This window comes from Monodelphis domestica, chromosome 5 (assembly GCF_027887165.1).
Source record: "Monodelphis domestica isolate mMonDom1 chromosome 5, mMonDom1.pri, whole genome shotgun sequence".
NCBI classification, from domain to species: domain Eukaryota; kingdom Metazoa; phylum Chordata; class Mammalia; order Didelphimorphia; family Didelphidae; genus Monodelphis; species Monodelphis domestica.
In genome coordinates this window covers 118604712-118676800 of record NC_077231.1, presented here as the reverse complement: position 1 = coordinate 118676800, position 72089 = coordinate 118604712, and the positions used below count along the sequence as shown (strand labels likewise).

The following is a 72089-nucleotide window of genomic DNA, read 5'->3' as shown; positions in this document are numbered from 1 at the left end:
CTAACATTTATACAAAAAATTCTCTAAAATATTTAGAACAATTTAGCAAAAAGGTTATATTCCATGACCATATTGTATTTATACTAATAATATAGAATTATTTCAATATTAAGAAAATAAAGATAATGAACAAAATTTATAGCAAGAACAATAAAAGCATATGCTTACATCAAGAGATGGAGAGAGGACTTCCAGGTCAAGATGGCTCCAGAGAAGAAGCAGTGCTCTTCTTCTTCTCTCTACCAATCAAGGCAGAGTGCCTCAAAACGACAAAACCAAAGTCAAATGAGCAAAGGAGTTCCACAGTAGGGCACAGTACAGAAGGTAAGCAAAGTTAGGGAATTTCCATGCTAAAAGGGGACAAAATTTCCCCCACCAAGGGGTGAGCTCATCACCCCTCCCCCACTTTACCTAACTTTCCAGAGTCCAAGCAAGCACAGGGCAAATTCTAAGTTCTAGAGGGAGGCTAGCTGAGGTCAACACAAACTTACCCCTAAGAGAAATTAGACTTGGAACACTGGAAGGCTGAGGAAACATTAAGATAAGGCATGGAGTTTGGGCAGAGAGAAGTGGCTCACAGCAAAACTCCACAGAGACTGGAAAAATAGCTTCTGGGTAAAAACCTCTCCAGTGCTCAATACAGAGATTTCCCTACACTCCAAACCCAGACCTCTTCCCATGCAATCTTTGAGTTCCTGGGGACTGGACCTGCCACTAAGAGCAGCTGGACAATGCTAAGGACTGGGAAAAATATTCTCAAGGTAAAAACTCCTCCATAGCCCAATACAGAGATCACTCACATTCTTCACTTAGACTAACTGGGAAGGAACAAGGCAATGGACACCAACTCCCAGGAACTAACAAACACACGTGCACACACACAAAAAAAGAAGAAGAAGAAGGAGAAGGAGAAGAAGAAGAAGAAGAAGAAGAAGAAGAAGAAGAAGAAGAAGAAGAAGAAGAAGAAGAAGAAGAAGAAGAAGAAGAAGAAGAAGAAGAAGAAGAAGAAGAAGAAGAAGAAGAAGAAGAAGAAGAAGAAGAAGAAGAAAAGAAGAAGAAGAAGAAAAGAAGAAGAAGAAGAAGAAGAAGAAGAAGAAAAGAAGAAGAAGAAGAAGAAGAACAGAAGAAGAAGAAGAAGAAGAGAAGAAGAAGAAGAAGAAGAAGAAGAAGAAGAAGAAGAAGAAGAAGAAGAAGAAGAAGAAGAAGAAGAAGAAGAAGAAGAAGAAGAAGAAGAAGAAGAAGAAGAAGAAGAAGAAGAAGAAGAAGAAGAAGAAGAAGAGAAGAAGAAGAAGAAGAAGAAGAAGAAGAAGAAGAAGAAGAAGAAGAAGAAGAAGAAGAAGAAGAAGAAAACTTGGACCCCTGATAATTTTTATGCAGAAAAAAATCCAGACTCAGACTAAAGAAGAGATAACAGAAGATGACAAACAATTAAACACACCCAAACCTTAAAAAAAATGGAAATTGGTCACAAGTTCTTGAAGACTTTAAGTCCGAGATTATGAGAAGAAAGGGAGATGTGGCAAGAAAAGTGGGAAATAGTTCAAAAAGAAAATATCATCTTAAAAAATAGGATATCCTGCTTGGAAATTGAAGTCCAGAAATCAAATGAAATAATAAGCAAATTGAAGACCAGAAATGACCTGCTGGAAGCCATGAAAAGCAGGATAGATCAAACCAAAAAGGAAAATCAAAAGATCTTAGCAGAAAACCAGTCATTAAAAACTAGAATTAGACAAATAGAAGCCAATGATCAAACCAAAAAATAAATAAGAAAGAGGTAAGAGAAGTGAATGAAATCTTGGAAAAATTAGAGTTAGTAGATATATGGACAAAAATAAATAGGAACAAAAGTAATACACCTTCTTTTCAGCAGCACATGGTACATTCACAAAGTTTGACCAGGTACTAGGGCATAAAAATATTGAAAACAAGTGCAAAAGAGCAGAAATAATAAATGCAACCTTTTCAGATCACAATGCAATAAAAATAATAATTAGTAAGGGTACATGGAGAGGCAAGTCAAAAATTACTTGGAAAATGAATATGACTCTCCAAAATCTGTTAAAGAACAAATCATAGAAACAATTAATAATTTCATTGAAGAAAATGACAATGATGAAATATCCTTTCAAAATCTACGGGATGTAGGCAAAACAGTATTAAAGGGGAAATTCATTCCTTGACTTTATATATTAAAAAATTAGGGAGGGCAGAAGTCAAAGAATTGGACATGCAAATTAAAAAACTAGAAAGTGAAGAAATTAAAAATCCCCAGATGAAAACCAAACTAGGGATCCTAAAAATTAATGGAGAAATTAATGAAATCAAAAGTGACAGAACTATTGAGCTAATAAACAAGACTAGAAGCTGGTACTTTGAAAAAACAGACAAAATAGACAAAGTACTGGTCAATCAAATTAAATAAAAGGAAAGAAGAAAGGCAAATTAACAGCATCAAGCATGAAAAGGGGGACCTCACCTCCAATGAAGAGGATATTAAGGCAATCATTAAAAATTACTTTGCCCAACTATAGGGCAATAAATATACCAACCTAGGTAATATGGATGAATATTTATAAAAATATAAATTGCCTAGACTAACAGAAGAAGAAATAGATTTCTTAAATAATCCCATATCAGAAAATGAAATCCAACAGGCCATTAAAGAACTTCCTAAGAAAAAATCCCCAGGGCCTGATGGATTCACCAGTGAATTCTATCAAACATTGAAAGAACAACTAATCCCAATATTATACAAAATATTTGACAAAATAAGCAAAGAAGGAGCTCTACCAAATTCCATTTGTGACATAAATATGGTACTGATTCCAAAGCCAGGTAGATCAAAAACAGAGAAAGAAAATTATAGACCAATCTCCTTAATGATCATAGATGCAAAAAATCTTAAATAGGATACTAGCAAAAAGACTTCAACAAGTGATCACAAGGGTAATTCATTATTATCAGTTAGGATTTATACCAGAAATGCAAGGATGGTTCAATATTAGGAAAACCATTCAAATAATTGACCATATCAACAAGCAAACCAACAAAAATTACATGATTATCTCAATAGATGCAAAGAGAGCCTTTGACAAAACACAACACTCATTCCTATTGAAAACACTAGAAAGTATAAGAATAGATGGGTCTTTTCTAAAAATAATAAATAGTATATATCTAAAACCATCAGCAAACATCATCTGTAATAGGGATAAATTAGAAACATTCTCAATAAGATCAGGAGTGTAACAAGGATGCTCATTATCACCTGAATTGTTTAACACTGTACTAGAAACATTAGCAGTAACAATTAGAGAAGAAAAAGAAATTGAAGGTATTAAAATAGGTAATGAGGAGACCAAGCTATCACTCTTTGCAGATGATATGCTGTTCTACTTATATACCATATGTTTTGATGACCACTGCTTTATAGTACAGTTTAAGATCTGGTACTGCTAGACCAACTTCCTTTGCATTTTTTCATGATTTCTCTGGATATCCTTGATCTTTTGTTATTCCAAATGAACTTACTGGTTTTTTTTTTCCTAATTCAGTAAAAAAGTTTCTTGATAATTCAATGGGTATGCCACTAAATAAGTGAATAAGATATGATATATTTATGCAAATCAAAACAACTCTGAGGTATCATCTCACATCTAACAGATTGGCCAACATGACACCAAAGGAAAGTCATAAATGTTGGAGGGAATGTGGCAAAATTGGGACATTAATGCATTCCTGGTGGAGTTGTGAATTGATCCAACCATTCTGGAAAACAATTTGGAACTATGCCCAAAGGGTTCTAAAAGACTGCCCTTTGATCCAGCCATAGCACTGCTGGGTTTGTACCTCAAAGAGATAATAAAGAAAGAGACTTGTGCAAGAATATTCATAGCTGCACTGTTTGTGGTGGCAAAAAAAATTGGAAAATTAGGGGTTTCCCTTCAATCAGGGAATGGCTAAACAAATTGTAGTATATACTGGTGATGGAATACTATTGTGCTCAAAAGGATAATAAACTGGAAGAATCCCCTGTGTAAATCTTGAAATTTCTTAGACTTGTGAATGTTAAAAATTTCCACATTGAGGAATCCTCCATTGGAACAAATTCCCTACTGGAAACATTCCCCATTTTGATGTGAGAACTCGCCAGTATCAGAAATGGGAGGACTTCTACTCCACCCATACTTAAGACTGCTTTAGGGGAGAAAACTCCTTGCTAAACAATGAAAGTACTTGGCCCCATGCTTATAATAAGGCAAGGAGTTCTTTGAGCCAGGCCTGTTTTTTTAGAATTGATACAATGGGATGCTAGGTACCTAAAAGGGTCAGGCAAGTTTTCTCTTAAAGAGATTAGTCAACTCAGCTGTGTTTTCTCTGGTTCAGACTTAATGAGGAGGTTAGTCGACTTAGCAGAAATTCAGATGGGCTGTTTTTTAGAAAACAACTACGGTGATTGGTAGAAGGAAGAACTTAGGGGAGGTGACATAGGAAAAAACCTCCTATATAAGAAAAGGAATCTCTTGAGCAAGGGATCCTTGGAGGCTTGGAGAGGCTTGGAGATCCTTGGATCCTTGGAGATAGATCCTTAGATCCTTGATTCTTTGGAGATAGATTCTTTTGGAGGAGGCCCTTTGAAGATCTCTTGAGAAGAAGTCCCTTGGGAGGCTGACTCTGACTGGAACTCTGTTCCCCAGACATCCTTACTTAAGACAAATCTTGTGGTGAGTGATAAAAAAACTGACTGATTCTCTCTCCCTTAAGACTCAGGTCTAGGTCATGTTGGCTTAAGGCCCTTCATACATATACCTTTTCTCTCTCTCTCTCTTTCTTTGATTACTCATTGTATTGTTAATTAAAATCTCTATAAAACCCAATTGACTTGGGTATATTCATAATTGGGAATATATTCCCTGGCGACCACCTTATATTTGATTTAAAAACCAAGACACTGTAGTGAAACATATTTCAGCAGTCAAATTTACTCACTCTCTCTTATATCTATCACAATTTATATCTTCCACCATTTTAACTCACTACAGTTTACGACATCAACCATTTTTAATTATAACAGTTTATGGCATCCACTCTTTTAACTGCCACAGTTTATGGCAGACAACTATTTTAAATATAACACCTGTGAAATGGAATGATCTCCAAGAATTTATGCAGAGTGAAAGGAGCAGAACCAAGAGAACAATGTACACAGAGACTTATTAACTGTGGTAAAATCAAATGTAATGAACTTCTCTACTAGTAGCAATGCTATGATCCAGAACTATTCAGGGGGATATATGAGAAAGAATGCTATCAACATCCAGAGGAAGAACTGTGGGAAAAGAAACACAGAAGAAAAACAACTGCTTCATCAAATGGGTCAATGGGGATATAATTGGGGGAGTAGATTCTAAAAAAATCACCCTAGTGCAAGTATTAATAATATGGACATGGATCTTGATCAATGACACGTGTTAAACCCAGTGGAATTGTGCATCAGATAAGGGAAGGGTTTTGGGGGGGTGGGATGTTGTAACCATGGGAAAATATTCTAAATCATCTAATTAAATACATTTTTTTAAAAAAGAGATGGAGAAAAAAATTAAGACAACACCACATATATATATATACAACATATATAAATAAATTCTATTAAGAACACTAGGAAAAACATAGCAATAAATTGGCCTTCCCTTTTATGATAAGTGATAGCTATTTAAAACCAAGAGCCAGAATTATGTGTAATGGGAATAAACTAAAGATCTTTTCCAGGATATCAAGGCAAAAAGAAACCATCCATTATCACTCCTATTAATGGTTATAGTGTTAGAAATCTTAGACATAGTTATGAGATAAGAAAAATAAATTGAGAAGAAACAAGAATAAGCTAAGAAGAAACAAATTAAGTTATCACTTTTTGCTGATGACAGAAGGGTTTTCTTTAAGAACTCTAGAAAAGACAAAACAAGTAATTACTGATTACCTGAGTAATTAATGATTACCTGTGAGAAAAAAATAGCAATATAATTCCCCTGGTGAAACAAAGGATCAAGAATCCCAAGGAAAATATAATGTGCTTTTTTTTGAGTCGTAAGGAAGATGATCTAGTAGCACTATAGTGGTTCCCAACCATACAACAAAACAGTAATCATCAAAGGAATTTGGTTCTAGATGATAAATGAAGATATTGACTAGTGAATAACCAGATGGTATACAACATATATAAATAAATGAATTTAGCAGAGTAGTGTTTAATAATCTCCAGGTGACTAGTTACAAAAACCTGCTGGAAAGATAAAAAAAATCTGGAAATCAGTCAGGCAGAAATTAGTTGTAGATCAACATTTCATACTATATACCATGATAAACTCCAAATGGACAAATTATTTAGGCATAAAGGGTGGCATCATTAAAAAATATAGAGGAGTAATCAATAAAGTACCTTTTAGAATTGTGAATAGAGAAGAATATATGAACAAATATGGAATTAAGAGTTTCATAGAAGATAAAATGGACAGTTCTTATATAAAATTTAAAAGGTTCTACACAAACAAAATCAATGCATATAAGATTATAAGGGAACAAGTAACTTTGTAGCAAGTTTCAGTGAGAAAGGTCTCATTCCTATGATATTTAAAAAGGAATGACTCAAAAGTATATAAATAAGAATCATTCCCCAACAGATAAATGGTCAAAAGATTTGAAGAGGTAGTTATGAATGCTAGAAATTCAAGCTATCAATATCCATGTTTAAAAAAACACTCCATAACACCATTAAAGAAATAGTTATTAAAATAACTTTGGATTTTCACCTCTCACTCTTATAATTAATGTAATTCTCAAAAAAAAGAGAAATATTGGAGAAGTAAAGAAAAACCGTGCACCATTGACATTGAATCATTTTGAAAAGCAAATGGGAAGTATGCCTCCAAAATCATTAATCTATGTGTATTATTTGTAATTTCAGTATTAGATCTATACCTCAAAGAGATCAAAGAAAGAGGAAAAAAACACATATTTAAAAAATATTCATAACAGTTTTGGCTGATAGTAAAGAATTAGAAACTAATAAGTGAATATCAAGTGGAGAATAGCCAAATAAATTATAGTATATGACTCTAATAGAATACAATTGTGCAACAAGAAATTATGAAAAGGATATTTCAGAAAAACCTGCAAAAACATCTGTGAAGTGACACAGAGTATATAGAAGCAGAACAATTTCTACAATAACATCATTAAAATGCATAATTTTGCAAGATTTGATGAACTCTCCAGTGTTTCACCAACCATGATTTCTGAGCACCAATGATGAAGCACATTCTTCATCACCTTACAGAAAAATTAAGATCTGACTCTGCAGGCTTATATATTGGGACTTGACCAATGTGAGGATTTACTTTGCTTGAGTATACAAATTTACTCTTCATATATTCACCACTGGGGGTTCACCTAATATAATGGGAACCTTCTTCAGTTTCTCTTGAAGTAATGGGGAAACCAGTGGGCTGTCTACTGACATTCCTCACCCTTATAGCTCATGTTCAGCTCATATTTTCCTGATGATATTTTGACTGTTGTTGTTGTTCATAGGTCCCTATTTGATATATGTTTCAGCTTGGATTCAAATCTGGCCTTGGACACTTTCTAATTGTGTGGCCCTGGGCAAGTCATTTAGCCCCAAATGCCTAGCCCTTACTTCTCTTCTTTCTTAGAACTGATACTATAGGAGAAAGTAAGGATTTTTAAAAATGAATACTAGACAACTAGTTGAAGGAACCTAGTATTATTACAAGGAAGTTAGGAAACCAAAATGAAGTACATTATTTAAAATCAAATATAAAAACTTTTCATGTCTTCCTTCATTATTTTTGTATTGTTTGAAATAGTGTCAAGAATCTATTTCTAGGCAACGGAATGAAATATTTATACTAAAAATAGTAATTATATAAAAATTATTAGTAATAATATGTATATTGTAATATAAGAAATATCTAGCTTTTATTAGGAAGCTACACAGCTACCATAATGATAAAATATGCACATAAGAGTTAGTACAATTTGTTTTGTATTTAAGTAATTGATACATCTATTTCTAGCACAAATAGTAAATTATTATTACTAGGAAAAAAGATAGTTGAATAAGATATTTCTATATTATCCTCCAATTTCTACTTAAGAATTCCTTTTGATGTTGGATTGATATAAATAACTATAATATTTTAAAACAGCAGAAATAACCCAATAATACCATTAGGAAGTTAGAGAGTTCACTGGAAATAGTTTACATTACTCAAGTAGAACAAAACTGTCAAAACTCCAAATAGTCTGCTCTACTTTGATCAGACTGCTCTAAATAGTAAAAAAGAATCTATTTCTAGGTAGTAAGGTGGAATATTTTTTACTAGGAGAGTAACCCAACATCATTACATCAATCAACAAGTGCAGCCCAAATGTCACCAAAGGCACCCTGAGGGAGAAGAAACATGCCAGGCAGATCAAATCATTGCCACCATCTCAATCACCACCTCCCTACCCCATTTCTAGTAGGAACATCTCAAGAACCTGATCCCAAGAGCTCTGGTTATAGCAGCAACAAAAAGGCCACCTCTCCCTCCATGGACCCCATTGCCATAATTGTGGGGAATAGCCCTTGTGTAAAAGGAGCCTACCATCACCACCGAAATCAACACCATTTGCTTAAAAATTGCCATCAATGGACAAGCCCAACGACCTTGGGAACATTAGGTTCTTGTAACCTGTCAGACCTTCTCCTAGCCTGGTCCCCACAAGTATCATTAAGAAGAGTAATTTTTATGGAAAACAGGTCCAACATCCCCATACAAAGGAGTTTCCTAAAAACTCACACTGAAGGGACATGTAAACCAGTCTCCTTGAAATGACATCCCTAAAGGAGATATAGGGGGCACCTTTAGACTGGCTGAACTACTACCAAAACCTCCCTTCAGATGTTTGTGGAGCCAGCCTAGGACTGTGCACAAGAGCTCCAAAATAGCAACACCCCTTTAGTACACCAAATTTGCTTCCAAACTTCCCACCCACCCACTCCTAGCCATACACTAGGAAAGCAAGGCTTCTAGTGGAACAACCTGAAAACTTGTTCCCTCTCCTACTTCTTGAGCAGTCATTACTGATAAAAGGTCCAAAAAAGAAAATTCTTGCCTCAAAAATCCTTTGCACTGTCCAATGCTTCAGCATGTTAAGTAATTGTTATCATTGGAAATGATAAATGACTAGAAAACCTGGCTAGAAAAATAGTTTACTATTATGAATAGATATCAAACTTGAAATCATGTGTGTAATTTACATAGATTATATTTTCAAAACACTAACTAGATTACTCTAATCTTCTCTATGTTGCTTTAATGGGTCAGAATCACCTATTTCTAGATAATGAAGTAAACTTACAATATCATCAAATATGGTACTTAAGAATATACCATTAGGGCTATTCAGTAGACAGAGACAGACCTAGAGACAGGAGGTTCTGAGTTCAAATTTGGCCTTATACACTTCATAGCTGAGCGACACTGGGTAAATCACTTAATCCAACTTCCCTAGCCTTTACAACTCTTCTGCGTTGGAAATGATACTTAATATCAATTCCAAGATAGAAGGTAAGGGATAAAAAATATGCATATCTTTTCCTTTTCCTCTGATATCCTTGGGAAACAGACCTAATAGTGGTATTGCTGGGTCAAAGGGCATACACAGTTTTATAACTCTGGTCATAATTCCAAATTGATCTCCATAGTGATTGGATCAAAACTCCAACTAGCTGGCTCCAATTTCTTCTTTGTTACTTTTATGGTGGCATGAATACCAATCCATTTAATTACAATTTAGGAGGCGAGTTGAATAATTAACAGAACTCTCTTTCCCAGCTTCTCATATTCCTTCTCATGTTACATACTAACATAGGAAAGATATAAGTTTTGTGTAGCTCCTCTCTCTCTCTCTTTTTCCCAGAATGTGCCTATGGAGGTTGGGTGAGAGTCAGGCAGGAGAATTTTACCCACATGTTCTTTACTTAAACTTTCTAATTTGGTTTCTTTTATTTCTTCTATTTCAAGTGATTATTAATAAATCTTACAAAATATTACACTTGGAGTTATTTAATATTTTTACATTGTCAATAAAAAGATGTATTTCCCTAGGCAGGGAAAAGCATAATATATATATATATATATATATATATATATATATAAGTATGTCTCTATGGGACTAATGGATTTCTGAATATGAGCCATTCTCTACAATTTATAATATAAAGAATATGTATAATATAATATAAAGAAAATATATAATCTAGTAGATTCCCAATCCTTCAGTGTCTCTATAGGGTGAGTTTATGTCTGGAGAGGGAAAGAATGATTTTTATCATATGCTTGTCTATTATTGACCTTATGAATACAAGATAATGTAGATTCTGTCTTTCTGGAGACCATACACAAGAATTCAGGTAAAGGAAAATAAAACATAGGGTTATATATGGCTGCCCATTATTAAATTTAAATGGAGTCATTCAAAAATTCTAAAACTAATGTTATGAGAAGAAAACACAATAGCTGTGTCTGCAACTTCATCTTAAATAGCTAAAATGATTCAATTTTAGCTAAAGAAATTCAATATCATTACTAAGAATCAAATGGTGAAATAGAACCCTGACATTAATCCCCTGCTATGTCCTAGGCACTGTGCTAAGTGAAAAAAGATAATGAAAGGGTCAACATTCCCTGCCCTCAAAAAACTCACAATTTTGTAGAAATCCAAGTAGTATCTTCCTAATGATGTTTCTTTGATGTGCAAAGCTAAAACAGTAGAAACCCACTTTTAGTAATTTGAAGTTGAATGACAAAGTAGAAAATATGATCACAACTTCAAATATATTTTTATTCATCTTGTTTTTAATAATATTTTATTTTTCCCCAATTATAGAGGTCACCTTACTTTAATTACTAACCCTTGATTTATCCCAAGCAAACTCTCACTCCTCTCTACCCTCCTATGTTTTAATGTAGTTCTATTTTTTTTAATTGATTTATCTTTAGGCAGAATTACACTAGGTTCTGCACATAGTGCCTCCTGTCCACCTCTTTACTGTTGTAGGATTTAAATTAATATCCAACACTCCAAGAATTATATTTTATGGGGTTTATTAATAATCACTTGAAGTAGAAGGAATAAAAAAGGAAATAGAATTAAAAAACTTAATTATCTAACAAAATTAAGACCACATGAGCAATAATCTCCTGGCTCTCACCTCATGCCACCTCCACCAAACTGATCAGATCAAGAAAGCAAGAGGTGCAGCTACACAAAATTTATAACCTTCCTATGTCAGCATGTAACTTGAGAAAGAGAGTGGGTACTGGGAATCATAGTTTTTAAAGTAACAGCTTCTAATTATACACTGTTACCCCCAGCAGAATTCCACCTTCACCCTTGTCTGCAATTGCATGTTTAGAAAGAAGTCTCTTACTTCTCTTTCTGCTATCACTGTTACTTTTTGTACTTTTGTACAAATAATCTTTCTCTATTCTGGTTTTTTTTTCTTCCGAAAATGTTTCAAACTCTACTTTATTGCTGAATATCCATCTTTTTCATGCACAGTTGTGTTCAAATTTGAAGGGTAGGTCACCCTGGGCTGCTTCCTAAAATCCATTGCTCTTTGGAACATATTATTCATTTACCTGATAGATTCTCTAGTGGGTGCAAAGTAGTCTTGCATCAGTTGACTGTCCTTTCCTTTCTATTTTGGGGTCTTTTTCCTGATGTTTTTCAGAACTTGTTTCTGAATTAAATTATTAAATTTAACCACTAAGTGTCTTGAGTTTTGCAGCTTTTTCCCCCCAGAGGAAATCCATGAACTCCTTCTATTGGAATTTCATGATTTTTTTCTTTTTAAAATTTTCAACAATTTTTTTTGAATATAATATTTATTAGGAAAAAAATCATATAACATAGCTTTTTGAATGTGTTGTACTTTCAAATAAACATATAATGTGATTCTATATCCTTTGTCAAGAGAAAAGGTAAAAGAAAGAATTCTTTTGCAAAAGACAACTCACTCTAGAAACTTTTTTCTATTATTCTAGTAATATATTCCTTAGGAAAACAGAATTAATTTTTATAAATATGTAATAAACTGTAATAAGAATGCTGATCCAAGAGAAACCTTTTCTCACACTAGCTTTTTCCAAAGATCTGTCTCCTTTTTTATCCCATTCCTCCATTCCTCCCTCCTCCCCAATAAGACAGGTAATATTATATAGGCTGTACATATATTATGATACATACTTCCCTATTTATCATGTTGTAAAATAAGAGACATATTACTTACACCAGAGAAAAATTCATGTAGGATATAAAGTGAAGAATGGTATGTTTTAATCAAATTCAGACTCCATCTGTTACTTCTCTGGTAGTGGATATCCCTTTTTGTGATGAGTCCCTTACAGTTGTCCTGAATCCTTGCCTTGCTGAAATTAATTAAGTCATTCCCGGTTTGTCAAAATACTTTATTGTTTTTATTGTGGACAACATTCTTCTGGTTCTGCTCCCTTCACTTTGCATCTCTTCGTATAAGTCTTCCCAGGATTTTTGTGATCATCTTGTTTGCCATTTCTTATGGCACAATAGCACTCATATACTTATGGCACTCATACTCTCATATACCACAACTTGTTTGACCATCTTCTATATTCAGAAGTTCTGGATAATTTCTCTACTATGATATCTTTCATTATAACATTAAGGTTTGTTGCTGTTGTTGAGTCATGTTTTCAGCAGTGGCAAACTACTCCAGTATCTTTGCCAAGAAAACCCCATTAGGATCAGGAAGAATGTTTTCTTCTTCCTGAAATCTTTGGTCATTTCAGTCTTCTTAGTAAAACACAACTGTGGGAGAAAGCTTATAAACAGTTTCTAAGGTTTTTCCATTTTGCTCAAAGTCGTTATTCTACAATGATTTTTTTTAATAAATTAGTTTTAAAGAGGGTCATTATTTACCCCAAACATTTAGTAAGAATAAAAATTGTAGCACTTGAAAGTACCTTTGAGAAATTGTTTCCCACCAATGACTGCTAGCAGATGATTGTTGAAACTATCCAAGACGTTATCTCCACCTGAAAATATCCAGAGACTATACAATAGCTTTCCATTTCTTAATTCAATGTTTTATTGCTTTTTTCAGTCAAATTTTTATATGTAATTAAAAAATCTTATGTAATAATGTATTCCCCAGTTGCTGGGGATATGCCTAGAAGAAGTTTAAGAAATATTCATTGAGAGGTAGCTCAGACTACCTCTCAGACACTTCTTAGTTATGTGACCCTGGACAAGTCACTTAACCCCAATTGTCTAGCCCTTACCACCTTTCTGCCTTGGAACCAATACATGATATTGATTTTAAGATGGAAGGTAAAGATTTTTTTAAAAAATTAATTAAAGTTTAAAGTGTTCTGAATTCTTTGGTTTTATTTGTATGTAGTTTATAAGTTTCAAACAAGCAGGGAAGACATTTATTTCATTCATTCTCTTTAGTAGCATGACCAATGTTTCCTGCAGAGTGAGCCTTTAGTACTTTTTTCTGATTCTGATATTCATTCTCATAATGAAATGTCAGTAGAGCTATCTTCTATTATTTATATGTGTTTTAGTAGAATTAACTGTTAAATGAGTCATCATATTTCCTTATTGCCTTTCTTTATAAAATTAAAGATACTTCTTAGTGAAAAATATTTTTGGTTCCAGGGTATAATGAAATATACTTAAGAATTTAGCAAACTTTTAAAGAATATAAGATGTACAAAAAGTCCTAGAACAGCTTTAGGCTCTTAAAGCTATATACTAAAATATTAATACAATACATCAGTACTTCAAAGAATTTATGATCCTTTTCATGCAGGTATAACTACTTTTGCAAACCTACTCCCTCATTCTCGAACATTCCCATAATATTCATTCCTTTGTTGCAAAAGTTGCATCATAAGCTATCTAAGCATTATCATCTCTAATCATTCTTGTGCATATTCTGCTGAAGATTATTCTTCCATAGATCTTTTAAGATCTATTCCTGATGAAGCCATTGAATTTGCCATTCACGAGGTCTTTTTATGTAATTCCCAATTTCTTGAGATCTTTTTACGTTCTTAAGTGCCAATGAGGCACTTAGGTGATATGCCTGTTACCACACCACTCTCACCATAAGAATGACATGCCTCTTTTTTTCCCTTCATGTTATCTCATATCACTTCTTGAGTCTCGGCCATCCATTGGTCACCTCACTTCAAATCTCTACCCTTTTCAATATATTTTATGTACAATTGCCAAAATGTTTTTCCTGAAGCACATGATTGACCATGTCACTCTCGTACTCAGTTTTTTAAAAAGCAAAACTTCAGATGACTTCCTATTGTCTCTAGTATCAACTGCTCTGACATTTAAAGCTCTTTAGAACCCATTTCTATCCTACCTTTCCAGATACATATTACTTTCCTCATGACCTTAGTAGTTCATCCAGACTGGCCCTCTCACTATACCTTATAGATAACATTCCATTTTTCATCTCTTTGCCTTTGAATTTATTGTACTCAATTTCTAGAATTGGTCTCTCCTTACTTATGCATTTTAGAATTCTTAGTTTTATAACAGCTAAAAAATTAAGGGAGACTGAGGCACACTACCAAGCATGATTAACTTATTAATAAAGCATGAATTTACCACTAAATAAGATCAGCTAAAACTCTGAGGTGGGGAATGGCTACCCTTTTTATGCTTTTTAGGGAAATGTAAAACAAAGAACAGGACTTCATAGGTGAGGATATATTATGATTGGTTATAAATTGGAAATGAGGGGCTAGCAATAACCACCTTCTTACCTCCAGTGATTAAGAAATGTTTGTTGCTTGAATGCACCTGCTAGTTTAGAGATAGTGGACCAGACTTCTTTGGATAATAAACTGGATATCCTTCATGGGTGGTAGATTTCCTTGACACAAGACTACAACAGTGATTAATAGGAGAACTGGATTTCTGAATTTAACTCATCAGAGATAGCTGAATTAGCTGAATTTCAGAATTACGTTCAGAGACAACATAAAGAGGATCAATTGAAAAAGACAGAAGCAATCTGATTATTTCAGTGTCCTTCAAAATTCAGCTCAAATATTATATTTTATATGAAGCTTCTAAAACTCTCAGCAATTAATTTCCTTTGCCCCCAAATTGCCCAGTATTTGTTTTGTATATATTATGTGTAATTATAATTGCTATAATTTATATAGTGCTTTAAAAGACAGAATTTGAACTCAAATCCAACATTTTATCTACACTATTGCTTGCCTTCTCAGTTGATAGGGGACAATGTGTGTGTGTGTGTGGGGGGGAATTTGGAACTCAAATTTTAAAAAGAAAAGAATGTTTTAAAAAAGAATAATAACTTGTTTTTAAAATGATTAAATAATATTTGTAAAGTACATTGCAAACATTGTTATATTTAAATGTTGACTATCATTATCATTATTATTGTTATAATATAGATATTTCAGTGGGTGAATTTATTTAAGAACATTATATGATCTTAATGTTCAGCTATTTCAGTTGTGTCCAATTCTTCTTGACCCCATTTGGGATTTTTCTCAGCAAAGATACTCAAGTGGTTTGCCATTTCATCCTCCAGTTCATTTTACAAATGAGGAAACTGAGGCAAACAGGCTTAAGTGACTGACCAAAGATCATACCTCTAATAACTGTCCAAGATCAGATTTTAAAACAGGTCTCCCTCTGTGCTCTATCCATTGCATCACCTAGCTGTTCCATATTATCTTTATATATTCAAAAAGAATTCTTATTGGAGCAGATATAGAAGACTGCATTCTATTTAATCCAAAATTTTTTCTAAGCAAAAGGCAAAAAGAATCACAAGATCTTTCTGTCTATATATCTTTCGGTCAATCCTGTGACTCTAAATCACATTATGTATATTTTTCAAGGATACATTCAATGGATACATAAATCATACTTATAAAGAATTTATAAAAATGAAACAATAGGAAAACAAGTCAGTATTTATTGATAGTCCTTTAATAGCCTTTTTTAGTATGAAGATTGTGATTTTTTCCCCTTTCTTTTGATATCTTCCCTTCCCTCTGATTCTTAGTAAAATGACTCCACAATGACTATTTTGGTATTTGAGGTTTTTATTCAATGTTATTTTATTTTGAGTTTCAGATTCCCTCCCTCCCTCCACTGCTTCCCCTGTCCAATGAGAAGGCAGTAAATACAATATTCATTTTACATATGAAGTCATGAAAAATGTATTTCTATATTAGCTAATGTTCTAAAAAGGAGAGAGAGAAAATATGCTTCAGTTTGTGCTCAGAGTTCATCAGTTTTCTGACTGGAAGTGGATAGTATTTTCATCAGGAGTCCTTTGCTCTGTTTTGTGTGATAATACATGTATAAACTATGTATAATAACATGTATAACATGAATTGCTTGTCAGCTCTTGGAGGGGGAGGGAATAAAGAAGGGATACAATCTGGATCATGCAAGTTTGGAAAACAGGTGGAAATTTGTAATTAAAATAATCAAATGAGTCCTTTGGAACTGTGGTGGGTCATTGTGTTTATTAGTTACTAAATCTTTTATAAATAATTATTACATTGGATTTATTTTGTACATTGTTCTCGTGGGTCTGCTCATTTTACTTTCATAAAGTCTTCCCAGATTTTTCTGAAATCAACTCCTTCCTCATTTCTTATAGTACTATAATATTCCATCACATTAATAAATTCTAATTTATTCAGCATTCCTCTATTGATGGGCATTCCCTCAGTTTCCAATTCTTAGCTACCATAAATATTCTTAAACAGATAGATCCTTTTGGCTTTTCTTTTATTTCTTGAAGGTATAGACCTAGTAATGGCATTACTGGATCAAAATAGCTTTGGGGGCATAATTTACAATTGTTTTGCAGAACTGTTGTACTAGTTTACAGCTCCACCAACAGTGCATTAATGTGTCTCTTTCCCTACTTTCACTATAAAATTTGTAATTTTTTTTGTGTCATCTTAGCCAATTTGATAGGCTTGAGATGGTATTTAAGAGTTATTTTAATTCGCCTATCTCTATAACTGATTTAGAACACTTTTCAAATGATTTCATAGTTTTTATTTATTCCTCTAACTACTGGATAATCATATCCTTTGTCCATTTATTAACAAGTAATGGTTCTTATTATATATTTTTCTCAGTAACCCATATATTTGAGAAAGTAAATCTTTATCATGGAAATTTGCTGCAAGGATTTTTTCCCTAGCTTCCTGATTTTCTTCTAATTTTAACCACACTGGTTTTGTTTGAGAAAAAAGCATTCTTAATTTTATGAAATCAGAATTATTCATTCCACATCATATTTATCTAATCATATTTGATCATGATCTCTAATCATCAATTTAAAAAGTATTTCTTCCACAATCCACTAATTAAAATGCTTATATCATCCTTTTGAGGTATATATCATTTAGGGCTTATTTTGGTATAATATGTGAGACAGGTCTATGACCAGTTTCTATCACACTCACTTCTAGTATTTCTAGCAATTTTTATTAATAGGTGTACCCCATTATCTCAGAACTTTGAGTATATCAAATCCTAAATTATCTAGCATACTCATATGCTTCCATATATTGTATACCTAAACTCTTCCACTCAATTTCTTATCTAGTAACAAATTGATCTGGAAATATCAGATCCCCTTCATTCCCATTTTTCATTAATACCCTGGATATTCTTAATATTTTCTTCTTCAAGATGAATTTGATTATTTTTTCTTGCTCTATCATAATTCTTTGGTAGTCTTATTGGTATGACACTGATTAAGTAATTTAATTTAAGTAGTATTGTTTATATTGACTTGGCCTACCCATGAGCACATAAAATTTTCCAGTGTTGTAGTGCTCTTTTTATTTGTATAAAGTATGGTTTGCAATTGTGTTCATATGAATTCTCTGTCTTGGGAGGTAGATTCTCATAAATATAATACTATTTTCAGTTATTTTAAATGGAATTTCTCTTTCTAGCTCTTCCTTCTGGATTTTTAGGCAATTATAGAAATGCTAGTAATTGTGCGGGTTTATTTTATATCTTGCAAATTTTCTCAAGTTCTTATTTGTTTGGATTAGTTTTTAATTTGATTCCCTAGGGTTCTCCATATAAACTATCTTACCACCTGCAAAAGTAATCATTTGAATCCTTGTTCTAATGCTTATTCCTGTGATATTTTTGTCTTGTTTCATTGCTACAGTTGTATTTCTAGTAAAGTTTTGAGTAATAATGATAATGATGGACATTTTTCATTTCAAGAAAAGCTCAGTTCCTAGACTATATAATATTTTAAAACAGTAGTATTGTAGTTTGTCAAAAGATTTTCAATGTCTCTTAAAATAATCATGTGATTTCTGTTGGTTTTGTTATTGAAATGGTCAAGTAAGGTTTTGATTTTCCTAATCCTCAACCAGTTCTACATTCCAGGTATAAATATAGCTTGGTCATAGTTTGTGATATTTTGTTATAATCTCATTGCTAATATTTTATTTAAAATTAGAGAAATTGGCCTATAATTTGCTTGCTCTGATTTGGATCTCCCTGGTTAAATATTAAAATCATATTTTGTATCATAGGAGAAATCTGGTGAGTTTCCTTCTTTACCTATTTTTTCAAAAACTTTATATAGTATTGGAATTAATTATTCCTTAAATGTTTCATAAAATATGTTTGAAAATAGATCTGGTCCCAAAGTTTTTGTTTGTTTGTTTGTTTGTTTGTTTGTTTTACCTTAGGGAGCTTAGCCATGGCTTATTCATTTTCTTTTTCTCAAAGATAAAGTTTTTAAGTATTGTATTTCATCTTTTGTCAATCTAAGCAATATATATTTTTGCAAATATTCATCCATTTCATTAAGACTGTCAGTTTTATTGGCCTATAGTTGAGCAAAATAGTTTCTAATAATTGCTTTTATTTCATCTTCACTGGTTGTAAATTTACTTTTTTATTTTAAAAACTATTACTTTTTTACTTTTTTTATAAAAATCAAAATTTCCAATTTTTATTGTTTTTTTCTTTTAAAAATACCTCCTAATTTTATTTATTATATCAATGACTTTAAAATTTTTTAATTTTATTAATCTCTCCTTTGATTTTCTACTTTGTAGTTAAATTATTGGATTTTCAGAATTCCTTGTTTTTCTGTTTTTTAGTTGCTGGTACATTTTGTTTATCGGTTTTTATTCTTTTTTACTAAGGTGTTTATAAACTATCCCCTTAATGCTGCTTTTACTATATTCCCCAAAAATCTGGTGTGTTGTCTCATTATTGTTATTATCTTTAATAAAATTGTTGATTATTTCTATGTTTATTCTTTGACTTATTCTCTTTTTAGGATTGGATTATTTAGCTTCTAATTAATTTTAGTCTAAGCTTCAAAAGTTGCTTATTGAATATAACATTTATTGCATCATAGTCAGAAAAGATATATTTATGCAAATCAAAACAACTCTGAGGTATCACCTCACACCTAGCAGATTGGCTAACATGACAGCTATGGAAAGTAATGAATGCTGGAGGGGATGTGGCAAAGTTGGGACATTAATGTATTGCTGGTGGAGTTGTGAATTGATCCAGCCATTCTGGAGGGCAATTTGGAACTATGCCTAAAGGGCGCTAAAAGACTGCCTGCCCTTTGACCCAGCCATAGCCCTGCTGGGTTTGTACCCCAAAGAGATAATAAGGAAAAAGACATGTACAAGAATATTCATAGCTGTGCTCTTTGCATCTTAAGTTTCTCATTTCCTATGTTTTTTAGTCACCATAAACTCTATTAAAATCATGGGTACAAAGTGTAGTATTTTAGTGGTTTGGAAAGCACTCCCAAGAAACAGAGGAAAGTGATGAACTTGAAAGAAAAATAGAATTGTTAAATATGCTTCATTCAGGCAAAACAGCTTCTGAAGTTGTCCACCATTATGGTGAGGCAACTGTCAAGTATATCAAGAAAAAAGAGAAGAAAATGCATGAACCTATTGCTGCAGCTACACCAACAACTGCAAAGTATTTGTAAAAACTATGAGATCTACATCTCATATAGAAAATGCAACATTCTTTGGAGTTAATCTTCTAAAAGTTCTGTAGGTGTAAAGCAACTAAATTGCTGGCTCTCCCTTGGTTTTGATCTCCTGCCTTGGTTTATATCACTACAGACTTAATGTGTAGGATTAAAAATGAAAAAGAACCAAGCCTTTCATCTGTTCTTGGACTGGATCCACACACCTAGGTTTCTGGAACTTATTCCTTGCTCTTTACACAAGTAGGTCCCTGTTGCTTCACAACCATGTCTACTCTTCTCTGTTTTAGAACTGAGACCAAGAATTGACTCATGAGTGACAGTGTTGCCAGATAACACCCATTCCTGCTCAGTGCTAGTCTCTGTGTATTCAGTCCCCTTACCATCCTTGCACACTGAGCTTCTCCAGGGAGAAGCTATTGCTTCTTCCTGCTGCTCCTCTGCTGTTACTGCTATGCTGTTTTGACCAGACTCCACTCTAGTGTCTGTTGACCTCTCTGTTTATTTTCTTTGGTTGTCCTGGGCCAGAAAAATGACTCACTTTGACTGTTTCTTGCTTTTGTCTATCAGAATTCAATTTGACACATATTTTTTAGGTCATTGTAGAGGAGGTTATAAAGAAGCTAAACAAAATTGCTACCTTTCACTCTGCCATTTTGACTTGACCTCTTTCCAAAATACTTTCGAGATTTTACTGCCTTCAGCATGGATTTCTTGCATGTGTATGTGGTTTCATCCAGATGCTCTTCACAGCTTTGCCTTTTATGAATGCTATTTCTATTTCATATGTAGCACATAAGGGAATAAGATGTTATTCTATGAATGTAGTGATTCCCTTATCATTGACAGTTTAAAAAGAGATCAATAATTTTGTTCCATTTTATAACATTTTTTATCTTTCTGCCAATTTGAGATCTTGAGATGCTAGTTAAGCAGAATCTCACACTAAACTTTCTGTAGATTTGTTTATTTCTCTATTCCTTGTTGTTTTTTGAAATTTGTAATCTACTATCCCACTCTGCAGGGGAATTCATATTCCTTGGATTCTAAACCAGTGTTGCCCTTTGCTGCTATTTCCTCACTTGGTAAGGAGATCAAGTATTTTGGGGATAAGATAGGTGTTGAGCTTTTTTGTTAGAGACTTAAATAGAGACTTAAAACATAAGGAGAAAATGGTAATGAACAAGGCATCTTTATTTTTTTCTCTTTTCCTTTTTTTTTTAGCAATGACAGCTCATTTGAATAATTAAGGATGAAATTACTGTCAGTTTTGACAGTTTTGTAGATAGAGTGCTGAACCTAGACTCAAAAAACCCTAAGACATTGCCTAGCTATGCCATCATGGGCAAATCACCTACTGTCAATCTGTTTTCTTGTATGTAAAATGGAGGTAATAGTAATAGTAATAACACCTACCTCACGGGGTAGTTTCAAAGATCAAATGTGATAATATAAATAAAAAGTTCTTTGCAAACCTTAAAGCACTATGTGAATGTTTGTTATTAATAATAGTAATAAAAATAATACACTTAGCCTTTCTTCTAATTTGATTTTTTTTACCTTTGCTCAGTTTTGTGGACTGATAATATATGGATATCTGATCTCAAAACAATTCCCACATCATTGGGAAGTTCTTTCTTATTCATTAAGATGAAATCAGTTTCCTTTTCTTATAGGATTTGAAGGGGTTGGTAATATGTGGCCATTGGATTTCTTCAAAGTGTACAAACCTTTGACTTTTAAACCCAAAGTTCAGTTTTCCAATATGATTGCCAATTGCTTTCTGTTGATGTTTACTACCTTCCCTTTTACCCATCTTCACAGCAAACTCATCAAATATCAAAGTTTTGGAGGATTTCATTTAATTCTTTATGGATTTTTTCTTCTTCCTTCTTTGCAACATGTTGGTGTATAAACTTCAGGCTTTTTGCTTATACTCATCAAGAACACATCGAGATGAGATGATCAAATTTCCCATAGAATGAAGTGATTTGTAGCTTTGGCATCACAGTGAAAATCTTCTAACTAATGTTAACTTAATATAGTTCTTCAAGTAGTGCACTGAACAGATTTCATTAGGCGACAATCTCATATATAGAATATCTATGGATAGATAATAGTCATAGAGATATAGATTTAGAGCTGGAAGGAACCTAAAAGGCCATCGAATTCAATTCTCTCTTGTCACAGTTGAGGAAACTGAAGTGCAAAGAGAACAAGTTCTCCTGGGTCTTGTAAGATGTCAGGTCATACAAGGTAACAAGTACAAAAAGTCCAACTCCAGGGTTCTTTCCCCTGGCCATGTTTCACCTACCCTACATTTTTAGCATCTTTTGTGCCTTTTTTTTTTGGTACTTCACCACCCTAACGTGGAAGCAGAAAGGATTCAGAAATGCCTGAGTTCTATATTTTGGTTTTCTTTCCTTCTCTAGTTGCCATGCCAAGAGAATTTATTATTAAGTGGCCAATCTTACTAGCCTCTCCCTAGCTAAGTTGGCCATTTGACAGTACATGTGAACCATTGCAAGAACTATAGTCAAAGCCTTCCCAGTGTTAATGGTATCCTCTAAAGCAGATATCACCTTCAAAAAAACTCACAGTAACCTCCATGTCATGAATGAGGCATTAAATTAGAGTTTTATGGAATCCTATAAAATACTGTAAAAGAACTATATAAGATTCCTATAGAATTTTGAGGGTAGACTAGAATTCTCTTCCAGCTCTAACACACTGATTCAGTGTAAATCTTGTGGAGTTAACTAAAATAATTGTGGAAAATGAGAAAAAGGAGAATTCAGCCAGCTATCATCTAATTATTTGGAATGATGTCAGGAACACTGGCTAGAAGATTAGACAAAAGCCAATTGTTACTATTTCAGAATGTGATTCTTAGTATAGTACAAAGAATATTGCATTTGGAGAAAAAGGACCTGGGTTTAAATTCTGCTTCTGTTATTTACTGCCTAAGTGAATTTCACCAAGACATTAGACCTTGGTTTCATCATTTGTAAGGTCATGGATTAAACTGATTACTGAAGACCTTTCTGACAATAAGTTTCTAGTGTAACTCAAAACTATTTCATCCTGAATAGTCCTCTGAAGCACCTTCATAAAATACCTTATTATACTTAAATGGGAGTATGTGGTCACTTCTCAGTCTTTCCTTCCATTGGCCAATAATCACAATTCTCTTAACCTCCATTATAGGTCTTATTTTCCATCCCTTTAATCATTTTGGGTGTTCTTCAGGGCCTCCAGTTCCCCATAAAACTTTTAAAAGACAGTGATTGACAATTTACATCTAATAAGATTTTAGTCTTTAATGTATCTCAGTATCATGTGGGTGTTTTGTTTTTATAACAATACTGAACATTCAGCTTGAATTTTAGTATTATTCAGTATAATTCAGTATTATCCATAGCCAGAATGCCATCAGACAGTGAAAATACCTGTCCAAAAAGCATTGAAAATTTGGGGGTGAGAAAAGAAACTATCTAAAAAAAGATGAATTTGTGGAGTAGGATAAACCTGAACAAAAAGTAAGTATTTTTTGAATCGCATCTTTAAAGGTAGACATTTTATAAGTCTGAAAAGGAAATTTGGGGAAAGACATTAAATCCTTCCTATGATACTTTCATTTTCTCTGAAAGTAAAAAAAAAAAATCCTACTTGGGCTACAAATAGCCATATTAGAACTCACTAATGGGGTGGGGGTGGGGGAATAGGGCAGGGAAACAGTGATTAAAGGTCCAGACCTGGAGAAAGGAAGATTGGTCTTCATGAGTTCAAATGTGGCCTTAGACACTTACTAGCTATGTGACCCTGAATATGTCACTTAAATCTGTTTGCCTCAATTCTCTATCTTTAAAATGAGCTGGAGAAGGAAATGGCAAATTACTCTAGTATCTTTACCTAGAAATTCCCAAATAGGGTCACATAGGTTGGATATGACTGAAACAGCAGGAAAAAGATTTTGGGAGAAAAAAAGATAAAACTATAATGAAGTAAAATGTAGGACAAAAAGATGAAGCAAACTCGAGGAGATGTAATATGGGTTGATTCCAAATGAATTGTTCTAGAATGCATGCATGTAAAAATCCTTGGATTTTTAATAAATAATTTTGTTAGATTTGGTATGTGATTTGGATAAGGTAGACAAGACTAACATAACATCTCTGTCAGTTTCAGACCTCTTTCACTCTCAGATTACCCTGTAAATTGGAGATTTGATGAGAAAGCCAAAGGATTATCCTAAGCAGCTTTGACTTGGTGGAAAGATAAAATAATTAACTTAGGATGACCACTGATAGAAGCTTTTGAGGATCTGACCAAGCAGGCAATAGATATTCCAAGCTTATCTTTCTTGGGGTGAAATTCTGAGAGGACCAGAAGTTTGATGGAAAAAAATGATTATGTAACTGAAAAATAAAATAACATGTCATTTTATTAAAATACATGGTGTCCCTGAAGTTATCCAAATCTTCTCTTTTGTCTTATTTCATGGCTTATTCTTTCTGTTTCAGACAAAGATCCAGAGAAAAGATACAAGGAAGTCAGAAGGAACTGTAGACCTTGATAGTTGAGTTGAAAAGAAGCCTATACTCTTAATGATTTCAAAAATCTTAAACCAAAGAAAAATCTAAATAATAACTGCCAGTCTTTTGACATCAAAATGGATTAAAATCATTGAAATAGAGATAATTTCTGTAAGAATTAAATTTCCAAGATAATGGGTGATAATAAATTTTAAATACTGTAATGAATTCTGGAGATAAGATTGGATTTACAGGAAGTAAATGTATAAGAGTAGTTAAGGAGTGGTGAGAATAGTTTAGTAAATCAGTTTAAAAAATTGTCTTTAAATTTTAATATTAAAGCATCATCATTAAACCTAAAATTGGTAATATTGGGTTCAGTTGTTTTAACATAGTAACATGTGGTTTTTATTAGAATGCATATCAAATGGAAAAGAAAATTTTCAGTAGATGGAGATAAATATAAATTAAAATAAATCCCCAAATGGGATTATACAGAGTTGGACATGACTGAAAATGTGGGGAAAGGGTATCAATTTGATTTGGGGGGGTGGGGGAGAAGATAAAACAATATGTAACTAAAAATTGGAATGAAAGAGTAAAGTAGGTTCAAAGACATGCAAAATGGGCTTAAACCAAATGAGCTGCCCTAAAACTATGGTGGCAAACTTATGGCACACGTACCAAAGAGGGCACACAGAGCCCTCCCTGTGGGCACACCTTCAGCCACCCAGCAGAGTTCATTAATAGAAAGCCAGAGGGACTTGGGGCAGAACTATTCCTCTCACCCTCCCCATATACCTAAGGATCCTTCCTCACTTCTCCCACCCCCATTGCCCAGGAGCCCAATTGGAGCGCTTCCTTCCTCCCCTGTGTGGGATAAGCAGGGGTACAGAGGGGCAGGGTGCAGCACTTGGTCTCTTGAGGGTTGGGCACAGCACTCAGTCTGGAGTGGGGGGAGCAGAGCCCAGCACTCAGTGAGGGAGAGGGGCACAGGACTCACTGGGGGGTGGGGGTAAGGGCAGAGTCTAAAACTCCATCTCTAAAAAGTTTGCCATCACATCCCTCTAATGTATGTATGTAAAAGTCTGGATTTTTAGTAAATAATTTTCTTAGGTTTGGTATGTGATTTGGACAGGGTAGACAAGTCTAATTTCCTGTCCATTTCAGATTTCTCCCTTTCTTGAGTTATGCTGTGAATTGGGGAATTGTCTGTGGGGGACAGCTTTTATAAATGCTTGGAAGAAGAAAGTATAGGACAAGTTTTACTAGAACATCATATATGTAAAAGAGAATAATGTGACATAAGACTAGAAAGATAGGTTGGAAGCAAATGTCAGAATAAAAATTACAAGCTAATTTTTTTTTACTCTATAGGCAAAGTGGAACCACTGAAGCTTCTTCAGGAAAGGAACAACCTTATTTCTTACTTTGGTAGTGACCCTGACAAAGAGAATGCAACTCCTCTTTTCCTTGCCAGGATTCCTGGAGAATGGCAACTTGTGACCATTAAATGCTTACATGTGGCCTGAAAGGTGAAATTTTGTGTGGGCACTTTTTGAGCTTAACAGATGGTAACCATTGAAGTAGCAATAGACTTCCTGCAGAAGGACATAAAAGACATTGAGGTGCATGCCCCAACTAACTCCCAAGATCATTAGTTCTCAAGTCCTGGAGTTCCCATGTTCTCAAAAGAGGAAATGATTTTCTCATACAAAATAATATTTGTAGGAAACAAAAGGGTTTCTCTGCAATGTTCCTATGCTGCACTGTACTTGGAGAGTAAAGCTAGTGAGTTATTCAGGCAATGCGAGTCCTATAGGAAGGAGATCACTTGTTCAACAACAACCAAAGAAGTTCACTTTTTGAAGGAAGTCAAAACCACAGGGTGGCACTATGAGTATGGAAGTCACTGCATATGACCCTGTGGAAGAATATGATTTCACTGGAATGTCAAGGTGTTTCCCTAAGTACAGTTCCAAGTTTAGCTCCTGGTGGGAAAAAGTGATGGACTAAGTGCCATGTCTGTTTCTGGATTTATTTTATTCTGTATTTGTTCTGTATTGAGTCTTTTGTAATTTTTGTCCTTTCTATGGGATGAAATAAAAGTTGTCCCAAACTTGATACCCAGGCTGTACCTTGAGTCCTGGGATAGGCACTAGAAACCATTTTACCCACCTCTGGGAAATCTAGACACAAATTACACTTTGAGAATACTAGATATTCTTGAACAACTCCAGGTAGGGACAATGAGACAAAAAAGAAATAATAAAATCCTTTTGCAATTAGTCAATCCATATGAGATGTAATCCATGTGAATCCAGAATCTGGGGGGACCTTGGACCACAGATTACATATACTAATTATGTAGATTTTTAACTAATTTCATTCAATCTCCTAATGCTTCTTAATTCCAATCAACTAGCATTTAGCACCTACTATGTGCTAGTAGTAGGTAAAACAAAAAACATTTAATAAATATAATGCATACCCTCAACATATTCTGCTGGAATTAGGAGAGAGAATTATTAATCATTGGGTAATAAGGAATGATGTTGTGGAGCATGCAAAATAAAGTTTGAATGGAGCTATGGATTCCAAAAGGCAGAACAGTAGGGTATGGATTCTTGTTTATGGGGATCGGCAAGCAAGTTAATCTGACCAGATCACAGAATTCAGGAACAGAAATAATGTGAACTATATGGAAGACTAAATTGAAGCCAGACTATAAAGGTCTGAAATACCAAAAAAGAAGTGTTTATGGTTTATTATAGAGAAAATGAAGTCACTGAAACATGTTTCACCTGGGAAGGTTTGAAGATTACACAACTACAATCTGTATAGTTCTTCACGTGCAGTTTTTGTCTAGTCTTATTAGACCAGGCAGCAGATTGTTTAAATGGCTGTGACTAAATGTGAAATCTTATTTTCTGAGAGCCCAGAAGTTATGATGTGGGATTGAGAGCACAAGTGGAGTAGATAGTTTAGATATGACAGAGCTTTAATCTTCTCAATAATCAGTAATTCTGCTGTGCTTCTGGACTCCTCTGAGCATGAGGGAGGGCATCTGGATGCCTCTTCTGAGACATAGCAATGTATTTCATTGTTATTCCATGTTTTGGGATCTCTGGGATACAATACTTCTTTCTTTAAGAAAAAACATTCATACCTTCTTTCTTAAACTCACCACTGTGTATCAGTTCCACACAGAAGAGCAGTAAGAGTCAGGAAATAGGGAGCAAGTCACTTGCTCAGGGTCACACAGTAAGGAAATGTCTGAAGGCAGATTTGCACTCAGGACCTCTGTCTCTAGGCCTCGCTTTCCATCCACAGAGCCACCTACCAGACTACCAGAGATACAGTGCTGCTATTCCCCAAGTACATGCTGGTACCTTGAGGAATATGGTACCACAGAAACCTTGAACCTTTTAACTATATGCCTTGATCAACAAAGCTCCTCTTCTCTCCACATATCTACCAGCACTTATTCCTCAATGAATAATATGCCCTTCTTACATCTGAGAAATAATGAACTTTTGATTGCTGCATGAAAAAGCTCCCCTATCAGATTCCTGCTAGCTGCTCCCTTATTGACTCAACCCTACCTCTTTAGTATCCCACTCCAGGCGTGACTTTCCTTTCCACTGTACTCTCCAGAGGTCTGATTCTATAATTTGTGAATTTCCTTTCATTTTAAATCTCTTCATTCCACTTCTCACACTCATTGAAATCTGATTCTAGCCCCTAATTGCCACAATGACCTTGCATCCTTGGTTATCACTGATTAGGGAACTTGTGAAAAATGTAGTGGGACTGAAACATCAAGGAAGGTTAAAACATCTACAGTGCAGGAGAAACCTTGGAAAAAGAAGTGGTATGAGAACATGCAGTGGCACCAATGTCTGACAGATTGTAAGGAAAGGAAACTGCTACCCAGAACTTAATATAATCATGAGCAGATGGAATCTTGACTAGCTTACCCATTTAGGATGATTGCAAAGAATTTGCTGGCACCCAGGGATCAGGTGAATTTTTTCTCTCTTCTCTTTGCCTTCCTCCTCTGTCTCAAGCAAACTGGCATCATAATCTTGAATTTTTTTTTTATTTCCCAACTATATGTTTACATTAACTTTTGTGTTCAAATAAAGATAATAAGATTTTTGTTGCATTTTAAGTGAGTGTTTGATATCACTGAGAGGACTATCCTGTGGAGAAGAACAAGGGAGAATCTATAGAAAAATATCCCTAGATTTAACCACATGACTGTATCGAAACTATTCCTCCCTCTCTCTGTGGAGATACAGAGAAGTTTCACTAGTACTCATTATGCCTTAACACATACACTTCCACTCACTGATTCCATTATGAAAGTTGAAATATTCCTTGCTCCCAAGTGCCACTAATGAACTCTCCTTCTACCATTAACTATCAGCAACCTTTCTTCCTTTGAAGATAATAGGTTCCAGGACATTATCCCAGAACATTATGCTCCATAAGCTCAATGCCAAGTTCGCTATCTTCCTCTTCACCCCAACTCCTATTCTCACAGTGGAAAAATTCAAAATATATATTGATATTCTCTCAAAAATCCCAACTTCCCAATCTTTCAGTTCCCATAAACTAATCAACTACTCCAACTCAGCTCTGCTTGGATGGTCAGAACCTTGATCTATCCATCAGTTTCATCCACGTTCAGGAACTCTGATATGTCACCACTTCATTATAGTCTTCGGTTATTCAATCTCTCTCTGTGCCTTACTATTCTTAAATCTATTCTTTATCCTCATTATCACTTGCAGTCCCTCCACCTATCAGCTTTTTCCAAGACCATCATCTCTGTCCTCCATACATTCTCCTGCCTTCCTAATTCTGATCTTTTAATGAATTAATTAAACTCTATTTTATCCTGTAGATTCAGTTGTTACCTTCTTTTATTACTGCTTATGCCTTGGCAACTATAACCCTTGATGATTCATAACATCTACCTGCTTTGCTCTCAATTATTTATTGTTCTGCTGAATGGAACAGGATGAAGTCACAAAACTATGCTCAGTGGGTCTTCTATAAATGTACCCTACCTAATCTTGGGTGGATGTTCACAGTTGCAAGACAAGATTCTTAGCAATTTTCTTAACTTTCCTAAACTTTTCCTTTACTTTGACTATCCCTAAGTCAGCTTTTAATAGCTTATTTTGATCAGCTATAGAAGATAAGTTCAATTTTTTTTCTTTCTCCTTAAATTAGATAGAACACAGCTGTTTTAATCTCAGCAACAGGGCCATAAAGTCCTAGCTAGGAGAGCTGTTTCTAAATCTCCCTTGCCTTAGGGAACAAACAACCCAATTAGCCAAACCTCACTAGCAATAATAACTGACAGAAATTCTTAATTAGCTGTGAAAAAACCTGGAGAAAAGTAACCCTGCTAAAGAGAGTGTTTGTATGAAGTTTTAGCCTTGTCTTGCTCTAATATTTTCACACAAAAGAGTTAATTGGATTGAAACTCTTAAAAGGACCACACCCAAATCCCTAAAAAACTGTAGCCAGCACACAACTTAATTAATTAATTAAACTGGCTTTTCAGTGAAATGACCAAAATTGGACAAACATTGTTCTTTGTCTATTTCATAATCCCAGAGTATATATGGCAATGGCTATACTCCACACTGCTCTTGGTTGGGATTTTAAGTGTTGGAGCTGTAATATTGTATCTATTTTTATTTAAGAGAAAACTGGAAAATACCACATATAAGCTTGAGAATCAGGAGAATTATTTCCGTCTCCCCTTGAAAAACCCATTTCCCGGTCAACCCAACCAATTGTTACTTTTACTACTCAACAAAATGTGGAACTAAATACTCAGGTTGAGTTTTTAGAGGAAATATGGGGGAGCTCACAGCTTTTATGAAAAGCATTAAAAGGGACTTAATAACATCCCAGAATAGGAGTGACTTATCTTTCCATACTTCCTCATTATCAGAATCTCTGTCCCACCCTGCTCTAGACAATATAGCTCCTAGTTCACAAACCATCCCCTCCCACACCCAACTTACTACTACCCAACCCATTCTCCTCCCACCCATACTGACTGTCATACCCCCTCCACCATATTTATACACCCTGCCCATGCCTCCTGTCCCACCCCCTCCATCCTATGTTCACACCATGCCTTTGCCTCCTGCCCCACTCCCTTTGCATCCTTTCCCCCAGTTACTGACCCTTCTTCCTTTGCCCCTTCTTCCCATCCTGCCCAATTCATTTCCCATACTGCTCCTACCTCTCATCCTTTTGGCACTATGGGACAACAAACCCTCCCCCTCAGTGTGCCCAACCCTTCCCTTTCTCATACCTACCCCCATTGAAAATGGAGCAAGAAGCCTACAGACAGAAACACAAGAAAATCCAGACAGAAGTTTATTCCCTTTAAGGGAAATTCCAACTTTCAATAAAAATGGGAACTTGGTAACTATAAGACAACATACACCTTTCAGTCCTGAGGATTTAAATAAATTCAAGGAAAACCTTCCCTCATTTGAGGAAGAGCCAATATTAATTTTAAAAAGATTAGAGAACATATTCAAAACTTTTGGCCCCACTTGGATAGATGTTGAAAATTTATTAGAAAAATTTCTGACAGAAAGAAAAATTAAGTCATCTCTTTGGCTAATCAGAAGCGAGGTAAGAGAGGAAATTATTGGCCAACTGAAAACCCACATTGGAACCCCAATGTTGAACCAGATTATACAAAACTAAACCAGGCCAGAGAAGCATTATTGACAGCCATGAGAACATGCTCTGATATACCAGATTCATGGTCTAAATTTGAAAGCACCAAACAAGAAATAGATGAGACTCCATCTCAGTTTATGAACAGACTTATTGATGTGGGGAATATATATATAGAGAGAGAGACGTTGATCTCTCCAGAGAAAGAGACATTAGACTAATACGTAGACAATTCGTTAAGAATTGTTGTTCAGTGGTAAAATAATACTTTAAAACTAACTGCCCAAACTAGGACTCTATGGACCTTGAAGAATTGGAGAGAGTAGCAGTCTACATTTATAAGGGCCATACAAAAAGACATGAGGAAGTGTGGCATTTTAAAAGAGTGGGAGCCTTAAACTGTAGTGAGTTAAAATAGTGGAAGACTTAAATTGTGATAGATATAAAGAGTGGATGAGTAAGTTGTGAATGGAGAAAATATGTTTTCACTACAGTGTCTTGTTTTAAATCAAATATATAAGGTGGTCGCCAGGGAAATATTCCCAATTATGAAATATACCCAAGTTAACTGGGTTTTATAGAGATTTTAATTAATTAATACAATGAGGAATTAGAGAAAGAGAGAAAGCAAGAAAAAGAGGGAATAATGAGAAAGGGATAAGCCGGCCCTTGGCCAGTCCTATCCAACCCAGGCCTAAGCTTTTTGAGAAAAGATCAGTTAGTCCTTAATCACTCACCACAAGATCTGTCCAAGCAAGGATTCTAGTGACACCAGGCCAGCTCCATCTCAAAGAGTCTCGAGAGAGACCCTTCAAGGCAGCCTTTCCCAGATGACTGTTCTCTAGAGAGAGCTTTTTGTCTCCTTTTAAAGGGAATTTTCTCCTTTGTCACCTCCCCTAAATTCTTAAATCTACCAATCACAATAGACCTTTTTCAAAGGACAGACCATTCTTAGTTCACACCTAAGAAGGTGTGAACTTTTGAGTAATTTACACCAAAGTAGACTAGAATCTCTGAGTAAGTTTTCACCTCTTTGCTCCTTGTAAGTTCACAAGTTGCCTGACCTTTATAGGTACTTGGCACCCCTTTGTATTAGTTCTAAAAATAAGCATGGCTTAAGTATGGGTTTAAGTACTTTTCATTGTTCAGCAATGAGTTTACAACTTTATCTTCCCCTAGGGAAGACTTAAAATGGTGAAGTAGAGTTCTCACATTCCTGATCTAAGTAGAGTTCACTGCCCAAATGGGGAATGCCATCTCAATGGGGAAATTTTAAGGTTTACAGAAGACAGTAATTCAGTGGAAGACTTACAGAAAGAAATTAAAATGTTAAAAAGAAAACTGGAAAATCATGGAGAAACCATAACCCCTTTACAGGAATCCACAGATAAATCAATAACATGCCTTTACTGTGGAAAAAGAGGCCATGTAATGATGGTCTATAGGAACTGGCTGTGGGGAAAAAAGAAATAATAACAACTTTAGAAATGACTATGATAATGATCATAGAAATCACAACTTTAGAACTGATAGAAATAATTATAATGACTATAGGAATCAAAATTTTAGAAATCAAAGTTATAGAAATAGAAATCAGGAAAATGACAATGTTCAAACTGAGACAAAAGAACATACACAACAAAATACCAAACAATATATTAAAAAATCGAGCTCATCCACGCTACACCCAGGGTGAAAGTTCCCATTAGAGTGGAGAATCCCAGAAAACTGCCCAAGCATCTTTCTGATGGTGTGATGAGGGATGGGGGAGAGGTGGCAGGGGAGGGGGAAAGGCCTTGGAATCAAAGAACAAAACCTTTTATTTTCCAGACCCTGATATTTTAATGCCAATTATCCCTGTACATACCCCACACACACGTAGTAAGGAACCTTATGTCATCTTAAAGGTGGGGAATTCATACTATGATTGTCTCGTGGACACTGGAGCCTATATGTTAGTCTTGGTAACCAAACCAGATGCAAAATGTGAGTCTATTGGCTCTATAAATTCAGTAGGTGTATCAGGAATACCTCAAAGGTTGCAAAACTTTTTCCTCCCATGGTATGCATGGGACTCCTGACTATTGAACTTTTCTTTTAATGCCTAGATGCCCCACAAACTTGCTTGGGAGGGATTTACTATGCAAACTACAGGCCACAATAAGTTGTGCTCCAGATGGCTCTTTATCATTGGAAGTACCTGAGAAATTTTTAAATTTACTCTCTCTACTTCTCTCAGAGAGCCAGGAGGTAAAAGAACCTCCCACCTTTACAATACCTGCAGATATACCAGAGTCTCTTTGAGCCACATCTTCCTCTGATGTAGGCTTACTTAAATCAATTATCCCTGTCCAAATTAAAACTAAATCTAGCCCACCTCTTTACATTCCTCAGTACCCCCTCTCAAAAGAGTCAATTGAGGGTATTACTCTAGTAATAAACTCATTAATTGATGAAGGAATCATAATTCCCTGTAAATTTGAATACAATACACCCATCCTGCCCATTAAAAACCAAAATTGGGGCCCAATGGCAAGCACCTCTATAGATTTGTAAAAGACCTGAGAGCAGTGAACAATCATGTTATAAAGAGACATCCTGTGGTTTCTAATATAAACACTATTATTTCTTCCATTCCTAGTACAGCTACATACTTTACAGTGGTAGACTTGTGCTCTTCCTTCTTTTCCATACCTGTACATAAAAATTCCAGGCATATTTTTGCCTTCACCTGGAAGAGCTCTATAGACTTGGACTCATATGCCTCAAGGTTACTTGAAAAGTCCAGGACTTTTTGTACAAATTTTAAGTCAAGACACTGACAATATAAGATTTAAAAATAACAAATTATGTGTGCCGGCTATGGAAGAAGTGGTGGGAGGGTGATGGGGGGAGGAAAAGATAGTGATCATTGTTTCCAATGAAAAATGTTTGTAAATAACCAAATAAAATAATGTTTAAAAAATAACAAATTAATAAAATATGTAGATGATCTACTCTTGCCTTCAACAGATGCTGAAGCATGCCAAGAGGATAGTAAGGACCTCCTCCTATTTTTCCAGTCTTCTCACACATGACTACTCTCTACCAACCCTACAATCCAGCCACTCTGACCAATGGACATTCTTCATATACAATTCTCTGTCTTGCATTTACAAATCTTTATGCTCACTATTTCCCCATAGCTTGAGTGCTCCAGTTGCACACTTACATCATTAGCAATCTCTAATTTATTTCAATACTCTGCTGAATAGTCTTTCTTAAAAAGGAGGTCTTTCTAAAACCATTAGTTAGAATTGCCTTCCTCTTTAAAGTTATTTTATATGTACTTTGTGTATATATCGTGTGTATATTTATAGTTTTGTACAAGTTGTCTCCCCCATTAGACTGCAAATTCACTGAAAGCATGACCTGCCTCCCCCTCTTTTTTTATTACTAGCACTTTTCCTGGTGCCTGGTACATAGTTGTTGGGGTTTTTTTAAATTTTCCCTTCATTTCAAAGAGGACCAATGACAATGTAGAGTGATGTCTTGACTTGCAAGTGAATTGGATTTAAGTGAACCAGAGTTCACAATACCATTGGCCTCTCTCTGTGTTCTATAGTCATAGAAGCCCAGTGGCAAGGCAAAAGTCAAAATGCCTAGCAATGGACCAGGATTCAGTGGATGACCTTGGCATCATCTATGTATGACTAAGCTCTAAGTGGTCCACCCTGCTTCAACCATCTTCACAACCCCTGAAACAAATTGTTCTCATGTACTCATTCCTCTTCAGCTGTCAAATGTTCAAAACAGAACAATGGTTTAGAAGTGGTAGTTGTAATATACATATTAACATGTCTCCTTTACTCTGTGTGTAAGAAGGCATAAAGGGTACATGAGTATGTGGGCATAAAGAGGGTAGGGAAGTATATATTACTTTCAGGGAAAAACAGGATTTCAGTAAGTACCAATAAAAATGGATGAGGTATAGAAGGACGAGTTCACGGATAAAAGAAATTTATTTAGAATAGAGTGGAAAGGGGCAATGAGGTGGCTCAGTGAATTAAAAACCAAACCTAGAGATAGAAGGTTCTGGGTTCAAATTTGACCCCAGACACTTCCTAGTTCTGTGACTCTGAGCAAGTCACTTAAATGCGATTGCCTTTCCCTTATCACTCTTCTGCTGTTGTGGAACCAATACTTAGGATCAATTCTAAGACAGAAGGTAAGGTTTTTTTGTTTGTTTGTTTTAAGAATAGAATGGGGTAGGGAATGTAGAAGGGAATAGTCAGAAATTAGACAGTGGCAGTATTGATGTAAATATATGTGTAATATAATATTTTATATATATATATATATATAATACTTTGTTTTTTAGTTGGAGGAGGGACAAATGGTATTGATGGGAAATGACAGTGATTAGAGGAACAAAAGATTGAAATTTTAGGATCCAATTATGCTTCACTTCATTTCCTTTTCTCTAGCCATATTCCTGATATCCTCAATCCCAGACTAAACCAGAAAATATACCTTGAATGTCTTTAACCATTTTATCTCCTGAACTTCTACCCTGAGGCCCTGCTATCTGTGAAGAGTGGATGTAGCTCTCCCTTGATTATAACAATGAAGACACTTAGCTCTTCCTTTATTGTGAAGATTAAATTGTAATCCCCTGTCTATTTTTAGATTCTAATCCCCAAGGTGTCAACCGAGTACTAAAAGTAGGTCTACCCATTTTAACCACAAAAAGGTATGAACTACTCACAAAACGTGTGTGTTTTGTGATTGGATGGAGGTCTGTGACCCATGTGTGAAAGAGTGGGCAGTCCTGGGGAGGAGCATCAGCTGTGATTGGTAGATGTAAAATTTAGGGGAGGTGACACAAGAGAAAAGGGTCTTTAAATAGTGGAAATAGAGACACACAGAGGAGATCAGTCACTCGGGCTTGGGGTGAAGATCATCAGTCACTCAGAATTGGACTGGAAGACAGTCACTCGAAGCTGGAGGGAAGACAGACACTTGAGGAGAGATTGGAAGACAGACACTCAGACTTAGAGTGAAGACACTTGGCTGTGGAACTGGAGCCCTGAAGGAACTCATGCAAGAGACCTCAGACTGTTTTCCTTTTGAGACGGTCACCATGGTGAGTGTAAAAAGTGACTTCTTTCCTTGCCCTTTCTGCAGGTGTGAACCTCCAAGAAAGGCCCATCATCTTGATACTCCTTTCCCCTGACTGGTGCCTTGGAATTTCTACCTGGCTCAGAGGAAGCCAGAGCTTTCTCCCTCTCTCTCCCCTTTTCTCTCTTCCTTAATATCTTCCTCTATTTTAAAAATAAACTACTACTAAATTCCATTTACTTGAGTAATTCATTTTGAGATTTAGAAATTAAATCCCTGGTGACCACCAATTAAATATTTAGTCCAACCATAAAATTTAACATGTCTTAATTAGTTACTACCTCACCTGGCTTTGTATTTCAGGCAGCTTCTGCCTAGGCTTCACTTTACTACTTTACTTCATACTCCCTGACTATCTTCTCAACATCCTTACTTCCTGTTTGCCACTTTCACTTACAACTCTCACCCTCCAGCTCTGGTACAATGAACAAATCAATTCTGCCATTTTTCCTAGAAGGGATATGTTATTATACTCTCCTATGGCCCCATTCACCATCTTTATAACTTTTCTAGATCCTAACACCCCTCCCTAGTTACCATTCTAATATTTGTTTTTTTTTTTCACTCTCTATTTGAATGTAAGCATCTGGAGGGCAAAGAGTATGTATACAATACTTTTATATTTTCAGTTTCAGTGCTTAACAACTTGGTACACACTAAGTAGTTAATATATTCTTTTTTTTTTCATTCAATCACTTCTTATAGGAAAGAGGAAGAGGGAATATCAAGTAGGAAAAAAAAGAACACAAAGCATCGAATGAAATATCTAAAAGGGACCATTAAGATAATTAATTCCAATTCCCTCATTTTATATATGAAGAAATTTGAGGAACCTTTGCTTCTCTATCCTTTGATCAACTCTCAGCTTCTTTCTCATTCTGCGTTCTGTGATCCTCTAGTTCTCACATTTGCTTTCCAGTTCCCACTCCCTTCAAAGTGCTTCCTACAGTCCTCTCCTCCCATGATTTGTCTACTTATGTTTATTAATCACTCCTACCCTCTGGTCACTCCTTTCCTTGGTCAACCCCATGATCAACACCCAACATATATTCTGAATATTCCACAGATAAAGTGGGTGACTAGAGGTAAGAATAAGTTCTAATTAGAATGTAATTGTGATGGTGCCTTCAAATATTCTCTCTTTCTATTGATTCCATTGATGGGTTCTAGGATAGTGAAATTTTTAGGGCAGTGATGGCAAAAGCACAGGTGCCAAGGATGGCATACAGAGCATTCTCTGGGGGCACATGCTCCCCTAAGTTTGTTACTAGAAAGGCAGAGGGACTCAGGCAGAGCTGCTCCTTTCCCCATCTCCATAATGGCTGATGACATTGTTTTCACATCCCCCACCCCCCTTCCCAAGAACTCATTGGGAGGGCATAGCAGGTAAGCTGTGTGGCTCACAGGCAGCAGAGCTGGAGGGGAACAGAGAGCTCAGGCCACACCCCTCCCCCTCTCTACACTTGCTAAGGGCATTCCTCACTTCATCCACCCCTCTGCCCAGCAGCCCAATGGCAGTGTTTCATCCCTCCCCTGTGTGAAGTAAGGGTGGGATCAGGGAGCACCTGATACTCAATGGGGGATGTGGGACAGGCACAGCTCTTGGTCTGAGGGGTGAGATGGGGTGAGGCCCAGCACTCCATCTCTAAAAGGTTTGCTATCACTGATTTAGGAATATGGCAATCAAGAGTATACTGGAGGTAAAAGAAAACATTTGTTGACCATTTTTTCCAAGGATGATTTGCAGTAATGATTGCAAATGGTTGAATACACTACTATTTCAGTTACGTTGTATACAAAAATATAATTATAGACTAGCTTGGGAACCTAAGTATCATTTAAAATTTGGATTTGGAATTAATTTTCCTATATTAAACATTTGCTTATAATGTAGAGATTTGGGGTTCCTATTGTGTCGTCTGACTTTATTATCTGTTGAAATCTTCAAAATTCCAGGAAGTTAGGTGTAAGTACATCCTAAGAATATAAAATTTGCCATATTGTATCAGACCTCTGACTGATATCATGCAGCCCAGGACTGTCTCTGACATAATATCAAGGGTCCTTTTATAGAAAACTGTTGTTCATGTAAAATCAATATCAAAGAGAGAGGAGGGATAGTGGGAAGGAAGGTGAAAAGGAAGGAGAATATTTGAAACTCAAAAAAATTTTAATGAATGTTTATAATGTGTTTTTATATGTAATTGGGTAAAAATAAAATATCATTAAAATGTTATTCAACCTGAAAATTTTTCACAAAACACCCTTCTTTCCCCCCTAATCTATTATCAATGTCTGAGTAATCTATTGCTCCTTATAGATATGACAATTCCATGATTCTAACTTAGCTGAAACTTTTTAGAAGTATTTATTTTTTCAGTCTATATTGCCTGTGGTGATATTGAGTTCAGTAATCATACTACCAGCTGTATAGAGTAATTTTGCCTTCTTTATGTCCTAAATTTACTTTTTTCCTAATCTCAAATAGATTTGGTAAGGAAGACAACAGGAAAAAGAACTTTCATTGAGTTTCTAGTAGTTTCCTGGTGTTATACAATATGTTTATATTCTAAAACACTATCACAATCCATAACCTGGACTAGTATCTTCAGGGAACGCTCTTCAATCAGCCATCCAAAAAGTCCACAGAGACTTCCAAGGTCCCATTCCTGAGGGGTAACTGGTAGCTTAAAGTTGATTATCTTGCTTTAAATTTATCATATCCATTCATGTTATTTTATGCAGTTTATCTCTGTTGGAAGAGGAATTTCACTGCCCTAAAAAAACTATAAACCTAAATATTTTTATCCATTTCTTTTTAAAATCAAATATTAAAATATTTCTAAATGCCAGAAAAATTCCTCAGAAATTCTTAAGATTTCTCCATTCTAAATAATTCCTGATTATTTCCTGTGGCTCTGAGAGAAGAAAGGATGTCCTATAGGGGAGAATGTTGAACAAAAGAGACTATTGGTGAGGGGATGCTCAAAAGGCAGATTCTAATATATCATGGAGGGAAGAAGTCTTGACTTGGATGTCTTGGAGGGGTCAGGATGGTGGTGAGAGGAGGAAGGAGAAGGGGGGTGTGCAGAAATACTATAACAGAAGCCAAGGAGAAAGCTTGTCTGAGAGATATCAGCAGGGGTGTACTGAAGTCAGCTCTAATCCATAAGGAAAGTGTATTGTCAAATCAATGTGAGCATTTACACCTCAAAAATTGGCAAACTCTGCAAATCAGGTTTTGATTTATTGTTTTGTTTGTCTTGAATTAAGAAAATGATGGAGAAAATATCAGTAAAGTAAATTAAACTTAAAAGTATGAATGAAGCAGGACAAGGTACACTTCCTTTTGGGAGAGTTTGTTGCCAAATATTTGCCAGTATAATCATGGGAAAAGGTCTCCAATGAGTAGGAATCAAAGGAACTTGAGAGATACAAAACTATTTCATACACATTGAAATCAGCCTCATCATGTCAGCTTTGTTGACATAAGCATTACAGCAGTTTATTCTTTCTTATTTACTTGATCTTATTATCTTATCTATTTTATTTTATTCTTTTTCTTTCTTAACTATGGAATAAATGCCATCCTCCCCACCCCCCAGGAAGATAAAATACCCAACACTTGGTACAGGAAATGTGTTCCTGAAATATGATGTAAATATCAAACTTGCAAATTAATTCATATTTAGAATGTACTAAGGGAATTAGCTATTTCAAGGGAAGCTTGTGGTGAATCACTTAGCTAAGTAAAGAGCTGTTTTATTTGCAAAATGAATAATCAATTCTAATGTGTCCGTTTAGGAAGTTTTTATATGTTTTTATATGAGTTTTTTTTTTAAAGCAAGACATGCCTAAACTTGATCATGTTCTAGCAATTAAAGGTTATTGAACCTTCTGAAGTTCTAATAGATAACCAAGGAATAATTTAAACTCCATAAGAATATTTTCAAGGCAACATGGTGGTATTAAGGCCCAAGGCTCTCCCTCTCACATTTCAAAGAAGAACCAAGTAAATTTTAACCCCCTAGTTGGGATCGCATAGTTCTATCATTCATACTTTCCCACATTTTCGAAGAATGAAGAGACAAAGTTCATGCGGTGAAGGAAATCAGAATCTATTTTTTAACCTTAAAGTTATAAACATTTGTATCAAAATATTTACAATTACTGTATATGAAATATCTTATTCCATGAAAGAAGCCAAGTACAGTACTAGGACATGCCCCCCCAATGCAATACAAATTACATAAGAAGGAAATGTCACATAAAAAGAAGAGGGGAATATGATGTCCACTCCAAGTCTTTTCTGACTTTTGTAAGTGACACAAAAATCTCCTTGGTTAACTCATGGCATAAGTGTTTTGGAAGTTATAAAAGCCTTTACTACTTGCCCAAACTTTTCTTGTTCATTAAAACATTGATCAGCCCACAATTTTCCAAGCCAACCTGGCCACCACCTGGTGCCCTGCCCCCAGCATACACATAGAACTAGAATATACACCAGTACTGCTTAGTAATACTACTTTTACATAAGTATCCGCAATCATGGCAGAACAATCCCACACAATTCAGAAAAAAAATAATAAGTAAAAAATAATGAGATATTGGGAGAGTAGAGGTTAAGTTAGAAGGGCAAGAGGTCTGAAATTCCTCCTCAAGACTGTTTCCTTCACATGGAGAGGAGAAACATCAAGAAAAGAAACCCAGGGTCTGAGATGGCTTTAAATAGCTGCTCTAGCTGTCCCTTTAAGAACCTCACTTTCCCCTCAGCCTGCCAGATGAGGAAAGCAATGGCTAGTTGACCAGCAGGAACAGAGTAACTCAATCCTGTGTGTTAATGCCCCTATGGCAGCAGAGCAGTTCAGTTATGATCTGATCAGGTACCATAAGAGTCACTTTACAAAAGAACTCATCTACCTATTAACTAAAATTTTACTTGTCTTGGGGGAATGTTCAGCTTTCTGGCAGGAAGCAAGGAAGCAAGCAATCTGTTCTCGTAACTGAGCTATGACATAATAATACTTTATAATTCAGTAGCACCTTTCACCCAAGGTCCTTTCTGTTGGTTTAATTGAGCTTTGATTGAATTTGTTTGCTTAATAACTAAGCTTCACTGTCTTCTAAGGTACAGTTTCTTAACCTCAAACTTCCAAGAGGTCTTTGAATTAATTTCAGAGAGTCTGTAAATTTGGACAGGTAAAAAAATTAAATCTTTATCTTCACTAACCAATAAATGAAATTTATTTATTTATTCTGAACAAGGATTCATAGGCTTCACCAGACTATAAAAGGAGTTCATGACACACAAAAATGGTTAAGAAGCCTGACTGTAAGGAGACTCCTGGTTGTTGTTCACCATCTGATGAATCCTAGTTCTGTGAGCCTTAGTTTCCTGTATAACAAGAAGGTCAGACTAGATAACCTCCAATGCTGGGAAGAGATCTATGAGCCCGGATCCCCCAAATATGGGAAGCTGAGTCTCAGAGAAACGAAGGGACATACCCTAATATCATGGAAGGAATCGGGGGTAGAACTGAGTCAAAAAACCCCGCCGGGCAGATTCTTGCCCCAATAACTAGACTATACTTTCTCTGTTGTCCTAAATGTGGGGGAAATTGAAAGGAGAGTATTATAAACAGTTCTATTTACCACCCTTCCACCATCCAATTGGGGGGAAAAAAATCTGCTCCTATGTAGGTAATTAAAAAATTGAGTTCAGCATCAAAAAAGAGATCCTAGGAGCATGATTCAAAAGAGTTGGTGCTCTTTACAAGACAATCCCTTGGTCCCATAGTTTGCATATTGCATTCACTGTAGATTTTGTAGTTATAATAGCTTTCCAGATGGGCCTTAGGACTTAGACAAGGTGCCCAGCAAATGTCTGTGGTGAGAGGTCTCCATGTGGGTTGAATGTGCATTTTGATCAGCTGCTCTGTGGGTAGGGAATGGATTTGAGGACTTTTGAGGTCCCTTCTGAGTGGGAAATCCAATCAATTCTCTCTAACTTCCTAAGGAGCCCTGCTTCTCACTTTGTCTTCCCAAGGGAATCTCTGTCTCTACCAGCAAGCGTTCATTCAACACTCTGTACCAGGTATCAAGTTAGAGCCCTGCACTGACTCTGGCTTATTTTTCTGGTGACTCAGGCTAATCCTACCAGAGATTATCCTGGTAAGTAACAAGGGTTTCCTATTTTCCTCTGGGTCGGAAGGGAGGGGTTGCTTCCAGATTTAGCACATTCAGCACAAAAATAACACCATGGTGATTGCCAGGAACTTGTACCGCTATTTTAACTCAGTGAGAAAGGTCTGAGGGCTTTCTTGACTCCTTGGGAGTGAGAACTTCCCCTGCTTCTCCAGCGTGCTAGGGAGTCAACGGCAGGATATCTGACAGGTCCAACAGAGCTTAGAACAGCATGAAAATGAATAACCCTGGTGCTTTGTGGAAAGCTCTCTGGCCTGTGGTATCCAAGGAGGCTCCTCACAGCCTGCTTTCTCTGGAGGGTAGGGTGTGTGGTGATAGTGATTGATCTGAGTGATGAGTCTAGTTCTTCCCCCTCCCACCCACTCCACCCCCCCACCCCACCTTTTATATGGTTCTTCTAGCAGAGCAACTCCCGCTTCCCTCTTAGTTTCAACGGCTTTCCCCTCCCAGCCCCTTCCCCAAAACCCCACAGAAAAATTCAAGCAGCCTTATTTCTTTCTAAGGACCAGATAGAGGACACCAATAATGAAGCTAAAACAGAAGCAGATCCAGGCCAGAATGAAGGAGTATCCATGGTGATCAAGGCTTATAGAGGTGTTATTTCGGTTCACTGTGCCATATTTATCCGTGTAGATGGAGACTCCAATCAGAATGCAGAGCCCTGTAGGGATGAGAGAAAGAGAAATAGACAGATGGACAGAGGACAGACAGAGATGGAGACAGAGAGAGAGATGGCAATATTAAAGTCAGAAACACAATCCTCACTTTTCAGTTTTTGTCCTGTGGTTCAGGGCAAATCATCAAAGGGATTTTTGTGATTTTAAATTCATACTTTCTTCATGTTTATGCATAATAAATCACTTGATACTATTTAAAAATAAACTTTAAGTCCCCAGCTCAGACCCAAGTAGAAGGACCATGGTTGGTTTCTGCAAAGAAACTGCTAAATTGTCCAGGTAGGGCAGTAAGTCTAAATAATTGGAAGCCTAAAGCAACCTAGAGAACATCATTCCCACCCTAATTCTGACTGTTGTCTCCATCCACAGCATGTCAAGGCAGGATCTGATTGCTCAGGAATGTGTGACAAGAGCTATTCGAATAATCTTCAGACAAAACTGGATGAATTTGCTAATAAGGACAGTATAATGGTATCTGCTATATGTTGTGGCTACATCTTTCCCCTTTTTGAAGACCCCTTGACAGTCCTGCTCACTAAGTAAGTAATGGATGGCTTTTTCAAATGTCTCTTTTCAGAGGACTTTCATCTGCAACTAGCAAGTGCTTAGAAACAAGCTATGAAGGGCAAAGGCAGTTGCCGGTGCCATGCCTTTAGTTTCGTTAAAGGCTCTCAAAGAATGAACACTTTCTTGAGTAGAAGAGGAAATGAGAAAAGATTGTTGCACACCTAGGTCATGCTATTTGGGGGTATGCAGCTGGAATCTCCTTCTAGATTACTTATGTTTTCTTTAATAAAAATGTCTCTAATTCAAAGTGAAGAGGTTGACTCTAGAACACTTACAGCAAACCAGCATGATGGCGCCTGAGAGGAAGAATCGGTTTCCTTTCTCCATGGTGAACAGTTGGAATATGAAAACGATGAGAGAAATGACAGAGAAGATAATGGCCAAGATCATGAAGGCTTGCACGGATTTGAGGGCATCTGTCCAAATATTTGCAATAGGGAAAAAAGATTAAACTTAGCTGGTCTGAAAAAAAGGTTCAAGTTTTTTCAAGCTATTGAGATGCAAAACAATGACAAAACATACCATCATCTGCATATTGTAGAGGCCCATCACATTTTTCATTTTGACAGGCATTCCAAAGACCTTCTGAGTAGGTTCCATTCTTGGAAACCACCCAAACCTTAAACCAGAGGAAAAATAAATAAGTAAAATCTTTGTTAAAGCAGACATCTGTAGTACCAAAATAGAGTCAGTGCTATGGATATCTGTGGACACATTTAACATGACCTGCTTTTTCTCAGTATTACATCTCTGACTTCTATGTCTCTATGCAAAATCTCAAGAGTAAGACTAAAATTCATTTCCTCCTTACCTTTGGACCTTGGAATCATTTTCATTTATTTCATTCAAGTCTCATCTTGAGTATAACCTCCTACAGAGAGTTCCTTTAGGAAACTTTCCATAACTTCTTAACACTGGGCTCAGTTTTTAATGACTTTTCCCTTCTCAAATTAAATTAAATTTTTTTTGTGTGTGTGTATCCTCCAGGTAGAAAGTATGTTTTTTGAACAGAGACTAGCTGGTTTTTGTTTCTTTCTTTCTTTGTTTTGGTGTTTGTATTCTCAGAGAAGCAGTTAGGGGGGAGTGTTCCTATCTCTTCAACATTTTCATCAGTCTAGGTTCAAGTAGTTACCTTATTTCATCAACCACTAGGACCCTAACTTGCATGTAGTTGGAGTTTAATTAATGCTTATTGAATCCAGTCAATGACCTGAATCTCCCCGTAGAAGTGTACATATTTAATCCTAAGGGATGTGCCACCTCTTATGAGATAAGACAGTAAATAAATGCATTGAGAAACTACAAAGGAAGAGCATAAAGACTGAGGTTACATAATCCTAAAATAAGCAGAAAGAGCCCTGAATAAAATTAGTTACAGAAGAACACAACTACTACATTTTATCACAATGATTTGTGTCAGAGAGGAATGTTCAATTGAAATCACATCAATCAAAACCTCAATGTCATCTTTGATTCTTCTCTTTGACTTCATCTCCCACCTCCAATCAGTTGCCACTTGCTCTCAATTCCATTCTCTACAATATGACAAAAGTCTTCAACATCCTATTTTATTGAGAACATAACAGCCATTCTTCTGTAAATTCTATTCTACAAATTCCTCTACTGTATCCTTTGATAAAGATATAGTCCTTCTTGCCAAAGCCTAACTCTCTACATATTGCCTACACTTCTTCTCCTGTCTTCTCTGGGAGATTGTCTTCTTGGTAATCTCTTCATTTTCCTTTTAGCCTCTCCCTATCTACTAGTTCCTTTCTTGCTCCCCATAAATATACCTGTAGCCTTTTAAAAAAATTCACTCGTCCCTGTCATTCCCTTAAGCTGCTGAATCATAACTCTCCATCCTTTCAAAGCCAAACTCTTAGAAAAGAAAAAAGAAAAAAAACTGTCCACACTCTTTGTCCCTTTCTTCAATCCTTTGCGAGCTGGATTCTGTCAAGACCACTCAATCGAAACTCTTAACTCCAGGATTATCAATGATTAATGTTTTAATTGTTAAATCTGATTGCCTTTTCCTCAGGTCACATCCTTCAATACCACTTTGTAGCTTTTGACACTGTTAGCCATCCTGTTTTGTTGAATGCTTTATCTTCCCTTGAGTATTTCCCAGAACCCATCTATTTTTACTTCTCAGTAACATTTTCTGGAGCCCCTAACCATAGATTCTGCCATCCACCCAGTCCCCATGCTGTTCATTCTCTTCTTTCTCTACACCCTCTCTGGTGACTCATAAGCTCAACTGGATTCAGATGCTTCATAAATTTATTTAGTCAGCCTTTGCATAGGCTGTCTGCCATGTCTGATAAAGTGAACTTCTCTCAATTCACCTAATTGCTAGCATTCTCTTTCTTCTAATAATCTTATCCATTTCACTACCGTAGCCTGGTAGAATGTGATGTTCTTGAGGGCAGGAATTGCTTTTTATTTCTGTCAACGTATCCATAGGGTCTTGCAGCCAGGAGGCACTTAATAAATGTTTTGAAATTTCACTAATCTGTAGTTTTGTTGGTATAAATTTGTTGGTATAAGTACTCCCTCCACCAACACAGATTACAACCCAGCTATTACTTAGAAGAAGGAATTTGTGAATTTCTGAACTCCTAAATCCACCACCTTGTGGCCAGCCTAATGATGAGTCTCTCAACTAAAGAGGCCTGGGCTTTGGGCAACAGCCAATCCCTGTCTTGTACTCAAAGGGTTTCCAGCTTGGTAGAGCCTGCCAGAGACAACAGTCCACTGGCACAGCTCTCCAGAACCCAGGATCTCTTCCATGCCAAGATAAGACATCAGAGGAGGACTTGAGGAAAAGACTGAACTTTTTAACTGGATTACAGAAAACTTGGCATATGTTAATTTGAATGGAACCATGGACATAAGGAAAGAGTTGCTAGTTCTTGCATTGAATTAAAAAATAATGTTTTCTGACTTCAAGGTGTTAACTGAGGCACTTTAAGATTAAACAACATGCTCTTGTGACACATGAAATGAAAGACAAAGGTAGGGGATGAAACTTAAAACCCTACAATTTTTGCCTATTGCTTACTAATTCTCTATTACATTTCTGCTGGGAAAAAATAAGATTTCTTTTATAAAAAATATATTCTTGTGAACTTAACAATTTTCAACAAAGGTAATATTTCAATATGCAAAGTTTAATAAGATGGAGAGAATTGTGAACTTCTATTATGTTCCTGTTGGGGATTGTTAGATACATATATACAAATATAGATGGAATATGTCACCCACTGAGAGAAAAGGAAAGATATATGACATATAGATGGATATACATGTATACATATATGTAAGTATAAATATATATAATCTAATAAGGAAACAGTTAACAAAATTGCTCTCAAATAATTTTTTAAAGTTCACTTTTACAAACAAAATTACAAGACAAAGCCCTTAAGGACAAAAAAGACAAAATTAGTACATACTCTAAGAAGGTTCATGCTTAAGATGTATTCTGAGTTTGTAGATAACATCAGTAAACTCTGAAAGATCTGACTAAATCTTATAGTTAACTAGATCAGACCAGCTGGGGAGAGGAGTACTAAATCAAAATATCTTCACTATAAATTTCACATGGCACTAGTCTCTTTGATCATTTGTTTCCATCTAGTGTCATTTTTTAGGATAAATCATAAGGGCTGAATTATTGTCTCCATAAAACTTAAGTTAAAATGCTCATGGTACCTTAGAAAGGAGACATGGTTCACTGATAGAATAACATCTAGTTATTTCTCACCATTATATTAATATCCACAAACACTTTGAGTTAATTTATTATGCTAGTTATTTTTCACCTTGGAAAATATAAGACTATAAGTTTTAATCTTAAGAGGGACAACAAAAGAGAGGTGACATGAAAAATGAGAAGCTTATTGTCCCATCCACTTGTATTTCTTAGATGGGTAAAATTGTAGGTTTAGAAGTGGAAGAGATCTGAAAGATAATTTATTGTAATCCCTTTGTTTTACAGTTGAGGAAACTCAGACCCAGAATCATTACGTGATTTACTCAAATTCATGCAGCGAATATGAGTGGCAGAGCTAAAATTTCAGTTCTGGGCTCCCAACCCAGTATTAATTCCAATATAAGATGCTGACTCTCATGATTATAGATTTGAGGTGGGAAGAACAGAAGTCATCAATTCCAACCTATACATTCTGCTGACAAAGAAACAGAAACATGACTTGACCAAGGACATGTAGATAACAGTGACAGGGCTCAGAATCTAATCCAGGTCCCCTCTAACTTCAAACTCTTCAATATTTACTCTGAATACTCACAGAGAACAATACTTTCTAATTTTCTTATTAAAATCTATTTACATTCATATTTTAACAGAGGTCTCAGTCAGATTGTGTCTCCAAGACATATTATAAATGCAAGTTTCCAGATATATTATACCTCTAATATTTGAGCCATTCAGTTTTTATGTGCAAGCTTTAACAATATTGATAGCCAATAGTGATGATTTTTAACCAATTATTATGATGATGATTATTACAATGACGATCTTGATAACAATATCAGCAACCACAAAAAGGATGCACCGTACAGAAGTTGGCTGTTTAAAGTGGCCACCAGAGGTCAGGGTAATCAAAGATGCAGAGACAACTCACAATTTCCCAATCTTTGTAACTATGATAAAAGTAAATACTGACCGGGAGATATTTTTTCCAGGAAATCTTAAGACAAATATTTTCATATTCTTTTATGTTGGTGAGTATGTAGATACACATATGCCTGATTAATCTTCCCAAACACTAGTTTCAGCTTCACTCCCTGCTCAAAAAGTTTCGGTGGCATGAAATCTTAAAAGGTGTGCACTCTGGGCAGGGAGCCCACTACTTTGGTGTAGTGCCCACGAAATCGAGCCACGGGATCTCAGAACAGAAAGGTATTCCAGGGGCCACGATGATAAGTGACCGTCCAACTGAAAGATTTCAGTGAGGGCTGCCCACATCACCTCACAAGGGAGCCAGCTTGAGCAACTCTAATTATTAGGAAGTGTTTCTCGTACTTGGACTTCAAGCTGTTCTTTGCAACGTGTACCATTCCCTTTAAATCAAGCCCTCTGGGGCCAAGTAGAACCAACCTGATCCTTCTTGAACAATCTTTCATTTGCTTGAATGTGATTATCTTGTTCCCCCTCCCCCAGCCCTAAATCTTCCTTTTTCATGCTGAATCAATTAGTTCTTAAATGTCTTTTTATGTGTAGTTTCCAGTCCTCTCATCATGCCATTCTTCTTTTCTCCCATTTTTCTCCATTGTCCTTCCTAAACTGTTATACCCACTCCTCACACCAAACACAATAGTCTCTACTACTCACTTCCCTCATTCTGGACCCTATACCTCTTTTACCTTAGTATACCTCTCTTACCATAGGCTAAGACTGAATTAGCTTTTTTTGGTTGCCATGCATAATTGTCCTGTTGCTGCATTCTAACTAATGCCTCTACAACCTCTGGTCTTTTTGACCTGAACCTTATCTAATCATACATCCACCCTCATGTTCTTGTGAAATTAATTTTTTTAATCCTTACCTTCTGTCTTAGAATTAATACTGTGCATTGGTTCCAAGCCAGAAGAGCAGTAAGGGCTAGGCAACAGGGTTAAGTGACTTGTCCAGGGTCACACAGCTGGGAAGTGTCTGAAGCCAGATTTGAACCTAGGACCTCCCATCTCTAGGCCTGGCTCTCAATCCACTGAGCTACCCAGCTGCCCCCAGTTCAAGTCCTTTTATGGCATGTGACAAATTCATAAGAAAGTATAATGTTTACACATTCTCAAGGGCTCTCAGGTATCTCAAAATATTTCCTATGATGACTAATAAAATGTGTATATTATCGACATGTTAAAACATGGGAGTTTTGTTGGAGTTTTTGATGTAATACATACATTTCCACACCATTTCTCTCCCTCAGTCCCTCCCCAAAAAACATCCTTTCTAATAAATAATTTATAAGGAGAAAGAAAATAAATTTAGTAAAACTAAACAATATATCAAAAAGGCTGAGATATGCACATTTTAAACATTTGATTATTTATATTGTGTGAATAGTTTGGAACTTGGGGTCTGTGACTGTATAGTTCTCTTTTTTTTCCAGCCTAAATAAATACTATAAAATTTTGAAAAATAAATGAATAGGGAAGTTATAAATCAGAAAAAAAAACTGGGTTTGTTCTTAATCTATTTTAGTTCATGTTTTATATTGAACTTATATATATTTTTTTAATGTATTGCCGTTAAGAAGAATATTTAGGTCTATGTAGTTCAGGTTTTAGGGCATAAATACCATGGTAGCAACTTCTAAAAATTTCACATGGGAAATTCATTATTCAAGTGAATAATACTTGAATCAAAGTTTTTGAGGAGTTGTGAAATGAATTGAATTCTGCCCTCCTTTAACTTGGCTCAGTGATAGTGGATGAAAGACATCTTTCCTGATTTGGGATTTGGGGTCTTTGAATTTAGATTTTCCAATGAGCCCACAAAGTGCTATAGAACAAATGCATAGTAGGAGAATGTTACTTACATTGGCAATGGTTGAGACAAACATCATGATGACTGTGGCAATGTGTACCACAAAGATTGCTGCCAGTAGCGCCAACATCTTGCCTGAGTAGATGTCAACAAAGAAAGCTCTAAAATGGGAACACAACATAAGATCATTGTAAGATCTAAGAATACATCTTGAAAAAATATTGTACCTGTGGAATCCCAAAAACACAAGGGTGCATTCTTTCTTTCTAGGTGACATTAGTGGAATGGACACTAAACTTGGAGTCAAAAAGAACTGAGTTCCAATATACCCAAGAAACTTATTATAACTATATGACCCTGGATAAATAGCTTAACCTCTTTTTGCCTCAGTTTCTTCATCTTCATCACTAACCAAAAGAAATAGCCAAAAGGAGAAAGATATAGTGGACAGAGGTGAGACCGTTGGCATATGTCAATATCTGCCAAGGAAGGTAGATTTGGCTGACATTGGTACCTACTAAAGGTATGAGAAAAGTAAAGTTCCTTCACTTCTGGGAACCTCAATACCCTAGGCACTTAGATTAAGAATTCTAGACCAGCTGACAATCTGCATCAATAAAAGGAGTTCTACATTGCAAGTTCTTTATGTCAACAAAATTACAATCTTGGAACAACCACCAAAAATTAACAACACCTGTTTTTTCTTAAGTATTTGTTAAATATACATACATATATCCAATTTATTAAGTGTCTATTATGTGTTGGGTTTTGAGATGGGGAGGGAGAAAAGGGGCAGAAAAAAATATGTCAATAAAGAATATTTAGGTGTTATTTACATTTGCAAAAGAATTTTTCATTTTAAAAAGTACACTGGATATTGCTACTTAATTGCTATCATTTGGTCATTTTAAATTGGGTCTGCCTCTTTATGACTCCATTTGGGTTTTTTTTTGGCAAAGATACTAGAGAGGTTTGTCACTGCATTTTATAGATGAGGAAATTGAGGCAAACAAGATTAAGTTATTTGCCCAGGATCCCACAGTACATGTGAGTTTCATTTCCATGAGTCCAGCCCTGGCTCTTCACCCACTGTGCCATGTAGCTGAATACCTCTAGGGCCAAATGCAATAAGTTCCACTTTCCATACAGATCTCATCTCATTCTTTTTGATATTCTACCGTTGTCACCAACCTGTAAGGATCCTCTTTAAAGGACATCCAGTATAACTCTTTACAGTTTTATAGCTGAAGATTTAGGGAGTATACATGGTTAGCCCCAGCCCCAGGTCACATAAGTAGGAGGAATTCCAAGATGAGGATTAAGCCCAGCTCTTTCTTTCCAATATACCTTAGTTGGGCAGAAGAAGCAAGGCTGCTTTCTTAGTATTCTTCCACTATTCTCACCAAACTGAACCTTTAACCAGGTATATTTCAAAATAGATGATCATTTTTAGTAGTACACTCAAGGTTGTCTACAGGGCTGGGTAATAATAATAAAGCTAAACAATAGCTTAATAAGACTTTTACCATAATGCAGCACTTACTATGTACTACTATGCTAAGTGCTTTAGATGACCTCTCCAGTCTTTATTAATTATAACTCCACAATGGCGGCTCAGTGGTTTGATCATTTATTTATCACCTCTTTTTCTCTAGCATAACTTTGTTTATGTTGTCAGGCTGTGCATGCCTCAGCTCAGTGACAATTGCTGCTTTGGGTACTGAGGACTCTATTTTTCATGACTTACTAGCACTCATACTGGGGATTTTTGCTAGTATTCATAGGCATAGGTGATGGGAGCCTACAAACCTTGAAGCCATGAATGACTTTTGAAAAGTACAAACTCCAGTCCAGGGGAAAAAATAATATAGAGGGCAGGAAGAAAAAGAAATGATAGAAGAAGGCAGAAAGGGAAAGCTGGTCCAGAGAACTTGCAGAGATAAATGAAAGTCTGCACCTGTCAAATGGAGCACATGTGGAGAGAACTAATCAAAAGCAGAGACAATAAGTAAATTCTGCAGTTACTTAAAAGAGAAGTGGGTAGGGGAATCTGTTCTAGGGGTTGTTTGCTGCCAGAGGGATATTTTGCCTCACCAAAAAGACTTAAAGTAACAGGTATGCTTACAATTGGACAAACGGTTTCATGATCTGGACAGGTTGTATGTGCAAATGCCATCAAAAGATAGGGGACTGAATCTCTTATGCACTTGTCTCATTTTTTTCCTTCTCCACCTCATTTGATTGAAGCTCTGAGTGGGCTATAGCCATTTTCACTCAGTGTAAGATTTCATTGGGTTAGAGGGATAATGTCATCCCAATCCTCTTACTTTCTTTTTTTTTTTTAATTAACCCTTGTCTTCCATCTTAGAATCACTACTGTGCATTGACTCCAAGGCAGAAGAGCAGTAAGGGCTAGGCAATGGGGGTTAGTGACCTGCCCAGGGTCATACATCCCAATCCTTTTCGGTATACTGTTTTATTCCCCAAGCCCTCAGTGATGGCAAGCAGTGACTAGAGTCTACACTCTCACCATCTTTCATCATGACCAGATCAGAGTACATTCTTTACAATGTAAAATATTTCCTAGAACTTTGTCCAATTGGATTGTCAATTATACAAGCAGTTTATCCATGCTTTCTCCAAGAAAATTTGGTGTCTGCCAGGCCTGTAATTACGACATCTTTCCTGATTTTCAACTTAATTTTTCTTTTTACTCAGCTCTATTCCATTATTCCAAGGTTTTCTTCAGTTTAAAGTTTTCCAAATAATTTTATTTTAAGTTTCCATTTGAAATAGGGTAGCTGATACCAATCACTGACTTTCCATTTAACTTTTAAAACAGTCATTTAACCACCAGTTTCCCCTTTGAGTAAAATGAGAATAATAATAACTCGGCATGTCTCCGTTTCCAAAACTTTTGTGAGCATAAAGGAAACAGTGTTGTTTGTAAAGCACTTTGGTCCTCTTGGAAATTGGCATTCTGCCCAGTGCTCTCCTTCATGGCAGGAACAGAAGGGAAGGAATAAGCAACATGTCCTCCGGGATGGGAAAGAAAATCCTGATTTCAGCCCCATCTGAGGTTGTGCCCTTCATTCCCTGGCCAAATTCACAAAATTATACAAAGATATGGTTGATTACACAGAAGATGCAATTCAAGGGATGATTGATTTTTAATTAGTTCTTCTACTTAATCCTTCTAAATCCCTTTAAAGATTTTTTCTCTCTCTTCATCTACAAATACTTTCCTTCTAAATGTTGGAAAGTCTTTCTAAAGGCTTATTCTATTCAAATGTGAATAGAATATTTTAAGTACAGCCAAGTATAAATTTCTTCTTATAGACAGGCTATTCAGAGTGCAATGTCCCTTTCTCTCTCCCTTAATTGCTTTTTCTACACTCTAAAGTCATATCTGATTTACTTTTCCCCTTCTCATTCTCACTTTCAGTTTTGGTGAGCTAAATGTCCAAAGATCTCCCTTCTACTGGCCATCTACCTTGGTTAATCCATAGCATCTTTAGAATATGCCCATTCCTGGGTTCCTGTATCACTTTTGATCTAAATCACAACCCTACCTGTTCATTATTCATTCCTTTTACCAATTGCATTGGCTGGAGGAGTGGGTGGGGTAGTGAAAAGAGAAGCAATTTCCTTTCAACTCTGATTTCTGTGATGATACTGTGTCTTGCCTGCACTGCAAAGAAAAGAAAGTCATGGAGAACAGCCTTCCCTAAATTTATGGATGTGTTTTTTGGCTGCTACATACAGCCAGAAATGGGTGGGGATTACTTGGCGAGCTAAATAACCTGAGTTACCTACAGATTTCTTGCCTTCTTTTCTCCTCCATCTAATTGTGGGGAAAATTAAAGGGGATGAAATTTTTCTTTTATTAGACTGTATATTGAGTTGGTCATTATTTCTACTGAGAGAGAGAGAGAGAAAAGGAGAGGGAAAGGGAGGAAGGGAGGGAAGGAGAGGGAGAAAAAAGGAGAGAGAGAGGTAAGGAAGGAGGGAGTGGGGAGAGAGAGAGAGAGAGATTGAGAGAGAGAGAGAGAGAGAGAGAGAGAGAGAGAGAGAGAGAGAGAGAGAGAGAGAGAGAAGCAGAGACACCATGGCATGTGTGTTGTGGTATGGCAGAAGAAGAAATAGAATCCTGAGCTTAGATGACTTCTAAACTGAATTACATAGATGAAATGGAATGGATATTAATGGTGATATACTTCAAGCTCAGGCATTAAATAAGGCCTGATGTTTGATAGTCAGCTTTGAAAGGAAACTCATATGCAGGGCTGGCAATTATTGCTTATCCTCAAGACATTTTTGAAGATAGTTACTTTTTTTTGCATATTAGAACACGATTGTTATAGCTATTGGTAGTAAACATGTTTATAGCCACAAAATAGCCTTGTATTATGACTTGTCACATAAAAATTTGCTCCTCTCTATCACCACCACTTTTTGTCTTTATAGTAGAAATTTTTAAAATATCATCAGCTGCTATTGAAATGTACCAACCCTTGCCAAAGCATAACAATTGAGAACAGGAAGTGGAGGGGAACAGTGATAAAAATGTGGTTTGGTTCTCCTGGCTCTGCTGTAAACCTGTGTCCTAAAATAAATCATTTAACAGCTCTAGGCCTATTTCCTCCTCTACAAAAAGGGATTTCAGATTAGATGAATTCTAAGACCCTTTCCACTTGTACTGTGAATCTAAGAGATAGATGAGAGATAAAAAGATAGGTAAATGGATAAAGACAGACAAACATTTATATGGATTTTTATTGTGTATTTCAATGCTTAAACAATTTATTGCCACTCTATTCCAATGGACTTAATCTTAATCCATGATATTTATTGATTGAGGAACTAGAATACTTATTCATTCTAGGCATCAGCAATCATTATTTTCTTTGCTGGCTCTATGTGAGTCATCTGGGTGTGGACAGAAGAAATACCCTTCAAAATATACCCTCCACTTACCTATAAACTTCAAGGACCATAGAGATTTAGAGCTGGAAGGAACGTTAGAGTTTGTCTAATCTGAGGAAACTAAAACCAAATGAGGTAAAATGATTTGACCATAGTTGCACAGGAATAGTAAAACCAGGACCTCTCATGCCAAATCCAGTCTTGTTTGTTTACTTGTTTTTCATTGTACTACACTGCCTTTTACTCAAAAAGACTTTCCTAAAAAAAAAAAAGGACAATGATCATATTGCACTACCTCTTTGCCTAGATAGCCTCAATTCACAAGTCAGTTAAAAAATATTACCTGATCTGAATGGATTAACTTTTTAAATATGAGATAAATTCATCAATGTTCGGTGGAATAAAAACTTGGTTCCATTTCACATTTTTCTGATGTTTAAATCTCTTCAGAGATTCAAGTCTGAGAAAATCTTTAAAAGAAGACGAAATGAACCCAGATTAAATCTGAGAAGGTTGGATATGATTTCTAAATTGAGGAGCTAAGGATCACTTTCCAAAACAGTATAGAATGTAAATAACGAAAGTTGGTCAGGGACTAATTCTTTTTGTCTTTGAATCTCCAGAATCCAGAACAGTGCCTGAGGACCAGATAGGGTTTATTGAATTGAACTGAATTTATTGAACAGTGGTGAGAAATATGAGAAAGCAGGCAGAAAAATTATTTGCATACAGTCTAAGAGAATAATTAGGAGCCCTGGGAAAGAATGGAGCAATGAGAAATGTGACTTCCAAAGTCAAAGAAATTATAAAAATCCTCTGGTTTGAGTGGACCAAACCCTGAGGGGGAAAATGGTCAGAAATTGGCAAAAGGGAGGGGGAAGGGAGATGAGAAGATGACTATGTGACATCACAAGGATATTTCGATTTAGCTGTAATTTCCATGATTCATGTGAAAGTGGGTGAGAATCTCCTAAGATGAAAGGCAAGGGTGGAGAAACTGGAATTTTCTCTGTACAAGATGGCACAGGATTACTTCACAATCCTTTTTACAGAACATTTCAGACAAGAATCCTGGTCTGACTCTGCCATAGAACATTCAGGCATTTTCCCAGTGACCTGAAAAACACAGACTTTTCTGGGGAAAAGGCAGGACAAGAATGGTACCCTTCCAGCTACCAAGGTCTGCCTCAAATCTATCTCTAATCTAGTGGCATTTACCTGGAAGACATTAATCCCTAGAACTCACACCCACTATAGCCCCACCCAGAGGCTGGTTAGTTCAAGAATTTGCTTGTTTAATTAGGAACAGTGGTAGAGGGACTTTAGAAACATTTTCTAAGGAATCTATTCTCTAAATAAAACAGGGTGGGGAAAAAATTGACTGTTATCTAAAGTGTTCTCCTACTTGGACTATTCTAAAAACTACTTGGTCAATCTTTCTCCTACCAGTCTCTCCTGTCTCTAAACCATTCTCTATACAGATACCAAAATAATATGCCTGAGATACAGGTCTGTCCATGTCATTCCCTTGCTGGAAAAAAACTGTTATTGCTGAATAGTGTTTCAGTTGACTCTTTGTGACCCCATTTGGGTTTTCTTGGCAAAGATACTGGAACAGTTTGCCATTTCCTTCTCCAGTTCATCTTACAGATGAGGAAACTGAGGCAAACAGGGTTAAGTAACTTGCCCAAGGTCACCAGCTAGTAAGTGTCTGAGGCCAAATATGAACTCAGGGAGATGAATCTTCCTGATTCCAGGTCCAGTGCTTTATCCACTGTACCACCCAGCTGCCCCAAAGACTTTTTGTGACTCTGTTTCCTATTAACTAGCTATTATTGGGCCCTTCACTGACTGACTCATACCTATTCCATATCACTCTCCTTTAAGCATTCTATGTTCCATACAAATTGGACTAATGGTCATTCCCCATAACCAACCTTCCAACTGTTGCCTCAGCATTCACACAAGCTATTCACCATGTTTGGAATGTCCCCTCTTGCTATGTTGCTCTTTTAGAGCCTTTTTCTTCTCACCTCAAGTATTAGCTCTTTTGTGAGCCTCCCATCCTTTCCCTCTCTCCCTCACTTGTAAGAATTCTCTCCCTTCTTAAGAAATTTTGTATTTACTTATCTAGATATTTGTAGTATTACTCTAGTGGAATATAAACTTTTTTGAGGGTAAGGACTATTTTGTTTTATCTTTGTAGACATCTTATCTACAGTGTGTAGAGTAAGCCCTTAAAAATACCCTGATTTGGCTCCTTAGCATTCTTATCCTGCTGTAAACACATGAAGAAAGAAAAGAGAGATAACTGGGAAAGGAAAGATAAAGGAAGAGTCAAGAGTTTGACCAAAAGCCCAATCAATTGCCTCCTTGGATTTTATAAGTTCACTGAGGTCAGGAACTATGAATTTCCCTATATACAAAAGAACAGAATATTAAGGTTTCCCCTTGGAAATCATCTAATGTAACCCCAATTCACAATACGAAAACTCAGGCCTCAAAAAGTAAGGTACTTTGCCTAACGTTACCCAGTGATTTAGGTTAGCTATCCTAGTTTATAGACTTAAAGTCAAGAAACTTGGGTTCAAAGGGTTTGTTAGTAAATGTTTAACAACTGACTATCCAAAAAAAAAAAAAAGTTCAATCTACACTTTTAAGTGTAATCTGCATTTTCTTTATTAATATCACTTGCTGGTTGGAGTTATTATGAGGTTCAAATAAGATAATAATTGTATAGTGCTTTGCATAGTCCCTGTCACATAGCAAGCATTATATAAATATTAGCTTTAACATATTCATCATCACCATCATCATGACCTTCCATGGTAGTAGTCATATACTTGTGGAGAAGACAATGGGCACTGCAATGTCCCATAACTGATTCTGCTCCAACATGACTGACTAGAGTCAATGGAAATGGGATCAAATTGCTGTGTGTGATCATCATCACACCTTATGGATTTAGATTAAACTAAAAGAATTAATACATTAAAAGGCATCTGAACCCTTCATGGGACCATTAAAACTTTTTTAAAAGGCAGAGCTTGTGGTCTTTAGAGCATCCCCTTTCTTTAATTCATTTTTAAAAAACTATATCCAAAAACTCTGCTTGTTGAACAGAAATGTTTGTTGCAATACTGCTCCATGGGCCTCTTTGTGTATTTGTTTGTTTGGGACATTTAAGGCTAACTTCTTTTCATTCAAAAGCAAAGAATTTGGGTGAGTGTATTCATATGCATGTGTGTAGAGTCAGTGCCCATATGTAAACCTATATATGGTTTATGGGAAATGCTGATCTCTAAGTATCAATTTATCTATTAATTTTTTATTGTCTCTATCCTCCTACACATTCTACTTTACTGTATCCATTAGCTACAGCAAATACAAACCGAATTACTTGAAGATTATTCTATTGGATCCCTGGCAACTAGCTTCCATATACTCAACTAAATGATGCTATAATCCTCTATAATCTCAGGACCAATTCTCATTTTCTTCTTTCTGCCATCTCTCTACAATAACATTATTATCTCCCTGATCTGTCTCTTCAGATCAATTCTTGACTGCTCTAATGAAAAACCTGGTACTTTCTCCAAAGGACAAGAGAAAGAGATGGAAGATCTGTTCTATGTCATCTGGTTGCCTCGTCAATACCATAATTTGCCAACAATTTTCTTTATGATCTCTTCCCTATATGAAATGGAATGTGCAATGCCTTTATAAGTAGAAGACTTAGGTTTGAGTCTTGCTTCTACAAGGACCAACTGATTGACTTTGTTCAAGCCACTTCATATCCCTAAATCTATAATCTTGTCTCTCAAATAAGGGGCTTGGCTTAGATCTCAAATGTTCTTTTCAGTTCAACTACTCAGTGAATGACAACCATCTAACTCTAGATCTTCCCTTAACCTTCTAAGAAAACTGTTCTTTGACTTGGAAAAAAACAAATTTCTTTTCTTTCTTGTCTTGCCTTTCTATCAAAAGACTTTTTCATGCAGAAAATCAGATGGTAATGGAATACAGAGGCAACAAAGGAAATGGTCTATTACCAGAAGAGAAAGGTATTATATAGTTCACTGCTCTAGATGTTGAAAAATACATACAACAATGCCAGTAGGTAACTGGGTAAGGAAAGGGGTATATTTAAATAAGTCCTCAAGTGAATTTTCAGTGTAACTGTTATTGTTTCATATCAAGTATTGTTTCTCTTCCAAATCTTGTTTCCAAACAGAAAGAGGAAACTCCATTTATTTCTCTACTGGAGAAAACACAATATCCATCTGCTTCTTAAAGTCTGGTGTTCAGGAGTAGAAGGTATGGATATTATTGTCCAATTGGAACTGAACTTTTTAAACAGAACTGTAAAAACCATCTGTGTCTGAAGCAGCCAAAATAAAAGTGGTCTGTGGGCTTCAAGGAAAACAACTGGATCTTTCATGAGTCTGGGAATGCTTCCCCAAAGTTAGGATTGTTGTGGAAAGAGTGGCTTTTATCTGGCATCAATGTCGACTATCATGAGACTGAAGTTGAAGAAATAGAAGAGATGCAGGGGGTGGGATGGGGAGGGGAAGAAGCATAGGATTGGAAATCATAAGGTTTTGCATTGCAAGACATCATTCAGTCCAAGTCTCCTTTTTACAGATGAGGAAGCTAAAACCTAGAGATGTGAAGTTGTTTGTCCAAGGATCACATAGTAGTAAATCACAGAACTGAAGATGGAAGCCAAGTCTGCTGACTTTTTCCACCACATAGCCTAGCTGGGCTAGATGTTTGAGCTCAACCAATCAATCAATATTTATGAAGAGCCTTCTCTGTATCAGACACAGTATTCAGTGCTATAATACCAAATGAAGCAAAAGACAGCCCCTTGCCCTCAAGGAGCTTACAATCTATATACAAAACAAGCTATATACAGGACATATAAGAAATAATTTAAAAAGGGGCAGGCACTAGAATTTAAAGGAGTTGGCTAAGGCTTCCAATAAAAGATAGGATTTTATTTGAGACAGGACAGCTGGTTGGCACAGTGTATAGAATACTAGGACTAGAGTCAGGAAGACTAATTCAGAAGAAAGACTAAATGCACTCAGATGCTTACTACCTATGTGACCCTGGGCAAGTCATTTAACTCTGTTTGCTTCAAGTTCCTCTTCTGTAAAATGAGCTGGAGAAGGAGATGACAAACTGCTCTAGTATCTCTGCCAAGGAAACTCAAATGGGATCTGGAGGAGTTAAACACAACTTAAAATGACTGAACAGTTTGGCCTTAAAAAGGAAGCCAGGGAGGTCAGTGGTCAGAGTAAGCTGGACAAAGTCAATCATTTCATCTTGAAGTTTCTTAGTTTTATTGTTTGTTAAATAAGGCTGTTGGATTAGAACCAGGGATTCTTAACTTCTTTGTGTTATAGACCCCATTGACAGCCTAACAAAACCTATGAATCCCTTCTCAGAATCATTTTAGGTACATAAAAGGCATAGGATTGTAAATGAAACCAATTGCACTGAAAGGCAGCTATCAAAACAAACCAAAAAGTTCATGAACCCTAAGTTAAGAATCCTTGCACTAGATGATTTCTCATGTTTCTTGCATGATTTTGTTAACAGTGAATGAAAATTGATGGCCCACACCCATAATGCTGGATAGCATACTAGCTAGGAACAAAGGGGAAACAATGGTAGCGAACATATTATTTTTGAAAATGTTCACAGAGAGAGTAAGTACATTTTAGGAAATCTTGGGTCTTCCTTGTTTCTCTATCCACCACCCTCTATCTGGATTGCTTTCCCTTTCCCATCCATTTCATTATTGTATTGTAGAAATTCTAGAATAGCATAAGCAAGAACTTAGACACACAGAATTCTAAGGCAAGATCATCAACTACAGCAAAAGTACAGGACATAGAAGACAAAGATTCTCCTCCGGGAAGAGGTAAGCAGAAGCTCCATTTTACTATAACAAGAGGTATTCCAGGCAGCCAAGAAATGTCTCATAGGAGACAATGTCTGCCAAGAGCAAATGAAGGGAGAAGAAAAATCAAGGTGTGGCTAAACTGAGATCCCAAGAAACCCTAACTCTCTCTCATGGGGTTGACAGGAAATGGCTACCATATGCTAAAGTGAGCCATCGTTTTCTACAGATTGCCCTGGATTTCTGCCCCTCATTTTTTGATCTTGCCCTCTCCATGCCCCAGGCATTTTTAGAGAGAATAAAATCATACTTGTTATAATTCAGTATTTTTGAACTGGAAGAAATATTATAGGTCATCTTAACCCAATCTTCCCATTTTGTAAACAAGTAAGCTGAAGCCCAGAAAAGTATGTCACAAACATTTATTCAGTACTTACTATGTAACAATCTCTGTGCTAAGTGCTAGGGATTTAACTACAAGATAATCCCTGCCCTCAAGAAGCTTATATTCTAAGGAATGGGAAGACAACACATGGGAAGACTTGCCCATGGTCATTCAGCAAAATAATAGTGGTCTAGAACCCAGATAGCTAGACTTTCTGTCCCAAGTTCTTTCTATCATGCTATGCTTCCCCCCACACACACACATATCTTCTTTAGTCTTTTCTTCAGGTTTGAGGAAAGCTACAGATCCATTTGAGAGAGATGGAATAGTGAAAGAAGCACTGGACCAAGAGAAAAGATCTAGATTTAAGGTCTGATTGTACCATTAACATCCTGTGTGACCTCGAGCAAGTCACATTTCTAAATCAGCTAAATGGATAAGCATGTACTACATATTGCACAGACCTGTCGTGAGGATCATGCACAAAGGTACTATGTAACCATAAAGTATATACAAATAAATGTTAGTTATTATTATTAATACCCCCTTATTACAGTTACTGCCTTATAGTCCATACTCAGGTCAGTAGAACCTCTTAAACTAACTAAAACCTCCTGATATCAAGACAAAGAATCAATCTGGAGTATTTTCAGAGTTCTTTCTTCTCAGGAGCACCCCTCCAAACCCCAGGAGCAGATGTTTCTGAAGGTTAATGTCCAAATTCCAACTTCAGGGGTCCCCAACTCTATACTGAAGAACTTGGCTTCATTGAAGAACTTGGGCTTGACTCAGACCACTGGGATCATGAAACTACTTTCAGAGAAACACTTGTGAATCTATTCCAAGAATAGGAAGATCAGGGATTACAAATGGTATAATAGAATGAGCCTAGATTCCAAATCAGAGGTCTTTGCTTTAAATCCTGAGAATGCCACTTACTAGTTGTATGACCTTGGGCATCAAGTTTCTTATCTGTAAAATGAAGACTTTGAATTTGTTGCTCAGTCATTCAGTCATGTCTAATTCTTCATAACCCCATGAATCATGCCAACCATGGGATTTTCTTGGCAAAGATACTGGGTTAGTTTGCAATTTCCTTCTCTAGGGGAAGGTTAGAACAGATGGTCTCTAAAGTCTCTTCTAGACTCAAACTCTATGATTCTAAGAATTTCAATGCACAAGAATGTAAAAATACACTAGATAATATTACCCAGACCAAACACCACAAGGCAAGAAGGAAAACCTCCATCAACTTGACTTTTTAAGACAAATTCATTGGAGCAGGGTGATTTGGGGAGAGAACATCTGAGCCCAGAAGAACATTCTATGAAGAAGGTAGCTAGATTCTAGGTCAAGGCTGCTTTGGGGGAGTTTACACAGGGAGTGAGAAGACCTCAGGATTTTACCACAGCCCAACCCTGCCTTCAGCCTCCTTGTGCCATGAGTAGTTTTTGCACAGATCACTGACTCGAGCACATATTAAACTTTTTTTTTGTTTGTATTTCAAGATTATTTGGGTGAATAACCAACACCATAAATTATCCCTAGGTGCTGGATAAAGATAATCGTGCCAAGAAAGTAAGCAGCAAGTCCTAGAGACTCTTGCTTGTATCTCCACAGTTTATTCAGTGATGCTCAATCCTCTAATCCTGAAATTCAATTGTAGAGGAAGCAACTGGCACAGCAGGTGGAGGAGGCATGACAGAAGTTAATGCCCTTGATCCTGAGATTCATCAGGAAATTATAATTGACTAGGCTGTAGGAGGGTAGCAGTCTAGGATCTGGGGCTTGAGGGTAATCATGACATAGAAACAGGAGACTATTATGAATAACCAAGATCTCAATACAGTAATAGAGGACCAAGAGCTGTGGTCCCCAGGTCCCAAAGGTCCCCAGGGTTGGGGTTGGAGAGTAGGAAGCACACTCCTTCCTATCATGGCTATACACCCATCTATCATTTGTTGCTTTTTTTGCTGGAGAACAAGTGCTTCTTGGTACCTTCTCTAAGATTTACTGCTCAGTGGCAAGACTCCAAGTTAACCCATTCCTAGTTAGCAAATTATATAAGGAAAGGAATAATATCTTCTTGGAGCTGAGGGAACATACCATGATGCTTTGACTCCATCACATACTTTGATGTTATAAGATAAAAGCAAAATCTTCACATTGCTTTCAGCTTTGCCTTCCCCTTTCTCAAGTGTAAAGAAAATTGAAGACACTTACTGTCTTGTTGATACTGGAACTCCAAGCCAGGAGGGGGAAAAAAATCCTCATGAAAACTTGCATTTTTACCACTGAATAACACTTTTAAATGAAAGCATCCTTTCCACTTCTCCCCAGGACCTTCTTTCTCTCTTCCCCTGTTTCTGGTTTCCTATAACTCTCTGTCTCCCTGCATCTTATATGAAAAAAAAAAGTAAGGTATAGAGTAAAGGATGTTGGAGTTTAGAGTCAGGAGATCTGGGTTTGAATCCTATTCTATCACCTCCCTGCTGTTTGACCATAATTTGGTGATTTAATCTCTAAGAATCTTCATCATCTCAGCTGCAGAATAGAAATAAAATCATTTATGCTACCTAGATTACATTGTTGGTAGATGTGTTAATCACTGTCTATCTCCCACTCTTGGATCTTTCTTTCAATATAGATATCTATCTCCTCCAATGTCTCTTGTCTTTCTTTATGTGTGCCTTTGGGTCTCTCCATTTTTCTGTCTTTCTATCCATCTCTCTGTCAGTCTTTGTCTCTCTCTGAGCATGTGCATGCTCATACCATACACACACACACACACACACACACACACACACACACACACACACACACACACACACACCTTTACAACCACACCCTCCTGCTGCAGGTTCTATTCTTGAAAAACGGGTGGAGTTTCTTTCCCAAGACCTGTTCAGTTTCCCTGTGTCTCATTTGGTTCCTGGCAGATGCTTAAGTGTCTACCAGGTGTCTTATCCATTTCTCTTTCAACTCCACCACCACCCCCCCATCTCCTTTGGGGGCAAACAGTCTGTGTTCAATCAATGTAGCAAATGAAGACCTTTTATGAAAAGCGCATCAGACCGGATGCACAAGGAATTTCTGAATGGATGTTGCTGTCTCTGGAAGCCCCATGGGGAAGGGTGTACTCTGTAGAACACCCTTTCAAGTGAAACGTATTGCTTCTTTCAACTCTTTTCCCACTCATCTCTATGAACTAACTCAGCTGTTGACATGAGCCAAGGAGTAGCCATTGCCTGTGTCTATCTACTAGGACAAAGACAATGTTTCCTATCATGCAGACATGATACTACTAGAAACCTACAGACTGTTAGAGCTAAAAAAGGATTTAGAGCTTATGCACAATCCTCTCATTTTTATATATGTTGGTATACTAGTTCCCAGAGGTTCAAGAACTTACCCAAAATCACATAACAAGTCAGCGCCAGAGCTGGAACTAGATTTCAGATACTAGAATTACAGTGTACTTTCCTTTAGATGACATTGTGGAAAACGAATTAGTATTGGGGAAAATGTTCCATTTGGATTTTATTCTTATTCTCTTACTTGCAACATAGATATGGTCCAGAAGCTTGGAAACCTCTGTCTCATAGAGACTTAGAGATGTCTAAAAGAAGAAAACTATATCTCCTTGCTGATCAAGGATCATTACATTTTCCCAAGGGAAAGAGAATAAGAATCCTACTAATAGAGGGAGTGGCTGTTAGCAGTATGGAAATAAGATATGATTGATTTGCTTGGTAGACTTTTTGATGAAAGCCTCATTACCCAGTAGGTATGACTGGTTGAACTATGGGTCAAGTTATGAGATCAAGGTTAAGTCAGATAGATTTCTAGCATGGTCTAGTAAAAAGAATTATTAGACATAGTCAAAAGTTTTGAGTTCAAAGCCCAACTCTGACACTTACTATGAGCTTGGTCAAGTAATTGACTTTTCTCAGCTTTTATTTCTTTAGCTATAAAATCAGAATATTAGTATTATTTACTTGACAGGTTTGTCATAAGGAAAATGTGCTATAAACAGACTTTAAAGTACAATATAAATGCAAGTTATTATAAGGGATGGGGACTGGACCTTTCATTGATATAGAGGGCTACCACATGAGGAAATTCCTTCTATCAAAGAAGGTCTGTAGCTTATTTTGGAGAATTACCTCAAATACCAAGAGGATTAGTGACTTGTTAAAGGTTACACACCCAGTATGTATTAAAGGTGGGAGCTACACTCTGTTTTTCCTGATTCCAAAATCATCTATCTCTATCTATTATACCACAATACCTTAAATAGGACAGGGGTCATTAATTGGGTGTGTAACATGTGTTTGTGAGTGTGTGCCTATATCTAGAATTTTGATTTAGTCAATTATATTTCTATGAATCAATCTGTGGTGAATCAGAGAATGAATTCTATTATATTTAATGTGTGAATGATATTGATTCAAATAATTTACATGTGCTTGGTTGGGTGAATAGTAACAAAATCTAACAAATGTCTTCTGTCATTTTTTAATCTTTTCTTGTCTTTAGCCTAAATTGTGAGAAAGAGAGAGAGAGAGAGAGAGAGAGAGAGAGAGATGAAGATAAAAATACAGACAGAGATAGAGAGAGCCAAAAAGAGAAGGGAAGGATGTAGAGAATATAGTAGTTCTACATTGACTCAAGTCTGAAAGGGTCCATTTCCTCCCCTTGGGACTTTAGTTCACCACTAAATAGAATACTTGGTACTGAATGAACTCCTAAGGATATACTAAACCTAGGTAGGAGGAGGTTTGAATCTCCACTATGGTTCCAGAACCAACATGGTTTCCATAATGGTCCTCCACACCAAGAAACAATTAGTACTGCTTTAGACCCATTGGGTTCAATGAACAAGGTTAGAGCTCTTCCACTTGAATGATCTCTTTGGAGTCATGTTGGCCTGGGCAAGGCTCTAAAGAATTAAAAAACTGGCCCATTTCTACCCAGAGCATCACTATCCATCCAATCATTGGTGTTTAAAACCTTGGAGGAATGCCTGAGTTTTTAACTCTCTCTATCATCTCCCATATCAAATCAATAACCAAATCTTGTTGATTCTAATTTTATGACTTCTCTGATATCTCAAAAGACAATCTAGTACAGGCCTTCATCACTTGTGGTCTGAACTATTAAATTAGTCACTGAATTTGTCTCCTTACTTCTAGTATCTCACCACTCTAATCTATTATCTACATAGGCACCAAACTAATCTTCCTAAAACACAGGTCTGACAATATCACTGCCGTAGTAAAAGTTAAAAAAGAAAAAAGTCCAGAGGTCACCAGCCATTCCTCCAGCTCTAAACTCCACTGCCTACTTTATGCATTCAAAAAAGTCTGAAAAAAATCCTTCCTTATCTTCCACTTTCAAAATCCTTTAGGGCTCAACTTAGATGCTACCTTCCAGGAAAACCTTTCCTGATACACTGCATTTAGTGGTCTTTCCTCTTTAATTTTCTTTGCACTATACTCAGGGATATCTTTTTTTATCCCGCTCCCACCTCTGCCCACCATAGCTGAATATAAACTCATTGAGAACAAGACCTGTTTAATCCTTATCTTTATATTCTCAGAAGCTAGCACAAAGTAGATGTTCAAGAAATGTTCATTGAATTTTCTTGATTTTGTTGTTGTCGTCATGTCATTGTTCAATTGGATTAGGTCTTGCAGAATTTCTTAGCATACTGAGAAATCAATACTCTGGGCTTAGATGATCTCTAGTTCAGAAGTATTCTGAGAGGTTTGTTTGGTTTCAAAGTTCTTTCAAGAATTTTGACCTACTTTAGGATAGTCAGGGAGTGGAGAAGGGCCATGAGGAGCTGCTATGCAGACAGAAGAGAAAATTTTGCAAAAGATTTAAGTGAACTGTACAGCCCTGAACAGATCTTGATTATTAGAGGTCCTTCTCATTAGATTTCCACTCCTCTGAACCCTCAGCCCATTGTTCAGAAGCTTAGAATTAGATCAGCTTCTGAAAATGTAGGACAGAAACTGCTAGGGAAAAAAAAAATTAATGTTGTTGAAGATTGTAAAAAAATAAAACAAATCAGTGGCAATTAAACAACTCTCTTAGAACTTACTTATTCTCATAGTTCTTAAACTATAAAACTCAGAAAGGACTAGTACTATGAAGGTACAAAACCATTATTAGAAAATGAGTGATTAAAATAACAGTTTCCATTAATATACTAGCAAAGGCATCAAGATGAGTACTATGAGCAAAAAAATAAAAAAGTAGCTTCTCAAGTGTTCCAAGAGACTCAATTGGAGTTTTAAACCAAGCTTAAAGGTTAAGCTAACCTTAAACTTAGCTTAAAACATCAACCAAAACTTTAGACATCCTGTATTTCCAACAGGTTGCCTCGCCCTCTTTTTTTCTCCCTCCCAGGCCTTTTTAAAGCAACAAAGAAAACAAACTGGTTGTATTAAAAATCTCCAAATGTGTTGAATTGCTGAAGGGGAAAAAAGAAACCTAACCTCTCTAAACAGGCTATATCTTGTCTTTCTCCCTTGTTTTGTTTATGCAGAAGGAAAAAAAAATTAATTATAGTAGAGATGTTGAAATGGGCCACACCTGGGCAAAGGCACTCTGATCAAGGAGTAGAAAAACTAGAGAGATAAAAAGATTCTTTCTCAAAATTAGTATCATAATTTGCAGGGGTATCCTTATTAATGTCACTCTCCCTTCTAAAATAGGAAGCAATTGGACAACCATTCAAAAGCAGCCTGCTTCTTTACCTTTACCTTTCTTTATCTTTTCTGATTAAAAATCAACTTGTTAACTCCTAAAATGCAGCTACTTCTCAAATGGAAACAAAAATCCTTGCAATAATTTCCCAGCAGCAAATGAAGTGCCCCCACCCTCCACCCTGCGCCTGCCCAATTGGAGAGCTCTGAAATTCAGACAAGACTCCCAATTTCATCAAGTATACCATTCCATTTTATTTGAAACACTCTTATTTTCCTGAACAGCATTTTAGCTTTCAACTATTTTTTTTCCTTTTTAGAGGTTTTTGAATAGCAACAATGCATTAATTTTTTTTAAAATGCGCCCTGAAGCTTTATAACAAACAAAACCACCTCTCCATTTTAAAAACCGAAAAGGAGTTCTTTAAATTTCTTAATTTAACTTAATGTTTTTTTTTAACTTAACAGACAGCCCAAACCACATACACAAAAAACCTAACCTCAGTATTGAAGCGTTTTTGAAATCAGAACGGAGCGGTTAAAAAGTGAGTTTAAATATGTCATCTCAAAGGTATGTAACGTTTCCTCTATGGAGTAATGCCCAAATTGTTCCGAAGTCTCAGCTCCTAACACCTTTGAGTACGGGCTCAGTGACTGTCTCTAATAAGCAAACTCTCCCCAGATTCTCCTGCTTTCCCCCGGTGCTTCCTATTATTCTAGGGAGTGTAGATAGTATCAGTCCGGGAGGATTTCTCAGCCGCGTAGGGAAAAAAAAAAAAGTTTCACTTCCCCCCATCATCCAGCAAGTAACTTGCCTCAAGATTAGACAAATGCAGAAATTCGGAGACAAATAGCTAAATCAAAGCAGGGTTTGAGTTAGGTCCAAAGTAGGGAAACGGAGGAAAAGTAGAGAAACTTTTCCCCCCCAAGGCTCTCCAGAAAGATTGACTCTGCAGGAAGTGGCACTCTTCTTACCTTGAGAAGTTCTGCAGCGGCAGCAAGCACCTCAAATGACAAGAGCTGCCTTTTGTGCTTAGTGCTCTCTTCTGGAGTATGTAACAGCAGTGAGGGGAAGGACCTGATTCCTGAGGTTATGTTTCCTCCGCTGGTGTGTTGGGATGTGTGATGGGGCGGTGTCTTTTCACTGAGTTTTAAAGGAGTTTCTATGAATCAGTCTGGCTTTAAAGAAGAAGGGGGAAAAAAAGATTTGTTCGTAACTACGCCCTGAAATGTTGGCAGCAAGTCAAGAGTGACTGGGAGGGAACCATCAATTCAAAGAAACCTCTTGTAGGGCTCCCTCTGACTCAGACACATAGACCACAGTGGAAAAAAAGACTGACATTGCTTCAAATGAGTAATAGGAGTCACACAAATAGCATGTGTTTACAAAATCCCACTCCTTGTTACTAATAAGAAAAGCAAAAAAAAAAAAAATCCATAGCAACCAGGGGGCATCAGGCAACATGCTAACATGCTTTATCTAGCCAACTTTTAATTACCTAAGGTAGGAAGATATGAAGAGATTGGGGGGGGGGGGGGAGGGAGAAAAGATGACATGACTAACTGAATTCTTGAAACAGTACTCAAATTAGGTCCCCACCCTTTCTCACCAAACCATTTATCAGAGCTGGAAATAACTAGTTAAAAAAAAATAACAATTTTCGACTCCTTCCTTTTTCCTCTCATTCTCTGGAGTCAGACTCACAGGCGATGAAATGGCAATACAGAGAGGGAGAACCCCAGAGAGTTGAATAATGGAAGGACTGTATAAGCAAGAAAATCTCACTACTTGATGGATTCAAGTAGTGAGATTTTCATGTTTATGAAAGCTGCTTCCAAAGACCGAGGAGGAAAGTTCTTTGGAGTGGGAACTTTGCTCTCTCTATTGGAATATCTTAATCAGCTGAACCTTGCTTTATAATAGTCTTCTACCCTGATAGTGACATAAAAATAGTAGTTGATTCTTTGCCTTCCTCTTCAGTGACCTGCCCTGTTTCTAAGAGAAAGGCACATTTCCTAAAGAACACCAGAGGGAGAAATAACTTGCTGATTACTACACCTGAGTGAGTCCACTGAAAGTAACTGCAAAGAATGCTTTTCCCCCTGTGAGGATGAGGAATGATGTGTGGGTGAGTTGTTATCTGGATAGTCCATAATTTTTCATTAAAAAGTAGATGAAGTCTTCACCTAAAAAACCCAATCTATTTCTCAAACTCTCTCTCACAGGTGAAGGGCTGCTCCCATTAATAGGCTAAGATTGATCTCGGTCCTCAGGGTGGGGTAGATGACAGATTGATGGTATTGTCTGTTGATCACTTGCAGAGAATGACAGATTTATTCTTCCCTTCTATCACTTGGCATTTTCCATCCTCACCCTCCCACTCTTGAACCTCTAGGGTCTTCTACTAGTCTGTAAAATCCTTCTTCACCCAATAACATCTTGCAAAGTGATGGGGAATGGGTAGGAAAGAGTATTTCCAGGAGCTTGTGAGGTTGAAGAGAACATGGCCTGTTTGGTTGCAGTTTTTAAGAGAAAGCTGGAAACTAATGAATATTTTCTTTTTTTATTAAAAAATTATTTTAAAAATATTTTGCCATGTTTACATAATTCATTTTCTTTCCCTCCCCTCTACCCTCCTGTATCCAATAAGCATGTCTACTGAGTTATACAACTGTTATCACTTATACCCATTTCCATATTCATTTTTGCAATAGAGCAATCCATCTTTTAAAACCAAAACCCCAAAGCAAATATCCATATAAATAGATAAGTCACTTGTTTTTCTTCAGTGCTTCTACTCCTGCAGCTTTTTCTCTCCATGTGGATAGCACTCTTTCTCAGAAGTCCCTTGAGAATGTCTTTTATTAGCAAAGCCTATTACATTGGATAGTCCCACAATGGTTCACTTTCTATGTATGATGTTCTCTTGGTTCTGCTCATTTCACTCTGCATCAGTTCTTGGAGGTCTTTTCCTAATGAATCTTTCTAAAGGTTTTCCCTCACTGGTTTTTGAAGAAGGATGTGTAAACTAGGCAGGGAGTACTTGGAAAGGAAAAAAGATAAGGAAAGGGACTGGATCTGTGATTTCACTAATATAGAGAATTCCCAGATGAGGAAATTCCCTCTATCACTACATCGTGCCTTCTCTGAAACTCACATTCTTAAGACAATTGCCTAATGCGCTGGAGTAGAAGTGATTTGCCAAGGGTCACACAATGTAAATCAAGGGCAGAACTGGAACTCAGGTGTTCAAGGGTCGGAGATCAGTCCCTCTAACTTCTATGTCTTGCTGCCTATCTTAATTCTCAGCAGCTAGATGGCACAGTGGATAGAGCACAGGGCCTGAAGTCTAGAAGATCTACATTCAGACTACTAGCTAGCTCTTGTGACCTGGGCACATTAACCCTGTTTGCCTTAGTTTCTTCATCTGTAAATGAGCTGGAGAAGGAAATGACAAACCACTCCAGTAACTTTGCCAAGAAAACCTCAAGTGGAATCATGAAGAGTAGGACACAAAAGGACTAAATTCTGCTCAATTTCAACAATGGATTCAGTGGACCAAGTAGCTAGTTTCTTAATTTGTAATCAGATAATAAAACTCCAGCTCATCTTTCTACCCCTGGATAG

General features: G+C 36.4%; 1 protein-coding gene across 1 annotated transcript; it reads right to left on the bottom strand.

The window, feature by feature from the left end:
- Positions 1 to 40666: 40666 nt before the first annotated feature.
- Positions 40667 to 69707, bottom strand: EMP1 (epithelial membrane protein 1). The gene is made up of 5 exons (XM_001365527.4): positions 69437 to 69707; positions 50576 to 50684; positions 44535 to 44631; positions 44288 to 44428; positions 40667 to 43429 (listed from the first exon to the last, which is right to left on the bottom strand). The coding sequence occupies exons 2-5, from the start codon at positions 50651 to 50653 to the stop codon at positions 43257 to 43259; spliced, it is 489 nt and encodes a 162-aa protein (XP_001365564.1). The 5' UTR covers positions 50654 to 50684; positions 69437 to 69707; the 3' UTR covers positions 40667 to 43256.
- Between the last annotated feature and the right edge of the window lie 2382 nt (positions 69708 to 72089).

Coding starts and splice junctions, on each gene's coding strand:
- EMP1 (XM_001365527.4), bottom strand. CDS start 50,653: ATGTTGGCGCTACTGGCAGCAATCTTTGTGGTACACATTGCCACAGTC. Junction 44,632..50,575: donor TTGTCTCAACCATTGCCAAT/GTAAGTAACATT, acceptor CTCTGGTTTAAG/GTTTGGGTGGTTTCCAAGAA. Junction 44,429..44,534: donor TCTACAATATGCAGATGATG/GTATGTTTTGTC, acceptor ATATTTGGACAG/ATGCCCTCAAATCCGTGCAA.